Raw genomic sequence first — 72089 nt, 5'->3', positions numbered from 1 at the left:
GTGTTTACCTAGTTTAGATGGGTTGATCTTCAGTTGTCTAGGATAGAAACATCTCCCAAACCAAAAAGAAAAGACTTACCTAAGTAGGTTTTTTTTAAAAGGGACTTAATGTAGATTTTCCTCAAATGGCATTGACTACTTGGCCGGACAAATTATGGGGAGGGCTAAGGGCTCTCACTCGGTAACGGGGCTCTCACCAGGCACTTAGCCAGAAACAAACATTTTCAATAATCCTTCATAATCATAATCACAAACGAAAGTCCTGTCAATTATTTTGGAAGGTGCTAACCGTGTTCCTACTCACCCAAGGATGAAATTGCTCTAGTGTACTAAGACCGTCCTTTCTCATCATCATCATCTTCCTAGCGTTATCCCTTTTCCACATGACACTTCTCGGAAAAGTTCAGAGGTCCTAACCAGGATAGGGCTGGTTTTCACAACGCGGGTTAGAAAGTCGAACAGGCATTCGTTTCTGTAAAAAACCGGACCTATCAAGTCTTGGGGTTAGGGTAAGCTCCCGTGGGTTTCCTCACCACTGAGCACTTGATAATTATCAAAACATAAACACGAATTAAAAAGATACATCGTTTATTTAGACAACCATTGGTTTAGGTTCGTGCTGGGAATCAAACCCTGCGACCTCACAGTGACAGTCAGTGAGCGCGGACCGTCCTTTCTACTCCTTTTATATTTTATGCATAAAATATATATTCATTCGATATTAATCGATATTATCGAATGAATGAAGGTCTGAAACGCCATCTTCATTGAAAGTCATAAAGGTCCAAATTTCTTCAAAAGAAGCTTCTCTGTGACCCAAGACGCTTTCAATCCTTCCCAGACACTCAGGTTCCGTCAAAGTCTCCAAGTGAGCCCATTTTTCCCAGCCTTCCTTCCCCCGGACGACACAGCCATAATTCTACGTATTGTTCTCAAGAAACCACGGACAAACTTGGAGCATTGTACTAGTGAATTATTGCCTCAAAACGGATAACTTGCGATGGTATTGTAAGGCGATTTTTGTGATTTAAGACTTCAACTGTTTTGGTGCGATGCGGTTCGTGGATGCAGCGATCGGGGCGAAGTAGAAACTTACTTACTACCTTCGTTTGTAAGTTTCGGCCCGACATTACATATTAGAACACAGAAACTTAAAATAGGTACCTATGCTTAAATTGTCGATGCTTAAATCGTCGATAATCAATACATCGAAGTCTAAAACATTTAATATCTGAAGGCCGATTGCTTAAAACGTCGAAAGATCAAAATACTTACTGAGTTTTAAAAGATCGAAAAAAGTGAGGGAAGAAATCTTCGAAACGCACTCGCAACATAAACATTATTAATTAGCATTTAGAAAATAACTAAATAAAAATATATAAATAAAGCATAATAAATCATTTACAAATAATTGATTAAATAGGTAGAAAATAGTTCATCGATCAATCAAGCATTGATATATTGACCATAGGTCATTTGGGTGTCGACAAATCAAGTAATCGGCAATATAAGCTTTCGATATTCTAGATTCCGATAGTTTGAGTTTCGACGTTTTGAGCGTCGACAATTCAAGCATAGGTATTTTAAGTTTCGATGTTGTAATAATGTAACCAAGTTACTTCATTCTCTCGTGTAGGTTGTGAGATCGATCACCAACCTCATCAACCCTAGTATCTGTGTTACTATTGACCCGCCAAAGAACCTTGACATAGTTTAAAAAAAAATTCAAACTAGGGGTCACAAAGCGAATTTTTAGATTCGAACCCTAGACCTCCGAATCGTGAGCCAAACGCTCATAATAAAAGACGGGACCGATTGCTTGACGTGCCTTCCGAAATACGGATGGTATGTTTATGTACCTAATACAAGTTCAGACTAATACGTCACATATTTTTTTCTCCCTTTCCAAACGAATAATTACTAGAACAACCAAGGAAATAATACCAGTTGTTTATCATTACGTCTGTGGCTAAATACCATCGGCTATATAACCAAATAGACACCTTGTGCTTGATCTTTTGCATAGAATTATAATACATACATACATACTCATGCCTATTCTCCACCGGGAACCGGCTAAGTAGTTAATGCCATTAGCGACAAATCAATAAGTCACGGCAAAAAATAAAGAAGAATTGCGATTGGTCGAAATGTTATCAGGCGGTTTGTATCTGACCAATTTGTCAGATGTGTTGACAGAACTTGTGTCTATTATTAAGAGTCTAGAGGATGTATCGCCGATACTTAATACCAATAAATATTTCCCTCCCTTTCGGCGACACGGGGTAATTTCCCAGGTTTCGGTAAAAAAGGACGGCATGCATCAGAGTGTCTCGTGAGTCGCTTGACATATTTATGGGCATTTTTTTCTTTATTTTTAGGGTTCCGCCGGAAAATCAGGTCTAGAGTCAATAAGCATTTGCTTGGTAAGTGTGATCCACCACATCGTCACACGATAAAAAAATGCGATGGTGAATGCTGTCCTAAAAGCAAAATACTGGCCTGGAAAAATCTGAATGTCATCGAAAGGATAAGAAGAACCACTATTTAAATATTTCGATAAAAGTCAGAATCAGAATCATTTATTCAACGTAATTATCATGAATAAACCTGTTGAAGGTCAATGTAACATTTCTGAATCTACGTCATTTCGCAAGGTGTTATGGCTGAGGAGAAGACATGTCAAGAAACTGCAACAGCAACATATTTTTTTAAATCCATGTAGTTATTTAATAACTAGAGGAACAGTAATAGGTCACAGGCAGGTAACTGGGTAGGTGGGTAGGTAGGAGCACTTGGCAAGAGGGGAAGACAACAGATAAACTAAGCCTGTTACTGTGGCCAAGATATGGTACCCGAATGGGGACCCGAAGGTCGGATGACATTGTGAGGTACGCCGAAAAGCAATGGATAAGACTTGCACAGGATCGGAAAGGATGGCGTGAAAGAAAAAGAGGCCTTTACCCAGCAGTGGGTGGATACAGGCTGAGTAGATATATAGGTACCTTACGTGAAGGTGAAATATCACTACATAGTATAAAACAAAGTCGCTTTTTCTGTCCCTATATCCCTATGTACGCTTAAATCAAATTTAATTAAATTAAAACTATGCAACGGATTTTGATGCGGTTTTTTTTAATAGATAGAGTGATTCAAGAGGAAGGATTATATGTATAATAACATCCATTAAATAGTGGAAAAATATTGTTATTTTTGAGGTTTTTAATGTGATGTCGTAAATAATTTCATTTTTTCCTCAGCATTGTACCTGAGCGAAGCCGTGGCGGGTCGCTAGTCTAAAATAACTCCTACATGCAGAACCCTTCTTCGTAAATTAACGCACCTCTTGGCATGTTTTTATTCATCCGAGCAATAAATACGTCTTCACCTGTCTTCTCTCGCCGCAAACCGAAGCAATAAATAATTGTTAGAGGAATTGCTCACCCGACAGCCTAAACGCCGTGTGATAATGAAAATACCTACGTGAAAGCGTAACGTTTACAATTTACGAGAGAATAAAAGAAATACTTACTTAAATATTTTTCTAGGATTGGTAAATTGAACTACAGATGCTACAAAAAATCTCGAGGAGTGAAAATCTGTTATTCGAGCCTCACATCCCAATACTCGACAAAAGGATTAGAAGAGAGAGAGACAGAGAGAAAAAAAAACATTAAAAAATAAATAATATACAGGGTGTTAGTGACATCGTAACGAATACTCAGGGGTATGATACTGACCATGATTCTGAGTATTAACACGGAAAATTCCACTTGATATTAATCAAGTGGAATTTTCCGTCGCAAAATGCATGTTTATTTGTTTTTTTTTAATCATTTTCAATTAACTAATTCAATTAATTAATTTTTAACTTTTGCAATGGCAAATTCTACTTGATATCAACTCAGAATAATGAGCAAAATCAGTACCTATTCGTTACGATTTCACTTAAATCCCATACAAGTACGTACAGGCAGTCATACAAGTGCATATGAGTGTTAGTACCACCGTAACAAATACTGAGGGGAATGATTCTGAGTTGATATCACGCGGAATTTTCTATCGGAAAATTTATGACAATTGTATTATATACTTTTGCGACGGGAAATTCTACTTGATATGAACTCAGAATCATGGTCTGTATCACCCCTTAAAGTTTTCGTTACGATGTTACTAACACCTTGTATGTATCTATGTTATCTTGACACCTCTTGACACGCATTACCTCATATTGTCGATAGACAGAGCGACAATTAATAAAGCTAATGCGTAACGGAGCGGAGTTACTTGTTAACTAACGGTATGAAATCCGCGTCTAGTGTACACGATTATAATTTATTATGAATAAATGAAATATTATCAACGCCTCGCTGCACTCCCCGACAACGCCACTGGCAATGGTGTTTGCTTTGCTGAGTTAGGGATGGGGTGCGCCATTGTCGATGTCTCTAGATCGAAACTGTGAGCTACATAAAACACATAATAACGGGTTGTTACCGCGTTTAAATCAGGGATATGAGACTCCCGATATTTCGACACTGTTGCAAGTGCCATAATCACGGGATGACTGATGAGATTGGAGTGGAGTAGGTAGATCCATCATTTTCTACGGGCAGACATATCTGTCTACCCTCTTTCTTTGCCGCTTGTTTATGTATTTGATATCGGAATGTTCGGAACCGTCTGAACGCACCAAACTCACTACGACAAATTACACTCACTGTGAGCTACTAACTGTATTACGATCCCAGTGGGGACATATCACAAAAATCACTTTGTGGTCCCTAGTTTGGTTAGGATCTACAGGCTGATCCCCTGATTGTCCGAAAGTAAGATGATCCGTGCTTCGGAAGGCACGTTAAGCCGTTGGTCCCGGTTACTACTTACTGATGTATATACGTAGTCGTTATATGAGTCATGTCAGGGGCCTTTGGCGGCTCAATAGTAACCCTGACACCAGGGTTGATGAAGTTGGTAAATTACCTCACAACCCACACGATAGACAAAGAAGAAGTGGGAAGAACGCTTGACTTTCGGACAATCTGGTGATCAGACTGTAAACCAAACCAAACTAGGGACCGCAATGTAATTTTTGTGATATGTTTCCAACGGGAATCGAACCCAGGCCCTCCGGATCGTGAGCCCAACGCTCAACCACTGGACCACGGAGGCCGTTCTTCCCACTGAGTAGTAGGTATTATTATTTCCATCGACTCGTCATCCTAACGTTCCCTCCCTATACCCCCTAGTCGACTTCCTTCATACTCGCGCGCACTCGTTCGTACCATGCCTTTGTCAGGAACAATTGTCGACAAATTAGAAATGAATTGAGTTATTTAATATCAACCAGTAATATTATTGTTTATTACACAGTTATGGAACTCCTGTGTGCGCTGTTGTTATTAAAAACTCATTTTTCGCATGGTTTGCTTGATGAAGACGCTAACTTGTGTTTCTATCAAGTATAATGGCTTGCTTTAGTATGTATTACGTACTTACTGATAATGTATTTTTTAATACTACTTACTCTAATTAACAATGATAATAACGGCCTCCGTAGTCCTGTGGTTTGAGCGTTCCGGAGGTCCCGGGTTCAAATTCCGGTGGGGACATATCACAATGTGATCCCTAGTTTGGTTAGGACATTACAGGCTGATCACCTGATTGTCCGAAAATAAAATTAAGCAATAACTAATACCTTTTTGCAAATATAAATCCTTAAACAAAACACTTACAATACAATACAAGGAATAAAAATATAATTGCTATTCAAAAATCTAGATTAAGTAAATTAAATTCTTCAGTTATGTATACGTTTTTACTATAAAATACCAGATAATATATTATTTTAAATTTGTCAGAAAATAAATTAAAGCTCACGTGAAGCTTACTTTATGTAAAAAAACTTATTATAAGATTATGACTACCTAAATGATAAAAATGTCTGGTATTGAATGTGTTCCTCTAGTTATTAAATAACTTGTAATATATACCCTCATTGGTTTTAAAAGATGTGTTGCTGTTGCAGTTTCTTGTCATTTGTTCTCCTCAGCCATAACACTTTGCCAAATGACGTAAATTCAAAAATGTTACATTGGCCTTCAACAAGTTTATCCATGATATTAACGTTGAATAAATGATTCTGATTTCTGAATAGTTTGCTAAAAACTTCTTCACCTACACTCTTCATTTTTATTTTTATATATCTGCCACTCAAAAAGTAAACGACACACGATAAATAATATTAAAATCAAATCAAACAGCTCGAGGCTTGCATATCACGACAATCCTACGCGGAAAAACAGGAGCAAAAATAGTGTATCTCTAAAAAAATGTTTTTTGTGAGGCCCATTGGATCCACTGTCGATGCATAAATGCCCCCTAGGGGGTACTCCGCGACCGATTTATCCGCAGTATATCATACCCTAAGTGCGGACCTGTCATATGGAGCGAAAATATATCTATTATGATCTGATTGCCTGGGTCCTACCCTGTACCCCTTTGCTTTGTACGATTGACTAGGGAATTCGAATTTGATTTGTTTGCGTGCTTTATTTCGCTACTAGGCGTGTTTTTGGTTGGATTTATGTTAGTTGTATTGGAAACGTCTTTGAGGGTGCTTATGTATTTATTTTTTAAATTTAAATTCTATTTCAAAAATATCTTTATTCAGCAGGTAACATAGTTACACTTTGAATCGTAATTTTTTACATAACGAACTATTGAAGCCTAAAACTATTGATGCTGCAATAGTTTCAGGCGTATGAGACGTTTCTTATGTTAAAAATGACGATTCAAAGTGAACTTACGCACCTGTATAGCCGGGGAAAAGAAGCTGCAATAAAAACCTCGGCACAGGGCCCTAGACGTTCTTTAAAGAAAAATAAAGTATTATATTGTTATACAATTTTATAATTTGGTTACCTAATAAAGACACTCAAGAAGAGCTTACTTGGAACAGATTAAAGAGAAAGCGAACGTGAAAGAATTGGCCTTTGATAGAAAAGAATTGATAATGCTACACCGACAAGATCGTGGCTCTTACATTAGTGATATGAATAAAGGCACATGACGTTCACCACTGTAATAATTAAAAGGGAATATATACATATAGGTACATACAGATAGGAGTATAAAATCTCAATTGGGAATGAAAAGCAAACCATAGGCACACACCAGACACTGCATACAAACTACCTCGTTTTACACAGACACAACACATTCATCTTCTTATCGTGTCGATGGCAAACTAAATAATATCGGCCCAGAACTTGGCAACAAGTATGGCGCTATCTGTAGCGCTCATCAGATCCTCCTGCGTGCAGGTGTTCGGATACACAGGACACGATGTACGAGATAAGATGTTCCATCGTTTGGGGAACAGTGCCTCACTTGCACTTTAAGTCCGAGCCATCCGAGAAACCCCACCCGAACAAATTGTCGTTACTTCGGCCTACCTGAGTCCGAAGTCTATTTAGAGACTTCCAGGTAAGCCAAGGCAAATCAAGTCCTGGCGGAAGTCTTTCGGACGGAAAAACAAAAAGTTTTGGGAGGTATACCCGTTCCTGCCAGATCCTGCATCTTTCCTTAGACCGGTCATCATCACGTAGAGGCGACACACACTTGGCGATACAACACATTGACGTTATCGTACACGTGCATCTGTGTGTGTGACGTCTGACGCCATACGATTCAAGACTAAACTATGTCCGAGGGGGAGCGAGGTAAACCTGGCTCAGCCGCTGGTGGTGAGCGGAGAGTTGCCGTTCTATACGTAGTATTATTCCTTATTTTATGCCGTAGGCTTACGCAGTGAAAACAGAAATCAGAATTCCTTTTTCAAAATTTCCAAACTTACTGACCATAAATTCCGATTTGGACGGCGAACAAGTCACACGGAAGGGCTAAAGAAATCGTAATCTGACCACCGATGTGAAAGGGTCCAAAATATTAAGTCATCTGTGAGAAACGATTAAAAATGTTATCTTAGAAAAATGGTGCTTCTGCGCAATCGAGCTCACATAATTTCATTAGAAAGTTAACTTTACAGGGGAAGAAAAGGGGTTTAAAAACAATTTTGGCAAGTTATCGAGTTTTTCTTTCAACCGTCAAAGAGTATTGTTAAAGGAAACTTTATTCTTCTTATTTAATTTACTGTATTTTTTGTATTTTAATATCAATTATCCTTATAACGTGTATTGAGTACTAAGTGACAACAAATACATACATACATAATACGTTTTTTAGTTTGAAGACATCATCATCTCCATCATCGTTATCCCGTATCTCACGGGGTCCGCTTACCTAACCTAAAGATTTGACAGGCCCAGTTTTTTACAGAAGCAACACAGTTGGCTCAACCTTTATAGAGGGCGATACGGCTCACGACCTATCACGTTGATCCAACAGAAAGCTCAGTGAGGTGTTGGTACTTAGTTCATCGTGCGATGGTTGTTCATTCGACAACCCCATTGGGATATAGTCGTGTATGTAAAATTACGCCACAGTCAAAATCACCCTAAGGTCCGACAAAATAACAGAATTAACTGACCCTTATTATGAACCTTGAATTCACAACTGTAAAGACTGTTATAATAATGAAATATGCAGGCACTGAATTAAGGTTGGCATAAATAAAAATTAAGCTAAGCAGTACCCCGTTCCCTCCCAAATATAATTAAGTATAACTCAATAAGATTACCTTTAGCGTACGCCAAAACAAAAACCTACGAAATTTTATTAGCATTATTTGCATATTAAAATGATAATAACAAAACTGTGGGTTTGAGAGGGTTGTGGTTGGGTTTTGAGGTCAGTTTTTCATAATTATATCGACGGACAAACATTTTTTTTGAGAGCCGTGGTAGCCCAATTGGTAGAACGCTTGCAACTCACTTTGAAGTCGCAGGTTTGAGTCCAGCACAGACTAAAACCAATGATTGTCAAATATGTTTTCGGATTCATGTTTGGATCATAAATGATTAAACGTGCTCAGCTGTGAAGGAAAACATCGTGAGGAAACCCACATTCCCGAGAAATGCATTTTCGGAGGTATATGACCTAACCTGTATTGGGCTGGTTTTCTCTTCGCGGGTTGGAAGGTTAGACAGGCAGTCACTTTTGTAAAAAACCGGACCCTGTGAAAAGGTAGCTAGAGAGATGATGATGAAACATTTTTTTTTGACGTGAAGTATTGTAGGTTCTGCAATAACAACTAGGCCAGAAAGGGACAGACATAATGTACGGTCACGAGCATTAATATGTATACACTTTGGTACCATGTCACATTAACTTTTTTGACAAATTGAACTGTAAGTCTCACTAAATGTCAAATGTGTTAGTGCGACAGAGTCCTAAAGTGGGTACATTATACTGCTCATGTCTGTACCTACACTCTTAATTAATGTCGGATGATGAAGATGATGGCTGAAACATGCCTCAATAAAAAAAAAACAAAAATCATCACTTGGGTTTACTTAAATTAAACAGTTTGTATGACATTTTAAAAACGTTTTTAGCTTTTTGGCTTCCGCAGTTAGTGATGCGCTAATGACAAAGATTTGGCGCGTAATCTTGGCCTTCAAAATACTTTGTCTTTATTATTATAATACTTAAGTAATTATTTTTTTACAAATTACAAATTACCATCAGGCTGGGGCTTTAGTCGATTATGATAATCGACTAACTGACCGAGAGTTTTTTTCACATGTATTATGTCATAGAAAAAAAAATTAAGAGAAAAAAACACCCGAGCAAACCAGCACAAGCAAGGTAGTCCAACGAAAAGGATTGATACAACCCTAAAACGGGCCGTTTTGTAATTTTTCATAATTTCACGCGGTGAGTACTCCGACCGAACACAAAGACTTCGGTATTATTAAGTAAGTAACACTGTAAAGGAATAAGGGTCGACGCTCATACCACTTATGGTGACAAAAATACCTACATCTAAATGGGTGAATATCAAAATGTGCCAAGTTTGGTGGCGAACTGTTATATATTTTTTTTGTGATAAAATTGGGGAAATTGGGATAATTGGGAATTGGAAAATTCCTTTTTCACGTCGGAACCGAGGATCCTTTTGGATCTTTTTCATGTCGGAACCCAATTTTTCACGAAAAAATAATATGAAATTTCACCACCAAACTTGTGAGATTCACCCAAATACATAAAAGGAGAAACTGACTGACTCACTGACTGACATATCAACGGACAGCCTAAACGGCTAAACGTAGGCACTTGAAATTTGGAAGGGACGTAGCTTAGGTCCAGTAGAGGTGCACTAAGAAAGGAATTCCCGAAATTCCCACGGGAACGGGAATTAGCGGGAAAAAACATTTGTATGAAATTATCTAAACCACGTAAGATAGATGTTTTCAATCTAGCAAGCATGTATACCTTAGTAAATTTAAAGTACAGTTGTGGATATATTTTGAAAAATGGGAGTTAGCGGAAAAAAATGTTGTATAAAAAATCTAAACTGCATAAGTTAGATGCTTGAAATTTGACATGCACTCCCACACACACAAATAACTCTCTTTTATTATAACACGCCACGCGGACGCAGTCTTGGTATAATAAAACAAGGTATGATCAATCCTATGAAAAGCCATCATTGCTAGCCGTTTGATGACCTTGGCGAAGCAAATAGGCATCTCGCTTGATATACAAAATGTTTGACGGCTGCCTTCAACTTAATTCTGTCAATGTAAAATTTTTAGAAGATTGTTTAAATTTAACGTTATAATGTTCAATAAACGATATCACTGTATGACACTTGTGCGGTGTTAGTGACATCGTAACGAATACTGAGGGGGATAATAAATTCAGACCATGATTCTGATTTAATATGAAGTGGATTTTTTTGTCGCAAAATTCATGTTTTTTTAATTTGTTTTTTAAATTATTTTCAATTCTACATTTCAGCGATGTGACAGGATTTTTACAAAAGCGAATACCTGTCTGACCTTCCAACCCGTGATAGAAAAACCAGCCCAATACAAGTTAAGTCACATGCCTCTGAAAATGCATTTCTCGAGAATGTGGGTTTCCTCACGATGTTTTCCTTCACCTGAGCACGTGATAATCATTTATGATCCGAACATGAATTCGAAAACAAATTCGACAATCATTGGTTTAGGCCTGTGCTGGTTTCGAACCTGCGACCTCAAAGTGAGAGGCAAGCGTATCAGTAATCTTGTTCATGACTCTGTGTAACTCCACCCTAAAATAAGAGAGTAAAGGCTTAATAAATAGCAAAACCGAGGAAGAGACCCACATAAATTACATTAGAATATAAATTAATATGATCACACTATACTGAAAAAACCACACTCCTTCCCAACAGGAAAACACCAAAAATGTACCCTAAATTTCTGAATCTAAAGTCTAGAGTTGTTTAATAGGATGGTTTTAATGTTTTTAAACTAAATAAAGGTGGCAAAAGAACCGAGGGTGGACTAGAGATATTTGTTTAATCATTTTTTTTTAGTAATTAACACTGTGTGGACGAGGTTGTATATATCAAAATATATTGTAATATCTAACTTTCTGTTGTATAAGTAAGTATAACATAATATTTAAAGCATCACGACTGTATCCCATAAGGTTCATCATATCCAGCTTACGACATCGTATCAACAGTGGCTGTAAGTTGTCTTTGATTACTTGTGGCTCTGCCCACCCCATTAGGGATAACGGGCGTGAGTTTATGTATGTATGTATGTACGACTGTATCCCTACAGGGGTAGTAGTAGTGTGTAGTATCTGACCGTGAATATTAAAAGCATACTATGCATAAATAAATAAATGAATAGTACCTACATGGGTGTCATACTAAAACCAAATAACTGTTTGGGTGTTCGATAACTGTCTGTCTGTATAACTGTCTGTTTGGCTATGTGTTACACTCATTCCTCGTCGGCTATAAGTCCATGTCATCATCATCATCATCACCAGCCCATTAACGTCCCCACTGCTGGGGCACGGGCCTTCCCTATGGATGGATAGGGAGATCGGGCCTTAAACCACCACGCGGGCCCAGTGCGGATTGGTGGTTATTAACGACTGCTAATGCAGCCGGGACCAACGGCTTAACGTGCCTTCCGAAGCACGGAGGAGCTCGAGATGAAAACTTTTTTTTTTTTGTGGTCACCCATCCTATGACCGGCCTCTGCGAAAGTTGCTTTACTTCAACAATCGCAAACCGAGCGCGTTTACCGCTGCGCCACCGAGCTCCTCCTAAGTCCATGTAACCGGCCACAAATCTTGGAAACCCCGTGATATCAATTAATTATCTATGATTCAAACATGAATTCAAACTTTAAAATTCGAATTCAGTGATTCAAATCCAGAGCTGTGATTCAAAATTCGAACGCGTGAATAGATCAATTTTAAAAAGATACGTACAATTCTTCTGTCGGTTTTTACAACATGTCCGGGACGATAAGCAGCAGAACGTGGGACTTATACGTATATTTGAATATTATGTACCTGTCTCACCTTGCAAATGACAAGTTCTCATCCGCTGCGTGAAATAGAAATATGTCGTGGCCAGAATTGATCATTTCAACCAGATCAACTTAAACTGACCATATCGTTTAAACATCAACGTTTAATGATATTTATTACAATCCACTTTTGGCCATATCATTAATGTAGGCGGTGCTCACGCTATGTGGTGTAATAAAAATGCGAATAGTGTTGCCCGATAATAGATGAATTTCTTAGGTTCAAAATCATTTACCTGATCGATGCTATTGATATTGAAAATTGAACATTTACATCGATTAATCGTTATTCGATCATAATCTGAATCAATTATATTCAAATTCATATTCAAAAATATCTTTATTCAGTTGGTAACATAGTTACATTTTGAATCGTCATTTTTTACATTAACGAACGTCTTATCCGAACGTATAGCCGGGGAAAAGAAGCTGCAAGAAAATTACAATTGAGTTTATTTAGCTGCCTAATATCACTTCTCAGACAGTTAACCCCTTACATATCGATACAATCGACTGGTTTCTTACTGAAAATGATCGAGTCTAAGATCTGGCCACGACACATACATTTTCGAACGTGGGTCGATCGCGAACGATTTAAAAGTTAGGACCCCGGTTCTATTTTTCGCTCCCAGTTGAGCATAGCAACTACGAGCTTGTTACTAGTACAGTCATGAGAAATATAATGTACCCACTCTAGAACCCTGTCGCACTATCATATTTGACATCTAATGAGGCTTACGGTTTAATTTGTCAAAAAAGTTAATGTGACATGGTTGCAAAGTTCATGCATATTAGTACTCGTGACCGTACCCAATTTAGGACTCTATCGCACTAACATATTTGACATTTAGTGAGACTTACACTGCAATTATTAAAACAAAAAACATGTGACATGGTACCAAAATGTATGCATATTGATGTTCGTGACCGTACATAGATTAATTGGAGTAGGTGTAATATCGTAAGTAAACAACACGGTGGACTCAGGCCGAGGCATGATTGAGCCCAACGGCTATCACTGACTCGCACTACGTATACTACGACTTATATCACTTGATACTTGGACGAAAACATAATATCGTCGCCTTATAGTGAAAACTTTATTAACGATCATCCAAAAAAAACTTGATTTTCGTGCAAAAACAGAATATATTTTCTGGAAGCCAAAAGACAAAGTCATATCAAAATACAAAGACAAAAAGGAATAAAAATGAAAAAAAAATCTATAAAATGTTCTGCTATCTTACACAGCCTTTTAAAAAATCACATTCCGATGTTATTTCATCCAAAAAAAGAAAACTGTATTGTTTTCAATTAAATCCGATCCGGGTCAAAATTTAAACCACTTTTACCTGTATTAAAACTAGCTTGTCTATTGCGAGGTTTTGTTAACCAAAATAACATCAATACATTTTCATAAAATTGTTCTTCATACGATGGCGGATCTGATTACTCGAATTGGGAATATAGTTGTAAGCTTAAAAATATTGATTTATTTTATAAATCTGAGATGTGCTTATACTTAGTTCATCTTACGCAGTAGTTTTAGGCGGATGGGACGTTCATTATGTAAAAATTGACGATTCAAAGTGTAACTATGTACTACTAACTTCTCTTCTATCGTGTGGGTTGTGAGGTGGAATATCAACCTCTTCAACCCTGGTGTCAGGGTTATGTACTTGAAGTATTATCTGAAAAATCTAAAGTGTGTGTGTGTTCTTTTTAGTATTATTGTGTTATTATTTTCTTTGCGTTTTCTTTTAAATGTTAAGATTCCAACACATTAATAAATCTTATTTTCTTTGTTTCTTTCAAAAAAGGAAAAAGTCGCTCAAGGATCAAGACTATTAGGTCGGCGTATAACCATGCTCTATGCAGACTCGTGACCCAAATGTTGTGATAGCTCCCAATAACACCCGGCAGCGCCCAATTATTGCCATTATTAATTAACCTGCACCAACTTACTCGGATACGTACCCCTACAAGGATAATATACCGGTAGAACATGTTACTGGCAGGGAAAGTACCTACAATTTAATTGGTTGTCTAAACTAAAAAAAAAACCCGCCTTAAGAAATCTATCAAAGATTTCTTGCCTTAAGAAACCTATGAAAGATTTCTAAAGGCGGGTTTTTCCCATTTTACTTTGAATTTTAGGTATTTTTTTAGGCAAGAGGGAAACCACTGCCCTATTTTTCCCTAAAAAAGTAGCATGGAAAATGCTGCACCGACAAGAGAGTGGCTCTTAAATTGATGATGATGATTTATTTTTTGTTGCACCATCCCGCATCCAACAACAAACAAACAACTTTGTAAATGTTTGTTTCCTTTTGGTAGCTGCCTGAAAGAAATTGCTCTAGAGCAACAAGACCGCCCAAATTGTACTGTATTCGTGTGTTATGTCTGATTGCTGAAGGCCCCTGACATGGCTCTGTAACGACTACTTACTTACATAAGTAAGTAGTAACCGGGACCAACGGCTTAAAGTGCCTTCCGAAGTACGGATCAGCAACGCATTTACTTTCGGACAATCAGGTGATCAGCATGTAATGTCCTAACCAAACAAGGGACTACAAAGTAATTTTTGTGATATGTCCCTACCGGGAATCGAACCCAGGACCTCCGGATCGTGTGCCCAACGCTCAGCCACTGATCCACGGGGGTCAGACAAGAGTGAAAATCAGGTAAAGATGCCACGAAAATGTTTCAATTCATCATTGAATAGGCAACCTGACAATGTTAAGAATTACGTAATCGTGTAAATAATTCACTTGTTGTGATACACTATGAATTAGACTCCACCAAATATTGTAGATAAACATACACAGGCGTGGCCTTGAGATAAAAATACACATTGTATATATCCGGCGTCAGTTTTTTCTTATATTAGTATGTACACTGTGTTTGAAGGAAAACGACTGTATTTATCATTTTAAAACTTTTGTGTCGAATAAACATGACGTTTGTTAATAAAGTGGTGCTTGTGACAGGTGCTAGTTCGGGTATCGGAGCTGCTACAGCGATAGAATTCTCCAAAGAAGGAGCACACGTTGTTATGGTCGGAAGAAACGAAGAAAAAATCGGAAAAGTTGCAACAAAGTGCACCCGAGTCGGACTGAAACCTTTAGTTGTCATCGCTGATGTATCCAAAGACGACGACGCAAAAAGAATAATGAAAGAAACTATTGAGAAACATGGTAAACTGGATATTCTTGTGAACAATGCTGGATTCGGCAGACCAGGATGTTTGTTAGACGGAAGTGTTGTAGAAGCTTACGACCAAATTTTTGATACTAACGTTAGAGCTGTGATTTATTTATCAACATTAGCTACTCCTTATCTTATACAAAGAAAGGGAAATATAGTCAATGTGTCTAGTGCTGCAGCTAAAACCACCCCTTGGGCAGCAGATTCCTTAGCATACTTTGTTTCCAAAGCTGCTGTAGATCAATTTACACGAGGAGCAGCATTGGAATTAGCACCTTATGGAATAAGAGTGAATGCTGTAAACCCAGGACCAGTTAATACTGATTATCTCAAAAATGCGGAGATCAATGCAAAGTTTGAAGAATTTTCAGTAATGACAGCATTAAATAGAATATCACAACCTGAAGAAATAGCAAATATGATCGCTTATTTGGCTGGAGAGAAAGCTGTAGGCATAACTGGATCAACATTTGTTGTGGACAATGGGATGCTTTTGAAAGTTAACTAACGACTCAGTTGATACTCAAATATAAATTGATGCCTTTGCATTCCGTCAAGGATATTATCAGACTGATTTTCGTCTTGTTTTCACTTTGTTACGGTTGTGTGCAAAAAATATTGCAGATATGTTTTACTATTTGTAATTTGTTAATTTTATACTTGTTACGAAAAAAATACTATAAAAATAGTCACACCTAAATGTAAAAAGTGACATATTTTTTAAGTTAACTGCGTATTTTTATACACATAAAAAGACTGAATAAATAAATTTATCTCTCATGTCTTTAATTTATCACTATGTTGTAATCTTAGTAATTTTATGAACTGACCGTGTATTAGCACCTAAAAATGTATCGCTCTTATTTATCATTTTAATGTTGGTTACATAATAAAATAACTACAAATATAGAGTACCTACCTACGAAATATCGGGAGTCTCATATCCCTGATAATAACGCGGTACGAACCCGGTATTATGTGTTTTAATTATCTACCTACTACCAAAAACAAAATCCTTTTAGAGAACGTGTGGTTCTTGCATCTTAGCGTCACGGGTGTATAAACTATAAACTTCTGCTTATCTCTTCGGTGATACAAGTCTGCTTTTATGTTATGTTATCAAAAAAATAAACTGACAAAATGTATGACGACGACAAAATATCATTTTTTTTGACACAAAATCAAGCTGCAGAGCACCGACATGAAGATTAACAAGACTAACTAAACTAGAACACATTAATAATACCCATATAAAGGTACATTTAATGTTGCACCCATCCCAAAAGGTTGCAGAGAGCTAATTTAGGTGGTATGGTATGTCATACGTCGACCATCAGTCCAGATGACAAGGAAAAGGCTTCAGATAAACACCATGTTATACTCCGTCATACGCAGACGGCAGGCTTAAAGAACTGGCGATGCATAATTAGGAGGGCTGACCTCTAGTTTATATGTAAAAGAGACAGAGAGACATATTTGTTCTTGTGGTATCAGATATAATTTGTAGGTAAGTATATATAAGCCATCGTGTCGTGTCCACCAGTCGCTGGGTTGAATCGATCTCGGACTGCATCTGATTAAAAACTGATATGGTTTATTTGTGACGGTCTTGAGATAAAGCATTATTAAGCCATTATATAACATATTTTTTTTAATATTATACTGTATTTACTTTCTAAGTGAACGTGAAAAACAATGAGTTTCACAGACAAAGTGGTACTTGTGACAGGAGCAAGCTCAGGAATTGGCGCTGCTACTGCGATACTTTTTGCAAAAGAAGGAGCCAAAGTAGCAATGGTTGGAAGAAACAGTAAAAAACTCAAAATAGTTGAAGAAAAATGTTTTAAAGTTGGCAAACCTCCTCTTGTTATAATTGCTGATGTGGCTAAAGATGAAGAAGTGAAAATGATTATCAAAGAAACTGTAGATACGTTCGGGAAACTAGATGTCCTTGTCAATAATGCTGGATTTGCAAAATATGGGACTTTATCTGATGGAAAGTATCTCCAATGCTATGATGAAATAATGGCGGTTAATGTTCGCGCTGTGATCAACTTGACAATGTTGGCTATTCCTCATTTGAAAAAAACAAAAGGGAACGTAGTGAATATATCTAGTGTGTCGGCAATGTCATTGCCACCAGACGTAAAGTGGATGCCATATAATGTTTCTAAGGCAGCGTTGGACCACTTCACACGCGGGGCAGCTAAAGAACTTGCTTCTTTTGGAATAAGAGTTAATTCTGTGAACCCAGGACCTGTTCGTACGGATTTCTTCGAATCTAGTGCTGCTGGAATAGAAGTTGATGATTGTACAGATATGTGTCCTCTAAATAGAGTATCTGCCCCCGAGGAAATCGCCGATTTAATAATGAATCTTGCTGGTGAGAAAGCTATAGGTATAACTGGCTCTATATTTTTAACAGACAACGGTTTTATTTTAAACAGATAAATATTCGTTTAAATGCAGAGCAAAATTATGGTTCTAGGTGATTTTAAGAAAAAAGTAGAATTATGGTATTCCTCGTATCTTGTTTTTTATTTGTTCTACCTATCCTTCGCCCTGCTACATATTTTTACATGTCAATAGTTTTTCTACGTGTTTAAAAAATACTTATTTATATTTTCTTCTTTTACCGGGTGCAATCTGAGGCAAATATATAGATTGTATAATGTATATAATAGATTACTTATAAGTACGCATAATCTATCACAAATCGCGTCAGCAAGATAACAGTATGGTCTCAGTACATTGGAATGGAGTTATAATAGAATATACAAACAATATAATAATACATCAGTCATCTCTCTAGCATTATCTCGTTTTTCACAGCGTCCGCTTACTTAACCTAAAGATTTGACAGGTCCGGTGTTTTTACAGAAGCAATGGCCAATTATATCAGTCAATTTATTACCAATCAAATAAGCATTAGAAACAAATATAATTTTTCTATTTTTTTTAAGGCCTGATGGTTCGTCATTCATCCCTTTGAAGTTTGTTAGGTGTTTGGCGTGAGATGCGACTTGTGTGGATACTTTAGCCACATCCCATATCGAAGGAATTTCTTCCCGTCCGGCAGCAGCAACTTTGACAGCAGAAAGTCTGAGAGAATCTTTTGTTTTGCTTGAATAAACATTTTTAGTTTTATTGATCTAAATAAGCAAAAAACAGTTTTTACCAAATAAGATTTCATTTATTTCTTCAATAGAATCCCATTGTCCACAACAAATGTTGACCCAGTAATACCAACAGCGTTGTCCCCTGCCAAATAGGCGATCATATTTGCTATTTCTTCAGGTTGTGATACTCTGTTCAAAGCTGTCCTATTTGTAAGTTCTTCAAATTTGGCATTGATCCCAGCGTTGTCCAGAAAATCTGTGAATACAGGCCCTGGGTTGACTGAGTTCACTCTAACACCATAAGAAGATAGTTCCAGAGCCGCACCACGGGTGAAGTGATCCAAGGCTGCTTTTGACACATAATATGATAATGAATCCGGTGAAATAGGAGTGGTCATTGCTGCAGCACTGGATATATTAACCACATTTCCTTTCGTCTTGATAAGATGAGGAGTAGCTAAAGAAGTTAACTGCATCACAGCTCTTACGTTGACCTTGAAAATGACGTCATAAGCCTCTACGATACTCCCGTCTGCTATACATCCAGGCTTTCCCAATCCAGCGTTGTTGACAAGAATATCGAGTTTGCCAAAGGTATCAACAGTTTCCGTTATTATTCTTTTAGCATCGTTATCATTGCTCACATCAGCAATAATCACTAGAGGTTTATTTCCAACCGCTGCACATTGTTCCGCGACATTTCTTAGTTTTGTTTCGTTTCTCCCAACCATCGAGACATTAGCACCTTCTTTGGAAAATAATATCGCTGTAGAAGCTCCAATCCCCGAGCTGGCGCCAGTTACAAGTACTACTTTATTAGCAAAACTCATTTTGTTATTCACTATTACCACTAAAGTTCTATTCACATGGAATGATAATTACGGACTGCCAACATTCGACTTTGAACGTCTAATATACTTACTATATTTTATCTAAAGACCGATATAACAATCTGAGCTAAGTGTACACGGTTACGTTATCGCGCAAAGCGACGTTTATCGAGAGGTTCAACAAATAGCCGAACAAAATTTATTTATATAGGCAACATTTGGTGCGTCTATTGGTTATGGGGGCGATGGCTGAGACAACGATAAAATACGTAATGGAAATCTAAGAACAGAAACCAGTCCAAACAGGTTTTTTTTTTCTTTTTATTTGTTCACAAATCTTAATAAAGGTATATTGAATACGAATGTTTCGACTACATTTTTTATGACTGACCTGCTATTTTAGAAATAAATGAATAAATAAAATACTTAAATTAATAAATTCAATCAAAACATATGTTAATATTCTACTCCATACAAATAAAGTACTTAGATAATTTTTGTTGAGTGCTGAGCTCACGATCCGGAGGTCCCGGGTTCGAATCCCGGTAGGGACATATCACAAAAATCGCTTTGTGATCCCTAGTTTGGTTAGGACATTACAGCCTGATCACCTGATAGTCCAAAAAGTAGGATGATCCGTGCTTCGGAAGGCACGTTAAGCCGTTGGTCCCGGTTACTATTTACTGATGTAAGTATGTAGTCGTTCATGAGTCATGTCAGGGGCCTTTGGCGGCTCAATTATAACCCTGACACCAGGGTTGATGAGGTTGGTAATTCACCTCGTAACCCACACGATAGAAGAAGAAGAATTGTACATTTAACAGTGCTTAGAAATCCTTAATGATTTATTGATCTAAAAAAAGCCATCTACAAAATCAACACAAACATTATTCTAAACACTCTCAATGTACCAACAAAAAAAAAGTCAGAATCATCAAATGACAAACACGTGAATGATAAACCGGTAATTGTACGTACATCTTCTCAAGTATTTTGCATTTTATAATAGTCACATCATCATCATCAGCCCATTAACGTCCCCACTGCTGGGGCACGGGCCTTCCCTATGGATGGATAGGGAGATTGGGCCTGAAACCATCACGCGGGCCCAGTGCGGATTGATGGTTATTAACGACTGCTAATGCAGCCGGGACCAACGGCTTAACGTGCCTTCCGAAGCACGGAATAGTCACAATGACTAGCAAAATGGTTTAGACATTTGGCTAATGTTTATCGTCATGCAGATTGCGTCATCATAACATTTTTGACATTTCGTGTATGTGCCGTGACAGCCAAGTTGCTGGAACGCTCGCCTCTCATTTTGAGGTCGCAGGTTCGAATCCAGCACAGGCCTGATCCAATGATTGTCGAATCCGTTTTCGAATTCGAGTCGAGTCGATTCGATTCGAGTGTTTGGATCACAAATGATTATTACGTTCTCAACGGCGAAAAAAAACATCGGGAGGAAACCCATATTCCCGAGAAATGCATTTTCGATTGGGCTGGTTTTCCTTTCGCGTGTCAGACATGCAGTCGCTTCTGTAAAAATCCGGACCTGTCAAATCTTCTGGTTATATAAGCGGACTAGGGAGATAATGATGTATGTTATGTAAGTTATGTCAAAGAAAACTTTTGTAATTATTTGCTTTAACCCTTTCAAGGACACTGACCACCGGTCACTGATTTTTTGTTGATAGTACGACACTCGAGATCGAGATAATATATTCTGTACACATTGTCCGTGAAAGTGTTAAACTTTCCTGGATAAATACTCGACTGCCTTGGACACAGATGCCTGTCGCCAGTAGGTGCCCGTAATCCCTATGGGAGCAGGCAGAGCTAGTAACCAGGAGAACACTGCAGTCACGCAAAGTATTGCAGAGGAGTAGTACGACTTATAACATAACATAAGCTTACAACTGTATCACAATTGGGGTAGTCGAAGGAACATCCAACGCAAGATGGATTAAGTACCCACAGTTTTCTGTTAGATAAAAGCGATAGCTGGTGAGACGTATTGCCGTTTATAATGGTTGAACAAACTGTAAAAAGTATGTTTAGGTTATTCCCCTCCGGACTCGTGGTCACACCAGGTTGTCACACCAGTATGACAAACAGGAATCAGTAGGTAACATAGTTACACTTTGAATCGTTATTTTTCTTTACATAGCGAACGTCTCATCCGCCTAAAACCGACCCTGCAAGAAAAACCTTGGCGCAGGGCTCTAGGTGTTCTATAGAAAAAAAAACATAAAATATAGTTATATAACCCCCTCCGGTTGATTGAGGGGAGGCTTGTGCCCAGCAGAGGGACGTATACCTATAGGCTGTTTATGTATGTGTATTTTTAAATAATCACTAACCACTAACTTATAAGAAACTTTTTTTTAAGTTTCTGTTTAAAGTTGATGTGAATAAGATTAATAAATCCAATTTAGAAAATAAAATGAATGTCGACTCTGTGTAATGACGAGCAATACAGCAAATACGTAGATACTCGCCAGTAAAGACCCGAGTCCAAGTCACATAGACGGAACGTAGTTGTTCATCATGTTGCAGAGTGTATCACTACATTAGAGGTATATTTAGTAGCAATAAACAAAGAATATGAATTAGAAATTGAAAGAAAAATTTACTTCTAAATCAGAATCAAAAAAAGAACGAACATACAGATTATAAAACGTTTAATTTAAAAAAAAATATTTCACTCACTTATTTAAATTGATAAATTACCAAATTATATAATAAAAATTAGTAAACACGAAACACATATCAATAAAGATAACCTACTAATCTGTTAAGAAATGAAACAGAAGCATCATTTTCTGAAAATATTAAGGTTCCATTGTTAAACAATAAACACTTACAAATTTAAAAATAATTTATAAACAAAGGCCCTATAATACTCAACTGTGAAAGCCTTTTTTATTTAAATATTAACATAAAATACAACACAATTATTGTTTTACTAGTGCACCACAATCAACTACAAATATAGATCCGGTAATGCCCACAGCTTTCTCTCCAGCTAAATATTCAATCATATCTGCTATTTCTTCAGGTTGTGATATTCTATTCAACGCTGTCAAATGTGTGAAATTTTCAAATTTAATATCAAGTCCAATGTTTTTTGCGAAATCAGTAATGACTGGGCCTGGGCTGACTGCGTTCACTCTCACTCCTGAAGGCGCCAGTTCCTTCGCAGCCCCGCGCGTGAAATGGTCTAAAGCTGCCTTGGAAACGTGATATGAAATCCAGTCAGGAAAATGTGGGGTAGTCACTGATATAACACCGGAAACGTTGACAATATTTCCTTTAGTTTTGATAAGATGAGGAGCAGCTAATGATGTAAGATGAATCACAGCTCGAACATTTACGCTGAATGTTTTATCGTAGGATTCAAGAACTTTCCCGTCAAGAATTGACCCAGGCTTATTCAAACCAGCATTGTTGACCAGCACATCGAGTTTGCCAAACTTATCGATAGTTTCTTTCACTATTCTCCTCGCGTCGTCGTCTTTAGATATGTCAGCGATGATAACTAGAGGTTTCTTTCCAACTTGAGCACATTTATCAGAGACGGTTTTCAATTTTGTTTGATCTCTTCCAACCATGACGACGTTGGCTCCTTCTTTAGCAAACAGTATGGCTGTAGAAGCTCCTATTCCGGAGCTGGCTCCGGTCACTAATATTACTTTGTTCGCGAAACTCATTTTAACAGAAAATTCAAACTATGGAATTTATTACACAACAAATACTTAGTCTACGCTGTGCTGTTGATAGAATACTACTGAATAAAAATCATACTTCCCATATTTATATGCAATCTTGATACTCACAAACTTGTAATCTAAGTAGATTTTATGATGAGTCATACTGATATCCTAAATTTTAGTTCGCTACATTCAGGTTTTTTGTAAACAACATCGTCATGTTAGTGTTGTTAGTAAATTTGATATGAATGATATTAAGAGTGATTATCTAATTTCTGGGCTGGATACTAAGAATGTCAGGTCATCTAACGGACACTTATTGAATAAATTAAATGTCGTGGTAGCCGAGTGAGCATAACGCATGATTCACACCATGACATCGTGGTGTTGAATTCATGTTTGAATCATAGGTACAAGGCCTTAACGTGCTCAGCGGTGAATAAAACTTAATAAAACTAGGGATCACAAAGTATTTTTTCTGTTAATTCTCCAAAGGGATTCGAACCCAGGACCTCCAGATCGTGAGTCCAACGCTCAACCACTGGACCACGGAGGTCGTTATGATTTAGATTAATAAGTTGTCTTCTCACCTTGACCACAGGTTACAACACATTACAACAGTTACCATAAATGATTCATCAAATCAGTCTTAGGACTTCCTATCAGTGGCTGCAAGTCATCTTCTGTCTACTTGTGACACAGAAATATTTGTTGCCCAGGCTCCAGATAATGTAAAAGTACGGTTGCAAACGATTTAGACGAGCGACAATAACAGTGATCAAAAGATCACTGAAAAAAATCAAAAGATGATATGATCCTACAATTATTATTTTTATGTAATCGTATGCAACTTGGATAAGTCCCTTGAACTGGTGTTTGCCAATGTTGAGCAAAGTGTTGCCAAACGTCAGTGTAATGAATCACACACCTATACCTTTAGATCACTTATGTTATAAGATTGCAATATTGCGCAACTAGAACAAAGATATCGATATCAAACTCGTGTATAGTATTAGAGTTCAATACCTTAATACGATAAAATCGGTTATTACATTTACGTAAGGAATTTATTTATATTTGTCAGGTAACGATGACTTCATGTTTTAAACTAGTACTTATTAATAAATTTATATTTTTGATAGTCATCGTTACTAAACAAACACAAATCATTTTGGTCGCCGTGTCCGCGCAAATTAGGTACCTATATGTACCTAAAGTAATTATCACTTCACATAATTTTTTGACATGACTTGTTATTGTGCCTCTGCTAAACGGTCTTTACTACTAACAAACAGGAAATTGGTAACGACCTTGGACACAGCTATAGTGGACTCACGACCTTAACACTCATCGAGGTGATCAGAGCCATTGTTCAGTAGTTAATGCCATCTGTGGCAAATCTACAATAAGTCACGTCAATAAAAAGCAACTGCATGAGCTATTGCAAATGACTGACATGACAATTCCGTTAAGGATGTAAAAAACTTTAATAATTATGAGAAAAATATAAGCGTATCGTTTAATATGTTGAAAAGTTTAACAGAGAAAAATACACACATTTCATTTATTGGACATTACATTATTCAACATTTATAAGTAAAAATCTTTATTAGTTGAAACGTAGCTAATTAATTATTAATAACAACAAAAACACACGGCAGAAGAACAAGAATTGGATAATAACAATTGAATTATTGAAATAAATAAGCTTTAATAAGTGCTAATGCCAGGGTGCCAGGGTTTATGGGGTTGGTAATCCACCTCACAACCCACACGATAAGAAGAGAAGTGCTATTTATATAATAAAGTTACATTCGTTTTTCATTTTATAAGTGTACCACAGTCCACAACAAATGTAGATCCAGTAATGCCAACAGCTTTTTCTCCGGCCAAATATTCAATCAAGTTTGCTATTTCTTCAGGTTGTGATACCCTATTCAAAGCTGTCAAGTATGCAAAGTCTTCAAATTTAGCATCTATCCCTTGGTTTGATATGAAATCAGTGACCACTGGGCCTGGATTGACTGAGTTCACTCTTACTCCTGAAGGTGCTAGTTCCTTCGCAGCCCCGCGAGTGAAATGATCTATAGCCGCCTTAGATACGTAATATGCAAGCATGGAAGGCAAAGCTGGGGTTGTCATAGATGATGCGCTGGATATGTTGACAATATTTCCTTTACTTTTAACAAGATGAGGAGCAGCTAATGATGTGAGATGAATCACAGCTCGAACGTTTACGCTGAAAATCGCATCATAGGATTCGAGAATTTTCCCGTCTAGAATAGAGCCAGAAGAATTCAAACCAGCATTGTTAACAAGCACATCGAGTTTCCCAAATTTATCGATAGTCTCTTTGACTATTCTCTTCGCATCGTCATCTTTGGATACATCAGCGTTGATAACAAGAGGTTTCTTTCCAACTTGGGTGCATTTATCAGAGACGTTTTTTAATTTGGCCTCATTCCTTCCAACCATGACAACATTGGCTCCTTCTCTAGCAAACAGTATGGCTGTAGCAGCTCCTATTCCGGAGCTGGCACCAGTTACTAATATCACTTTGTTTGCGAAACTCATCTTTATTACTTTAATCAGTAAAATAGATATGATAAAACTATTTTCTAACAACTGAAATGTATCGTCAATAAAACGCGATTAAAAGAAAAAAACACACCGCTGTTTTATATAGGCAGATAACTTCAAAGTCAAGGACGTTAAATCACGTGGAAGTTTTACGATATTGATGACTCATGATGATATTTCTTATTTATTATGAATATTATAGTGCTACTTACGTAGACAATTACTTTACTTGTATTAACTTATACTAGCTTTTGTCTGTGACTTCGTCCTCGTGGAAATTATTTTACTCTTAGGAAGATATTTAAAAAGAAAACCCTTCTTAGTCCTTATATAACAACGCATGCTTTCACTCTGCTCAAATCTTTGCTTGTTCAATACCCAGAAGGGGATATATTTTTTACTACTTTTAAACAGAAATAATAATAATAAAAAACAGAATGTAAATCCACCACAAGCTTCGTCAGAAAAACACTCATATTCAAAAAAAAAAAAATAAAATAAGGGAAAACATATTCAAATCATACATAATAAAATCCGCACAAGCTTCGTCAAAATTTAATTATCTAGTTTAAAATGTTTTATTGAATATTGTACTGTATTTTTAGTTACCTGTAATTGTCTTGTTGTAACATAACATAACACATAACATAACAAATACTTAATTGCACAAACAGGAAAAAACAAAATACAAAACAAAAGAGAAATAGAATTAGTACAATAGGCGGCCTTATTGCTAAGTAGCAATCTCTTCCAGGCAACCTTTAAGTATAGGAGATATTGAATATTATGTAATATAGCGGGATAGTGCAGCATGGGAATACTTGTACATATAAAAATAAATACACTTTCGACTACATCAACTACTTAATAATAATACACATAATTATAATTGTTATAATAAATAAATATCACTACTTAAACTACTACATATACTATGGAAGAAAAGGAGTAGATACATTATGAAGATGAAGAGGAAATAGAGTTTGTAATTGTGTTTTGTCTAATATTGTCTTTATTGTACGTTTTGGTGTATAACTTTGGTATGCAATAAATGTGTGTAAATAAATAAATAAATGTAAAATAAGTATCTTTGGTGTCACGTATGCGATATCCTTGACGTGGTGCAAACGGACCATCAACTACAGTCATTGCTGGCCGGAAAATAGTTGGCACTTCTTTTCATATTATTTTGTTGACCCACTAGGGTCGATTAATTCTTTTAAATATTTTTCCTCTCAGACGACGCCCTGAGCCACGTTGTACTGAGTGAGAGCCTTCAGCGCTCCCCATTTGTCCAGCCAAGTAGTTAATGCCATCTGCGGCAAATTTACAATAAGTGACTTAAGTCAAAAAAAAAAAGCTTTGCGCCTTCCGAACACCGGTGGCTGTCGCGCGCTACTGTCACCTCTTATTTTGGTCACTGTGGTCTGTGACCCGTTTGCGCCAGCCTTTACTCCGTCTCTGGGCTCTACTCTGCTCCTAGTACCCTGTTTAGATATCAATTTACCAACTGCCAATTATCTTCCAACCCCTATTTTAGAAAACAAAACAACTAAACAATCATCAATCGTGTGGGTTGTGAGGTGGATTATGAATCAACCCTAGTGTCAGCCAAAAAAGATAATAGACAGACATACTTTCGTACTTTTCATATTAGTATGGAGGTTTTATGCAATCTACTTTTTAGTTCAACAGGTATTATTAATATAATGACTTTTAAAGGATTATTAAACTGGTAGTTCATTAATGCCTAGAGGCATTTTTCAGTTCTGAAATTGCTTTGATTTTCCATAACTACAGATATTCTCAGGAATTATGCATCATCATCATCATCACCAGCCCATTAACGTCTCCACTGCTAAGGCACGGGCCTTCCATATGCATGGATAGGGAGATCGGGCCTTAAACCACCACGCGGGCCCAGTGCGGATTGGTGGTTATTAACGACTGCTAATGCAGCCGGGACCAACGGCTTAACGTGCCTTCCGAAGCACGGAGGAGCTCGAGATGAAAACTTTTTTTTTGTATACAATTCAAAAGAAAAGTTTTATAACATCCTTTCCTAAAACTATGTAACAATTTATACTTCAGTTAATTCAAGAATTGTTAAGACATAAATATGGTATATAGTGAATGTCATTTATTTATTTAATAAATTATTGTACACTAGATAAAAAAACACTTATGATTACAAGAAGAGGGACAATCATTATCAAACAACAACGTCAGTATCAAACAATAGTACTCGTGTTTGATATAGACAAGAGGCGCGACCTAAAAACAAAGAAACTGGTCATTCAATGGATAATGGGTCTACAAATAATATTAATATATAACAAAGCATCAAGCCAGTATCGCCGAAGGGGAAGGTAGAGATGTATATAAGTACGTCAACCAAAGAGCAATACAGGCATCCACCGGAAAATAAATACATTAAACAAAAAATATTTTATTACCAGATTATGAAAATGTGTATTTAACTAACATCACAAAATTAAAAAGTCAATTAATATTATAAAAATATGAACGGAAGTCTCATTTATACTTCTTACACAATCAAAAAAGGAACATTATCAAGAAACAAAAGATTTTAAGTATTACATCTTTAATAGCATTCCATTGTCCACCACAAATATAGATCCAGTAATACCAACAGCTTTCTCTCCAGCTAAATATTCAATCATATTCGCTATTTCATCTGGTTGTGACACTCTATCCAATGCTGTAAGATATGTAAAGTCTTCGAATTTAGTATCTAGCCCTTGGTTTTTCATAAAATCCGTCACAACTGGGCCCGGATTGACTGAGTTCACTCTTACTCCTGAAGGTGCCAGTTCATTCGCAGCCCCTCGAGTGAAATGGTCTAGAGCTGCCTTAGAGACGAAATATGCAATCATATTTGAAGCTTTTGGGGTTGTCAATGCAGCAATACTAGAAACGTTGACAATATTTCCTTTACTTTTGACAAGATGAGGAGCAGCTAATGCTGTAAGATGGACGACAGCTCGAACGTTAACGCTGAATGTATCATCGTAGGACTTAAGGATTGAACCATCAAGAATGGTTCCAGATTTACTCCAGCCAGCATTGTTGACCAACACATCGAGTTTTCCAAATTTATCGATAGTTTCTTTCACTATTCTCTTCGCGTCTTCGTCTTTGGATACGTCAGCGATGATAACTAGAGGTCTCTTTCCAACTTGAGCACAACTATCAGAAACATTTTTCAATTTTGTCTCGTTTCTTCCAACCATGACGACATTGGCTCCTTCTTTAGCAAATAGTATGGCTGTAGCAGCTCCTATTCCAGAGCTAGCACCAGTTACAATTATCACTTTGTTTTCGAAACTCATTGTCGATTGTGTGTCAAAATATATAATTTATCATAAAACAAATTATTGATTTGCTACGACCGAACGCTTGTCTCGGCCTAACAAGATAATGAACTGAAGAGACATGTCAAACTGCTTACCTATTTATATTACAATCATCACACTCAAAGACTGTTTCAAATCAATATCTGGTTTTATCTTGTTCATACATGGCGATATTATATAAGTACATTTTAATATATTCCATACGAAAGACGGGTATTGTATGCTGATTGAAAACGAAAGATATTATTTATTATTTAAGTAATTATAATTATTTTTTCGTTATTTACTTCCGGGTAATTTAGATAACTTGCACACAATATATAAGAAAACTATAAATGGGCAGAAAAAGACACGGTTGCTTAACTGCTAACCAGCATCTTCAAAAATAATTTTAAATAATAATTAAAATAAATAAATAAACATATATCAAGTATAATAAAAATATATAAATAAAAATAATCAATTAATTTTTCGAACAGAAAATAGTTAACAATATGTTTCTAATAATTATAAAATAAGTAATAAATGAATAACTATTTTTGTATCATTTGCGGTTGAGATAATAGGTCCTTGGGGTCCAGAAGCAAAATTATTTATTAACAATTTTTCAATGTGTCTCATCCGGGCTTCGGGGGATACAAGAGGTGGTCTTCTTCTTCTATCGTGTGCGTTGTGAGGTGGATTACCAACCTCATCAACCCTAGTGTCAGGGTTACTATTGAGCCGCCAAAGGTCCCTGACATGACTCATGTAACGACTACGTACTTACATCAGTAAGTAGTAACCGGGACCAACGGCTTAACGTGCCTTCCGAAGCACGGATCGTCTTTCTTTCGGACAATCAGGTGATCAGCCTGTAATGTCCTAACCAATCTAGGGATAACAAAGTGATTTTTGTGATATATCCTCACCGGGATCCTGTTGCTAATACTAGATTAAGTATTATTAGTAGGTTAAATATTAATGTGTTATGTATATGCGTGGTCGCTTACTGAGGCTCAAAAGTCCAAGGTCAAGGTTTGTCAAAGAGCAATGGAGCGCAGCATATTAGGTGTAAAACGAATTGATCGAGTTAAAAGCACTGTGCTGCGCTTAAAAACCGGTATAGCTGACGTTGGCAGGAAGACCGCCAGGCTAAAGTGGGACTGGGCTGGACATGTGTGCCGCATGCATCCGGAACGATGGGCAAAGATCATCACGCACTGGGTACCACAGGACGGACACCGTAGACGTGGTAGACCCCGGAAACGATGGCGCGATGATCTCGACGGTTATCGAAAAGACTGGATAGAGCTCGCACAGAACCGGGATACTTGGAAAGATATGGGGGAGGCCTTTGCTCAGCAGTGGGATCATACAGGCTAATAATAGTAATATGCGTGTCGAAGGTTTTACCTAAATAAACTTTTTTTTTTTTTGTTAAGCTTTCTGTTCTTCTTCTTTGCGAGTCGATGGCGATCGATACTAAATTTTTGCTGACCAATAATTGGCCACGCTTACGGCATTGTCAGTGGCTTCGTGAAGGTCTTTAATAGTGCAGGTGTTAGGGCACTTAGGACAGCACAAAAAGTGAGCCATAGTTTGTGGTGATACTCCACACTCGCACTCATTGCAACCATCAGTTTCATCAGCTTTCTGGTACTAACATAATATGGACTAGTTTCCGAAATACATATTCTGAATTTGAATTTGAATATGGGTGGTTATTGGTATGTTCCTTCCATTCATGTAAAAGTGTTTTTTTTAATGTAAAATGCTGTTTAAATCATCTTTGAATGAGGTATTTGTTTTATATTTAACATTGTTCACCTGTTACCGTAATTAGGGGACAAAAACATCTTCCCTCAAACCCATAATCTGGACACGGTCTATATACGCAACAGATACTTATTCAGGATATTTTTGATGTATTTTTTGGGTTATTAAAGGTAAAAAAATATCACGTTTTGGTCTAATACAGCTGGGTAAAGCGTGGGTACTGGGTACAGACTCTACCTATGACTTCTCCAATATGTTCTTCTATCGTGTGGGTTATGAGGTGGATTATCAGCCTCAGAAACCCTGCTGTCAGGGTTAGTATTGAGTCGCCAAAGTTCATGTAACGACTACGTACTTACATCAGTAAGTAGTAATCGGGGACCAGCTTAGCGTGACTTCCGTGTCTTGCGAAGAAAAATGGATCATCTTACTTTCGGTCAATCCGGTGTTCTAAACAAACTAAAGCTCATAAAGTGATTATTGTGATATGTCACCGGGATTCGAACCTGGGGCCTCGTGAGTCCAAAGCTCAACCACTGAGCCATAGAGGCTGTTGCGTTGAAATTATGATGAAAATAATCCAATTAAAAAGGTACCAACAAACGGCCGGGGAGCGCACTATTCGTCACGCGCCCTGCTATCGGCCTTTATCGTGTCCCTCGAGAGACACGGGAACCCGAGGACAACTTCCGGACCATAAATTCATTAGACACCGACGACGCTTTTTTTAAACTCACGTCCGAGGTGACCACGGAACGGGCAGACGCGGCAGACGACGAAAATAGGCCACTTGACAACCTAGCCCATTGATTTACCACTACCGAAGATACAGTGCTTGATACAAAAGTGCGGCGAAAACTTGGCACTTGTTTAGCTAGACATTCGTACACAGCGGTATATACATTCAATAAAAACGTGTCAAATTAAGAAAGTACGCATCGTCTTATTATTTAGGTAAATTAGCGCGTGGTGCTTCGTAACGCGGTCGGGTTATACTGCGACTCGGATTGACCGGGAGTACTTTTTTAGTGTATTTTAAACTAAAATAATAATTTTAGTGGGTTTTACTGCGAAAATTAACATGTTTGTACTATGATAACATGCACAATGTCATTACTTATTAGACATATGATGTTCCATCTTTCTTTTTTCGCTTTTAGCTTCTATTTTTGCAAGTTTTTACCACGCTTTTCCTCGTGTTCCGCGCCTAATCACGCACTGAGGTAAAGTACTGTCAACGTCGCTATATGTATAACAGTAACTTTGCTGATCTTCAATCTACGCTAGTAGTAAATCTATGACCTAGCCAAATGAGATACTTTTTACGACTTAGCGTGCCTTCTGAAGCACGGAATCATCTTACTTTTTTGGACAATCAGGTGATTCAAGCTTGCAATGTCCTTACCAAACAAAGGACAGTCTCACAAAGTGATTTCGACAATGTCCCCGTCGGGAATCGAGCCCGGACCTCCAGATCGTGAGCCCAATGCTCGAACCACTGGACCACGGAGGCCTACAACTTACACGAGAGGAAAAGAGTTTATATATTTTTTTAAATGAGCGAGTCATTTTATTCCTAGCTCTACTTAGAGTCCTGTGCAGGCTAAAACACCTCACACTATATCATAATTTATTTATCCCGATGACCTCGCTCCGGCCCTGGTTTTTCAACGGCTAATATAATAATAATACGTTTTAAAAATATAATTCTGTTTCCCTATTGTATTTTATTCTCATTTACAATATGGCAGCGTTTTTTATCTGTTTAATGTCTTTTTTTTTGTGCACAGTAATTAAAATTAGAGGTGGTTCTTAATTGTCGTAATAGGTGGTATGGTATTCGTGAGTGTGGTATGTAGTTGATATCAACTAATATAAATAAAAGGAATATGATTCTGTGTGTCTGGGGCATACATACATAAACTAAGGCTTATTTCCCACCGGGGCAAGTAGAGACTATGGAATTCTATTTGCTTCGATCCTGACAAAATTCTTTTGCTTCCTCCACATTCATCAATCGTTTGCACGCACGCCGGTTCAGAGTAGATCTTACTGAACCTTTTCTAAGGATGTCTCCAATTTGGGCAATGTACGTCCTTCTAGGTCTTTCTCTGCCAGCCCTACCACCAACCTTCGCTTTACATACTAACTACTACCAACTAGTATTTATTATAGATAATTGCAAATCGATACTGCAATATAAAAGTACTTAATCATTAATATCTTTTCTTTGATTTTTCAATGAAAAAACTTATTCTATATTTAAAAATTTATGTACTTAATCGATATTATGGGTGGGAAAAAAGCATATTATTGTAATTTTAAAACTTATCAATGTAATACAAGAAAAAAGTAGCTGCTACTGTAACACAACCATTTTATAGCATTAACCCGCCCCGATAAATACTAGCTTCAAAAAAATGGCCAGGAACGTCTCTAATTGGTAATATTATAAGTATTTATTGCTACAGAGGGCCATTTCGTGTGTTTATTTGGAAGCCTAATCGCTGCATGTTTACATTAATTAAAGATACTTTAGCACAATTCCCTTGGTTTATTACTCAAATAAATTTCGCCCCGTGCGAAAGCGAACGCGAAAATAAGCGAGCGTTTGTTTGAGATCGCGAAATAATAATTTTATTTTTCTTATAATAATATACGGTAAACGATCATACATAATCGTTATTGTAAGGTTCACTGCACGCAAGTATCAATTTTAGGAATATCATTTAAATATCGTCATTGTCATGCAATCTTGTTTTAACATCGTCGAAATTTAGTGGTATAATAGGATTTATGTTGGCAACACTAGTGAGTCATCATCATCAGCCGTACGACGCCCACTGCTGGGCATAGGCCTCCCCCAAGGATCTCCACGACAATCGGTCCTGCGCTGCCCGCATCCAGCGGCTTCCCGCGACCTTCACCAGATCGTCGGTCCACCTTGTAGCGGGCCTACCCACTGAGCGTCGTCCGACACGCGGCCGCCACTCCAGAACCCTTCCGCCCCAGCGGCCATCGGTTCTCCTCGCCATATGTCCTGCCCAATGCCACTTCAGCTTTGCAATTATCCGAGCTATGTCGGTGATTTTAGTTCTCCTGCGGATCTCCTCATTTCTGATTCGATCAAGCAGGGAAATACCAAGCATAGCTCTCTCCATTGCAACACTAGTGAGTACCTTTATAAAAATAACTGTAAATTGTAGCTCAGGCTCACTATTTTTCGGATATTTACGCAGCAAGGTAGTAAAAGTGTTCGGTGTATTCGACATTGTGCTAAATAAACTTTAAGTAACTTGTTCCCTTGGTTTCACTTCTGGATTTCTTATATTATAAAATAGAACCCAGATATTATTAAATAGAACGTCTTCTATTTAATAATATCTGGGGGCTTCTAAAGGCCACATCGAAACAATTCATCTAAAAAGCAATATTGCTATTTGACGTTTGTTTGCGTTGCTTTTTTTTGACGTGACTTATTGTAGATTTGCCGCAGATGGCATTAACTACTTGGCCGGACAAATGGGGAGCGCTGAAGGCTCTCACCCGGTACAACGTTTAAGACAACAGGCCTGAGGGTGCCCAGTTGGGCGCGAACTGCCCAGTTGGGCGCGAACAGTTTGCGTTGCGTACTTACTTTTATATGCGCAAGTGTCAAATGGCAATATTTCTTTTTAGATGAATTGCTTCGATGTGGCCTTTTTAACTCGCCAGTTTTGAATCAATTAATATTTTTAAAATTCGAATGAACCTATTACATATAGCCGAACTAAAGTGCACCAAACACGGTACACCACAAACTGAATGTCCAATCGACATTGCCACAGGCTGTTTTATATCGAGGGGTGGTTTTACGAGCATCCTGTAATTGGCGGTCACATACACGCTGTACATGTGGCTATTCGATACTGCTACTGGAAATCAAGCTGCTATTAAAGTAATTGGATACGAGACATAACATTTGTTAACGATTTTTACAGACTGTAGTAAAAATACGGAAGAACAGTAATCACACTTATTTATTCTGGTATCAAGAAAATAACACTTAACTTGGTAAACACGTCCGATGTCGACAAGGTCCCCAACGCAAGAGAGCGTGTATCAATCCGTCCGATTTGACAACCCCATTCTTGTGTTGCCATTTATAGAAAAATGTCTTATAACTGTCAACGAACTATTCAGCCTAAGTTATAGTTTTAATAAATCGGTTGGCTAAGAACGGGTGTATAATTTATTGTAGATCAATTGAATCATCCGTTTTCGATTCGAAAGTATAAACTTATAATACCCATTTTACGTAGCACATCAGAATAGGCTAGTTTCCAACTAGTCAAATCAGTTACTTTTTACTAAACGTCAAAACACGAAATAAAAAGGAATTTGTGTGAAAAACTAACCTGAGACGTTAATAGAAAAACGTGCCCAAACGTCGCACTTATTATATTACATTTTTCTTTATTAAAATTCAAAAATAACTTAACCTCTTATTGCCCAATGACGCCTTTTGGCGTTCGGAATTTGCGGAATTTTTTCGCACCGCTTACCGTGAACGCCGAAAGGCGTTCAGGTGACCGCAGCCGATATTTTAGCTTATTACAATTACAATAAGGAACGAAGTGGCATAAATTATATATGAATGGATGCAGAATGAAATGACCTATCCATAGACAATAAAACTTTTACTGTTGCCATATAAAAAACGTTTTTTTTTACATTTAGATCTCGGATATCGCATAATCAAACTACTAGAGTGAAATACCGTGGAATGTATGGGAATCATCGCTAATTTAAGAGCCACGCTCTTGTCGGTGGAGCATTCTCCATTCTTGTCTATCAAAGACCAATTCCTTCACTTTCTTATCAGACACGACGTTCACCTTCTCTTTAATCTGTTCCATGTAAGCTCTTCCCCTTCCTCTCTTTCCTTGTAGCTTCCCTTCTATTATGTTTTTAATAAATTCGTCGTGTCTTATTAAGTGTCCAATCATCTTGCCTCTTCTGTCCTCAATAACTCTCAATATTTGCCTCTTTTGCCTTACTCTTACTTGCACTTCCTCATTAGTGACTCTTTCAGTCCATCTTATCTCCTCCAACACTACATTTCAAAGGCCTCGAGTCTCTCTCTGTCTTTCTGAATTAGCGTCTACGTTTCGCATCCATAGAGGGCCATAGTGTGGAAATGTTGCTAGCATAATGGGAACCTTTGGGCGGGACGCGCTCCGCATTGGTCTTTTTTAGATTAAATTTATAAAGCGAGAAAAAGGTTATGAAAATTAAATATCGAAGTAAGTACTTACACTTAACAAAATGTTCTTCGAAACCATTTCTGACTACACATTATCTTCTATTACCAGCTTAGGCGACAAGTGAAACAATCTAGAATATTCCCAATGAGTGAGTAAATAAGTGGAAACATTGAAGACATCGCAGGCAGACCTCCAATAACAGTTAAAGGGCATTGTGACCTCTCAGTGGTGAGACCACGAAGATTGTGAACTTTCGGAATAATAAGTTTATCACAATACTATTTCAACGATGTAAAATATCATTCTCATTATTTGAAATTACTTCTTTTATCGTGTGGGTTGTGAGATGAATTACCAACCTCATTAACTCTGGTGTCAGGGTTATTACGGGCGGTTCAATACCCGCCAAAGGCCCCTGACAAGGCTCATGTAGCGACTGCTTACTTACATCAGTATGTAGTAACCGGGACCAACGGCTTAACGTGCTTTCCGAAGCACGGATCATCTTACTTTTGAAATGACTTAAAGAAATTTTTAGATGGATACCGCAATAGTGTTTTATTTTTGTCAATCCATCCTCCTGCCCTTATCCCACGACACCACCTACCCAAGTTTTGTTTTTTGTTTTGTTCCGCCTCATAATCAACGGGATTTTGGGACCCCAACTGTCAAAAAATATTTGTTTGGTGGTTTTGGTACCAGCTAAAGACTCATCTTTTTGTTTTACTTATTGTAGATTTGCCGCATATTATCTACTTGGCCGAACAAATGGGGAGCGCTGAGGCCTCTCACCCGGTTCAAAATTTAAGATACAGGCCTGAGGGTCAGTTGGGTGAGAACCTCGGCTCATGGCATAGTCTGAGAGGAAGAATATTTGAAAAAAATAATCGAACCTAGCGGCTATCGACCCGCTATCGAGCGATAAGCGGTGAATGAGGGAAATCTTCGACCACGTCGGCGAGGTCGGTATCGGGGTAGCAAGATCCATTACCTTCTCGAAGACTAATGATCCTAATAAGCTAGCCTGATTGGATACATCTAAATCTTCATCTTCATCTGAAAGTTCGTCAAATTCCCCCGAAAATGGTTGGAGAAAAGCGAAAACAAAATGTATTCACCCAAGTTCTCACACTTAGCGGTCACCCACTCAAACCGATCCCAACGTATTAGCGAAAAGGCGGTACGGTTCCGGTTGGCTATATTTTCCGGTTGGTTAGGCCTGTACGGGCAATTGATTCGCAGCGCAAAGGTCGGTGGACAAAGGCCGATAGTTGCCCGCCATTTCGATGGGCCGATAATGTTAATAGGGGTAAATAAAGTGTTTGAAAGAGAGGGTTTTTTAACTGGATTGACTGATAGTTGTGTTTTCTCCAACCTTATTCGGAAATAAGTTGGAATAAGCAAGTGAGCAAGCAAAAAGGCGGAAGCAAGATGTGTCAGCTCTTAGTTCTTAGTTTCTCTATAAGCTCTTGAATGACAACCTTCAATAAATCCACCAGCTGCTGTCGCTCTAGTCGAAATCGACTGTGGCGCATCATCATCATCATTTTTATACCAAAGCGTCGCTTGATAGTGAAGACCACGAAAGCGTATTTTCGAAAAAAAACAAAAATTCTTACAAAGAGAAAATGTAAATCGAAAAAACAATCATCATCTCCTTAGCATTATAACATTTTTCACAGGATCCGCGTACCTAACGTAACGATTTGACAGGTCCGGTTTTTACAGAAGCGACTGCCTGTCTCACCTTCCAACCCGCGAAGGGAAACCCAGCCCAATACATGTTAAGTCACATACCTCCGAAAATGCATTTTTCGGGAATGTGATAATAATTTATGATCCAAACATGACTTCGGAAACAAATTCGACAATCATTGATTTAGGCAAGTGCTCGATTCGAACCTGCGATCTCAAAGTAAGAGGCAAGCGTTCAACCAACTGGGCTAACCACGGCCCCTAAATCGAAAAAATAAATTAAAGTATATTAGTAGACCAGGTAGGTACTCAATATTCTAGAGAGATGGCGCCGGCGCATCGTTAGATGATACATAAATCGAAAAGAATGTCGCATGGACAGGCGGAGGACCCGGTGGTGTAATGGTTAACACGCTCGTCCCGGCTTGACAAGAGTTGCGGGTTCAACTCCCGTCCGAGTCAGATTTTTATTGATTTATATTTTCTCTTTGTGAGTTTCCCTAAGCGCGGGTGAGTTCTATAAAAATAAAATTACATTCTAATCAATATTTTGGACATTTTTATTTAAACAATAGACAGTCTCACAAAGTGATGGCAAAGAAATGATTATGATTAAAATTATGATTTTCCAGTGTCCTCATCGGGCATCAAACCGGGACCTCCAGATCGTGAGCCCAACGCTCTAACCACTTAACCCTTTGGGACAGAGATCATGGGTCATTGATGGTTCATAATAGGTAATATGACACCTTGGAATCGGAACGTCATTAGACGTTCTGTCCTTGAAAGTGTTAACCCTTTCACGGACAGAGATCATGGGTCATTGATGGTTCATAATAGGTAATATGACACCTTGGAATCGACACGTCATTAGACGTTCCGACCTTGAAAGTGTTAACTATTGACGCCAGTAGTTAATATAATATGAACAAAAAATACCGTTTGCCCAAGACTGAACCCAGTTGTAAAAGTAAACCTTTTAAATGACGACCACCACCGCTATCTCGAGAATTAATGACTAATCGAAAGCTAGTACATTTTTGCCGCATGAATATTAATGTGGCGAATATTTTGTTAATCTCGGGCCAAAATTTGCGATAATAATGCGCGGCGGTTTCTTGGTACGAGTTACTGTCGTTAATTTATGCTACGGCACGAACTATAGCATTTTAACTCCTTCTGAGACAGCGGCCGGAGGGTAAAACGGTGTAACCCAAACTTTAAAATTTTTGAGTTTTCATTTTCTTGTACATACTTAATTCTTAATGTTATGAACATTAAAATGCTAAGCAACTAATTAATAAACTTTTATACAGGGCAAAACATAGAGATAAAAAAATACACACTTATTTCTTCCTGCGATGGATACTAAAATGTATACACGATATGGTCACGAGTACTAATATGTAAACACTTTGAAAGCATGTAACATTAACTTTTTTGATAAATTAAACCGTAAGTCTCATTAAATGTCAAATATGATAGTGCGGCAGGGTTTTAAAGTGGGTACATGATATGGCTCATGACTGTACATGACTACCCCAATTGTGATATAGTCGTGAGCTTATGATATAATTAAAACACATAATAACGGGTTCTTACCGCGTTTAAATGGGGATATGAGACTCCCGATATTTCGACACTGTCGAGCTTATGTTTGAGCCATAGGTTTATGGTGAGGTAACTAACCACCGTATGGTTCATTATGTCGATCGCAAGATTTCAGCACCAACCAAGTGTTGTTGCTCTGTAATCCCTTGTGGGGTTGGCAGAGACACAATTTATCAGAAGACAAATTGCAGCCACTGCTCATACGAAGTCCTAAGATGGATTTGATGAACCTTATGGTACCAAGGAATCAACCTATCGCCTATCTGAAATGTTATAACATTTGACCATCATGTTAAAAATGTCACAATCTTTCTGTCGGATTTTACGACATGCCCGTGAAGACAAGCAGCTGAACGTATTCTTTATTCGCTCTGTGTCCAGCGTAGAAGAAACAATACCTTGCATTTTTTAAATCTTTCATAAAAAAATATTTATGATGGAAATGAGATGCGGTGTAAAAGACGATATAGTTGATTGAGAAGGGAATGTTAAGTTGGTTTGGACACGTAGAGCGGATGGAGGATAAATGGATTATGAAAGGAGTATATAAAGCGAAGCTTGGTCGTAGGACTGGCAGAGGAAGACCTAGAAAGACATTAGCCAAATTGGAGATACCCTAAGAAAGGTTTCGTACAATCTACTATAAACCGGCGTGCGTCTATGAAGCAAGAGAATTGTGTCAGTATCGAAGCAAATGGAATTCCATAGTCTCTGCTTACCCCGGTGGGAAATAGGCGTGAGTTTATGTATGTATTATCTTTCATAAAAAAACATGCAGATACATAAAAAAAAACAACGTACAACAAAGTCCCGCAGTTCCTAGCTTGGACTTAAAACCACAATGCTAAAAATAATAAAATGTTGAGTTACATAGTTTTGCTCAAGCCGGTTTAGTGGCGATCCGGCTTAGTCGAAGCCAAAAAGTGTACAGTCACGCCTCACCCCCTCCCGACTAACTTCATAAGACTATGAATTTAAATACGTTAGTCGATGTCAAAGGGTTGTGTAGCAACCGTTACATTGGATAAAATGCTGCTACGGGTTGCGGAAAAAAGTGAGGGTTTTTTTTAGAAATTAAAAGAAATTTAACGCACGTTAAGCCGTTGGTCCCCCCTCCGGTTGATTGAGGGGAGGCCTGTGCCCAGCAGTGGGACGTATATAGGCTGTTTATGTTATGTAAAAGAAATTTAGTACACTTTTACAGTTGTTCGACCATTATAGACGGCGATACGGCTCACCACCTGTCACTGGCTGTCACATTGGTCTAACAGAAAGCTCGGTGAAGTGTGGGTACTTAGTTCACAGATGTATCTGACTACCCGATGGGGATATAGTCGTGAGCTTATATGCTTATTTATACATACATACATAAACTCACGCCCATAATCCCAAATGGGGTGGGCAGAGCCACAAGTAATCAAAGACAACTTGCAGCCACTGTTGATACGAAGTCCTAAGATGGATATGATGAACCTTACGGTGATAAGGGATCAGCCTATCGCCCATAACATTAGTCCATCATGTTAGAGGACGCAATCCCTCTGTCGGTTTTTACGACATACCCGGGAAGACAAGCAGCTGAACGTGTTCTATGTTTTTTATTTGCCCCCAGAACAGCATAGTTTATTTATTTGTTATGTAAACAGACATAGATTTATTAAAACACATAATAACGGGTTCTTACCGCGTTTAAAATAGGGATATGAAACTACCGATATTTCGACATTGTTGCAAGTGCCATGATATATTTTAAACGCGGTAAGAACCCGTTATTATGTGTTTTAATTATGATAATAACCGCGTAAACCTAAAACACTGTACGACGGGCAAGACCACAAGCTATTTAAAATTAAAAACGGAAACTTTGATAGAAAGTTCTAAGAATAGATGAATATGATGAATCGTATGGAGTCAGGTAATCAGACCATTGCATATTCATCGAGTTAGAAGTAATCTTCTGTTTCTCTCGTGTGGGTTGTGAGTTGAATGACCCACCTAATCAACCCTTTCAGGGCTACTGGCATCTATTGGTCGAAGTTGTAGATATAATTCGCGTCGCGCACGACACGGTCACTGTGCCGCGGGCCAGGTATGTCGTTTTAAAATGTCTGACCTTGTGGAGAATGTCATCCGAGGCGAAGCTAAAAGCCATGTTAAAAAAAATAATCTTTATTTAAGACGATAAAAAGCGCCATATTAGAGCTCCTGCAGAAGTTTCCTTATCAGCGTGGATTGTGGCGCGGAGAAAAATATTCGGAACACGAGTCCGTCGCCTGATGTCAGCCAGGATGATAATTACTGCTATCTTATACTTTATAAGTAAGTACCTACTTGAAGATAAACTTATTTTCTTTCTCTTTATATTATTATTGCGTATGGCAGACAAAAATAAAATATCCTGCGTGGATCATATATCCAGCTTAAGCTCCCCTAACCAAGTCTCTGCTACATCCGTCACTCAATGCTGCCCGGCTATGCCACCTGGGAACCGGTGCAGAGGGCACTCGTTCACTATGTGAGATATGGTTTGATCCGGGTGACCACATTCACAGTATGGCGACTCCTTTAAGCCTCATTTATGTAGGTGATGGTTTGACTTTCCATAGTTGGTCTTTATATTAATTCTTACCTAATAGTGATCGATTAGTAACCGTGGTAGCCCAGTTGCTAGAACGCTTGACTCTCAATTTGAGATCGCAGGTTCAAATCCCAGCATAGGCCTAAACCAATGATTATAGAATTTGTTTTCGAATTTATCACGTGCTTAGCGGTGAAGAAAAACATCGCAAGGAAACCAACATTTCCAAGAAATGTATTTCGGAGGTATGTGACCTAACATATATTGGGCGGGTTTTCCCTTCGCGGGTTGGAAGGTCAGACAGGCAGTTGCTTCTGTAAAAAATTGGACCTGTCAAATCTTCAGCTTAGGTAAGCGGACCCTGTGAAAAACGGGATAACGCTAGGGAGATGACAACTTAATAGTAATCTATTAGAAAGACCAGATCTGTAGTATGTACGTATTTCGGTAGGTATTTGTCTAACTACCCCCTACCGCTAACAGTGCGTGTATTCCGTGTTTACGATGCCACAACTACGCAACCGCTATTAGACGATCGCTATTAGCTCCGTACAGGATGTACTATACATCTGAGGCTGTGTAGATGTGGCATAATGCACTGATATTTTGATGTCATTGTCACTATTTGTGTGTTACGTCCTTTTGATAATAAATAATTCTAAAAATAAAAATATGAAGTGTTAAAATATTTAGTTTAGTGTTTAGTTTAGTGAATAGAAATATGTTTTAATAATATTATAATAATATTTATTTATTTAATTTCATTTAATATAATAATAAAAATAATATAACAAACAAAACACAAGTTCACAACTATATCCAAATGGGTCAGACGTATATCCCAAGATGAACTAAGTCCTCACACCTCACCCAGCTTTCTGTTACACCAATCTATTCTAATCTAGCCTACAAGATTCCACTGCTAGACAAAGGCCTTTTTCCATTTTTCGCGGTCCTGTGCGTAGTCCGGCCAGTCCCTCCGGCAAGCGTCCAAGTCGTCACGCCATGTCTTCCGAGGTTTACCACGACGCCTGTACCCGTCATGAGGTACCCAATGCGGACGACCCCCGCCCACCGCTCAGGGTGTATGCGACAAACATGTCTGGCCCAATCCCATTTAAGTCTGGCTGTTAGACCAACGCGGTACAAAAACAAAAACCAAGCACAAAATAAAAAAGGGGCATAACTATCCCAAAAATCCTTGGTTTGGTTACCACATTGCAAGCTGACCCGTTCCGTCGCCAGTTCCTTCGAAAGTACGATGATCCATGATGATACAACACTACTATTGACTTAAGTTAGCGACATAGTCCTTAGATGAGCCATGTCAGAAGTCTTTCACGGCCCAATAATAATTCTGAACTGGGAGGTTTTCTGGCCACGTCTTTCTCCCAGAGTTACAGATTCCGATGTGGTAGTAGTTTTACAGCTAAATACATAATATGTAATTTAATTTTTGACGTTCAAAAAGCGCTGACTATTATGTAAGCCAATTTTGAAAAATAAATATTATTGATTTTTTTTAAGAACCCAGGAGTAAATAGGTCGGTTGATCTCACAACCCACAAAACAGTAGAAATAGGCGTTCTAGTAGTGTCCAATAAGTGTTTTCTGGTGGGAATACATTGACTACAAACGGTTTTGATTGTAATTTTCTTGACCACAAAGATCATCATTGATGTCATATCATCAGATATTTGCAAATGCCACATCCACAAACCAATAACTTTCTATGCTCGCCACGATCGCTCTATCTTTGTAGCACACGTTAACGCTGGCGATCGTAAAAGAAAATGCGTCTGAACCCTACACTTAGATACCCAACGTATTTATATATCGATCACTGTGCCTGCCTTACTCTATAGGGGATAAAAACATCTCACTCAACAAGGATAGTAAGTCCCATGGTATACCAAAACCAGGTATGCTCAAAAGTGACAGCTAACATTTCAAGGTTACGGCTGACGTCATCTCAACCTCCGCTGCCATTTTGTAAAAAAAATAACCACGACTAATGTTTTCAATTTACTAACTTGTAGTAAAAGATTTACTTAGCAGTTCTAATGGTTTTTATTTTATATATGTGATAAGTAACAGTAATTAAGTACCTTAGTAATTCGTTTAATTTTCAATAATAAAATTGAAGTCCTTGGAATATTGGAAATACCAATTTAATGGTAAGACTTACGTCATCAAACGGCTGGCAATGGCGGCTTTTCATAGGATTAAGCATACCTGGTTTTGTTATACCATGGCGAATCCATAAGTGACGAAAAGACAAGTTGCAGTCATACTTGGTTTAAACTCTTGATATGTGGGTGCACTTTTGTTCACATTTTTAGGGTTCCGCACCTCAAAAAGAAAAACGGAATCGTTCAAGGCCCACTTACACGAGTGCTAAAATAGATTAATAAAATAGGTATAATTCAAATATGGGCTTCAAGTCGTGGCATTGCAATCTATAGCAGTGCGCATAAAGAACTGTGGAACTTGTCGCTCTGCTTACCCCAATAACTATTATGGGCGTGAGTAGCAGTTAACATTACCCCTAAATAATCTTGCTTTTATTACCAATCACTAATCCTTATATGATAGGACGATAATATTTCAAGAGACGGATCATAAATACGGGAGCCGGTTCGCTCTGATAAGTCATTAATTTTGTTTATGACACATAAAGATAATTTTATGACAGCACTCGCTGATAAATAATCGATTTGGAAAACTTTGTAACTTGTATGATATTAAGGGCAACTTTACTCGTTTTAGTTTTAGATTTGATGTTTTTATTTTATCCTATGAATGCTAAATCTAATAAAAAAAAATGCTAAGGTAATACAAATAAAATAGCTAAGAACGTAATAAATATGTCTGTTATTGTATGGTGGTACGGAACCCACAGGGCGCAAATACAACTCGAGCTTACTCGGTTTTTATTTGACTTGAATTTAGATTTCGAATATCCACTTTTTGGTCTAAAATCATTGCCTAGAAATTGAATTTACATAACACCACACATGTATCCTCGAAGGGGTAGGCAGATGTGTATAGTATATAAGTATATTAATACTACTTTTTGTAATTATTTCTTTTTATTTTGGTGCAATAAAGTGTATTTGTATTTGTATTTTGTATATTATGTTTTATTTATTTATTACATTTATTTCAGATTTTACTTCATATATTATTAGTACGAAAAAAAGAGAAGGTGAACGTCGTGTCTTATAAGGAAGTGAAGGAATTGGCCTTTGATAGACAAGAATGGAGAATGCTACACCGACGAGAGCGTGGCTCTTAAATTAGTGATGATGAAGAAAAAAGGTGCTTATAAATTATATAAGAGAAATAACAATAGGTAAATTATTTTTACACACACTTATAAAACACTCACACACACACACACACACACACACACACACACACACGCACGCACGCACGCCCGCCCGCTCGCACGTACGCACGCACGCACGCACGCACGCACGCACGCACGCACGCACGCCCGCACGCACGCACACTACACACTCACACACACACATGTACACTTACGCCTCGCCAGCTACGTTTAAGTGCCATATAATAGGGGACGCACCTATTGCCATTAACCGGGCACAAATCTTGGTAACGACGTGATATCAATTTTCTATGATCCAATCTCATAAGTAAAATTCAGTGGTTTGGAGCCCGAGCCAGGAATCGAACCCGTGTCATTATGAAGTAAGTCTCGCGTTCTGCGAACAGGGCTATTAGGGATCCTAAGTTGTTGGAGGTGATGGTGGCTCCGATAAATAAAAACTCTTCGAGATGTTAAGTGGCCTGTATTATTATTATTAATAGCCCGCAATTTCCCACTGCAGTGCAAAGGCCTCTCTTCCCTTCTCCCACTCCTCCCTGTCCCCAGCTTGTTCCTGTGGACTGTATTAAATTGAAAACTAGGAAATTATTTACATACGTAGCGAGATATAAGAAAACATGCCTCATCGGCAAAGTCCGTGGCCTAAGTCCTGTAATATTGCCATAGCAAAATATATTACAGTACAATATATTATTATAAGACTTTGATGTTGCCAACATAAGTATCAATACAATGCAATTATAGTTACATTCCTATTTAGAATAAGATAGCCTGTTAGCAATTCTTCTTATCGTGTGGGTTGCAATGTGGAATACCAAGCTGCAAGCAAAGCCCCTGACATGACTCATGTAACAACTACGTAACGTCAGTAAGAAGTAACCGGGACCAACGGTTTAATGTGCCTTCCGAAACACGGGTCATCTTACTTTCGGACAATCAGGGAATCAGGTGATCAGCCTGTAATGACCTGACCAAACTAGGGATGACAAAATGATTTTTGTGTTATGTACCCACCGGGATTCGAACCCGGGGCGTCTGTATCGTGAACCCAACGCACAACCACTGGACCACAGAGGCCGTAGCAATTTTATGAACGCATAAAAATAATGCGGCAGAATTTATGGGAACAGGGATTAAGAGCCATAAGTCGTTATTATTATATCTGTACTGTTATGGTTGATAGGTTGGTTTGATTACTATAGCCAATGACTAGTAAGAGCTGTGTTTCCTATCTTCTTCTATCGTGTAGGTTGTGAGGTGATTACCAACCCCATCAACCATGGTGTTAGGGTTATTATTGAGCCGCCATAGGCCCCTGACATGACTCATGTAACGACTACGTACTTACATCAGTAAGTAGTAACCGGGACCAACGGCTTAACGTGCCTTCCGAAGCACGGATCATCTTACTTTCGGGCTATCAGGTGATCAGTGTAATGTCCTTTCCAAACTAGAGATCACAAAGTGTTTTTTTTTAGGGATTCGAACCCGGGGCTTCCGGATCGAGAGCCCAACGCTCAACCACTGGACCACGTAGGCCGTTAATGGAATCTGTTGATAGAGGGGGACGCTTTGACTCTTCGTCCTTTTCGTTATTAAACAAACTATTCTAAGTAGCAAAAGTTCTGCTTAGCAATAAGGCCGCCAGATTGTACTGTATCTATCATCATCTGTGTTAATTTGTTTTGTATGTTGTGTGCAATAAAGTATATTTGATTTGATTTTGATTTGATTCTTACACTGTTACCAAACCGAAATTATCATTAATGATTTATAATTATTATCATGATCATCATCATGATGATTCTCGAATGGCGACCACATGTCGGACTACACTCAGCGGGTAGGCCCGCTACAAGGTGGACCGACGATCTGGTGAAGGTCGCGGGAAGCCGCTGGATGCGGGCAGCGCAGGACCGATCGTCGTGGAGATCCTTGGCGGAAGCCTATACCCAGCAGTGGGCAGACATACGACTGAATTATTATCTTATCTTATTTAGCCTATACGATCCCACTGCTGGGCAAAGGCCTCCCCTTGATTTTTCCACTCATCTCGACTTTGCGCGACCTCCGGCCAATCCTTCCGATAAGCATTGAGGTCGTCACACGTGAATTATTATACAATTTGCAATTTACTAAATTATTGACACTGATGTATCCCATTCGTAGAACACGAAACAAATTCATGTATTAATAACAATAATCAGTTCATTCCATATTAAATTGCCCGTACGAATGAAAGTGTCGATTTATACAGAGTGTTGCGATAATAGTATACAGGTTCAATAACGAGTGGCTATTACCACGTCGGGAACACGAATTAATGATGATTTTATTCTGCACCCTGTATCTGTTACAGGCTTATTGTTTGTAGGTTGCGGTACTATTACTTCGAAATACTTTATTTAATTGAACACAAACAGTAACATATCGCACATCTAGTTCTTAAAAGTCATAAATGTCAAAAAATCTGAAATTGATTTAACTTATGGCAAAACAAAAATCGTTAAAGCGCTCTACTGTAAAATATAAAAAATTACATTTATGACCTTAAAGAACTAGATGTGCGAATTATGCCGTTAAAACCCAGCTTTAAGGTCATACATAACATAAACTGCCTATATACGTCCCACTGCTGGGCACAGGCCTCCCCTCAATCAACCGGAGGGGGTATGGAGCATAATCCACCACGCTGCTCCACTGCGGGTTGGTGGAGGTGTTTTTACGGCTAATAGCCGGGACCAACGGCTTAACGTGCCCTCCGAAGCACGGAATCATCTTACTTTTTCGGGCAATCAGGTGATTCAAGCTTGAAAAGTCCTTACCAAACAAAGGACAGTCTCACAAAGTGATTTCGACAATGTCCCCATCGGGAATTGAACCCGGACCTCCAGATTGTGAGCCTAACGCTCTAACCACTAGACCACGGAGGCTGTCAAGCTTTAAGGTCAATAGAACAATTTAAGTTTGCAGTGAGGATCGTACTTTCAATATCCCGCGTAGCTTTACACCTTGAGAAAACCTTGAAAAAAAAAAGCGTTCTAAAAACCTTGATGTCGATGGCTATTGACCGTCAGTACTATCAAATCAAATCAATAATTTAATTTCAGGCCATGTATCCATAATATAATCTTATATACATACTATGTTAGTGGCAAAAAACGAATCAAATGAAAATTAATATTATTAAAATTGGATAAATATTATACGAGTATAAAATGATATACCTACATAATATACAACATATTTATGCTCACAACTATATCCAAATTGTACTAAGTACTTACACCTCATCGAGTTTTCTATTAGACCAACGTGATAGGTAGTGAGCCGTATCGCCGTCGAGCCAACTGTGTTAATGAAAACTTCACTTAAGATAAATTAATAACTCATTAATTCAAGTCCGGTACCGGGGTTCGTAACGGCTCTCCCAGTTTGAGAAGCAAGCCGGTAATCTACAGGCCTACAGCGATCATCATCATCTCCCTATCATCCCGTTTTTCACAGGATCGGCTTACCTAACCTGAAAATTTGAGAGGTCCGGTGTTTTACAGAAGCGAAGGGAAAACCAGCCCAATAATTATACAGGTTAGGTCACATACCTCCGAAAATACATTTCTCGGCAATGTGGGTTTCTACACGATGTTTCCTTGACCGTTTAGCATAGTATATCCTTATAATATATAACGTGTCTCCGTGGTCCAGTGGTTAAGCGTTAGGCTCACGATCCGGAGGTCCAGGGTTCGATTCCATATATCACAAAAAATACTTTGTGGTCCCTAGTTTAGTTAAGACATTACTGGCTCATCACCAGATTGTCCGAAATCCGTGCTTCGGAAGGCACGCTAAGCCGTTGGTCTCGGTCGTTACATGAGTCACGTCGGGGGCCTTTGGCAGCTCAATAGTAACCACACGATAGAAGAAGAAGATAGTATATCCCGAAAATAAACCAATAAACAAAACCGTCTTTCCTCCGGAAAGCTGCCAAATTCGTGATCCAATGTAAACATACACAGATAGAATAACAAATGTATCGGTACACATTGAATGCTTAAGGAAAACATCTCGAGGGGTCGGCATAATAAAAACTAATAGAAACGACTGCTATTAACAGTTGTCGACGATAGCCGATCTGCGCCCGAGCGCAGATAGATTGTTCTAATGTATTTTTGTGGCCAGGAGACCCCTCAAGATTAGCTGTGTTTCTCATACGAGGTTCATCGTGAGCAACTGTTTACTTATACTTATATTTTGTGTTCCTTAACACTTCACCTTATGCCTTGCTTAGAAAGATTAACGAAACACAAATCTTAGAGAATTTAAATTATGAAAGCTAGGCAAGTTTTTTTTTGAGACAACACTGACACAGACTGATAGGTATATTACATTTCTACACGACAGACTCCACAAAGAAAAAAGTAAAATAAAAACGTACATAACAAACGAAAAAACCATAATTTAAAAAATGATAAAAATAATTAATTAAAACAAGTACTAAACCATCAATAGCATAAAAATGTGACGCACTGACGGCCCGATCATCTGCGGTGGTGTCCCGAATAATAGGACCTAAGTTAATTAAAGACATATTGAAGACTATAGAGAACCGGAGAGGAAATATGATTGGCCACCTGATACGACACGATTCATTTATAACAAACATTATAGAAGGAAAAATTGAAGGGAAGAGAGGAAGGGGTAGACCTAGGATAACATTTATGAAACAAATAAAAGAGAAGGTGCAGGTCGTGTCGTATCGGGAGGTGAAGGTTTTGGCGGGAAGAAGAGAGGAATGGCGGTTACTCCACCGACAAGAGCGCAGCTCTTAAATAGAGAGAGAGAAGTTAATTAAGGACTAAAATATAATATTATATTAATTAAAACACATAATACAGGGTTCTTATTATGTGTATAGGGATAGGGATAGGGATATGAGACTCCCGATATTTCACGGATATTTTATTTTTTGCGGTAAGAACCCTGTGTTATAATTATGGTAATAACCGCGTAAACCTCAACAATGTATAATATTATATTGATAAACTACTCATATTCTTTGAAAAAAACAGTCCTGCTAATCCTATTTTTGTATTCAGGCACTTATTAAATAGTACGGTCACGAGTACTAATATAATATACACGATTCAACCATGTCACTTTAACTTTTTTGACAAATTAAACCGTAAGTCTCATTAAATGTCAAATATGACAGTGCGACAGGGTTCTATAGCGGGTACATGATATTGCACATGAATGTACAGGAAAATATGTTCAGGCTAATCAATGGTTTTACATTTTGTGGTACTCATAAAAGGGTAATGAAACCACCGGCGGAGCTTCGCGACTGTCGCCTACATGTGCATTATCTCATCGCCCCGAGCTTCTCAAGTACAGTTGCCATCATAAATATATTCCCGAAACGAAAAAAAAGACTGGGATTGGGTTCAAAAAGTGCCCGCGATCAATAGCAAAGATAACAAATTTAAACCCTGTGTTGATTAAGAACTTAAAATACTCTTGATTTCATGTTCGAGAACTCAGAATATTCTTTGTTAGATATTAGAGCACTCTTTCCAAAAGTACTCTAAAGTAGCGTGCACGCATGAAATCTTTATTAAGAGTGGATGAAGCGAAAGCGGTGTGTCAAAACCGTAGTAAGTGGAATTCCGTGGTCTCTGCCCACCCCAAATGGAAATAGGCGTAATCTAATGTAAAAATTAAAAGATTTGTTTAATTATTATTTTTTGGTTTAATATTGGTTAAATAATAGTAACCTAGAAGCACGGATCATCTTACTCATGTGAACTAAAATCAGGCAATTTCTAGCAGCTAATTTCTCCCGCCGACTGTACAAACTCAGGTACAATGCAAACAAAAGAACAATCGTGGAGCACAAATCTTAATCTTAACATTCATTACGAAGCTAGAGCGAACCTGAATTTATTTTACCTAGAGCTAGTACCTTTGTGGACCGAGAACTGCGCTAGTGTTGTAGCGAGTTCTTTATTATGAGCTATGGTGTTTATTTCGTGCTTTATTTAGACTAGGGCAGTTCCGTGGTCAGCTGGAAAAAGGAAAAAGGTTGTGTGATGCTTCAAGAGATTTGTGGAGTCGACAGATAGATACAATTAATATCACGCCCATAATCGATCTATTAAGATCTGTAAAGTCACTGGAATACATCAACTAACTGAAGTACTACACTTGTATAACTAATATTTTATTCATTATTTCTATTACAAAATCTTGATAAGTAACATTATATTATTATATATAAAGTACATAAAACCAGATATTATCAACAAAATACCCATAGAAACTAAAAATAAAATAAATGGTAATAATATACAAGCTATAGTAAAAACCTATTATTTGGAACAAATAAAATAATATCATATTAAATAGTATTACTACTTTTGAAAGTAAAAAATAAATAATAATAATTCAAAGTTAAAAGTAGCATCCTGTAGTCACCAAACGGGTTTCACTCATTACGCACACTATCGTAACATTGAATGATACCTATCCTAGCATTCTTTTGTCGAACGATCATTACGATGAACATAGCAACTTGTTATTCTTTATGTGAGGTTAGTTTGATATAGGTTTTATTATCATCTTTAGATAATAAAACTTACTGATGTTTGTGAGACGAACGAACTGAGGAGACTGGTACCGAGACAAACCGTATTGTGGTTTAACGGTATCAGTGGTGTACCTAATTATGTAATACATCATATAAATAAATTAAAAAAAAAGTATATTATGTATCATAAAGATCTTATTAAATAATATTATTGTTCAAATCAATTGTTCATAATGATGAATATACCATACCTAATGCCGTAGTCATTTACCTAGGTAGCTAGTACCTTTGTGGGCCGAGAACTGCGCTAATGTTGAATGTAGTTCTATAGTTTGCGCTATTGAGCCACAAATCATTAATGATGATAACGCGCGACTACTTCTGATACTTGTTTTGTTAACATACATACATAAACTCACGCTTATTTCCCACCGGGGTAAGCAGAGACTGTGACATTCCATTTGCTTCGATCCGGACACACTTCTCTTGCTTCTCAACATTCATCAATCGTTTCATACACGCACACCGATTCAGAGTAGATCTAAACCTTTTATAATGGCATCTCCAATTGGGTCAATGTATTTGGTAATGTATTATATTATTAAGTTTAGTTTTTATTATCAACTAAAACAATTCACAGTTTCCAGCATACAGCATACAGTAACATTGTCGAAATCACTTTGTGTGACTGTCCTTTGTTTGGTAAGGACTTTAGAGGTTTGAATCACCTGATTTGTCTGAAAAAATGAGACGATTCCGTGCTTCGGAGGGCACGTTAAGCCATTGGTCTCGGCTACTGGCCGTTAAAACACCTCCATCAACCCGCAGTGAAGCAGCGTGGTGGAGTAAGCTTCATACCCCCTCCGATTGATTGAGGGGAGGCCTGTGCTCAGTAGGACGTATATAGGCTGTTTATGTATGTATATTATGTAGATTCTAGTAATTACAGTTTCGTTGGCCTTCTTCTTCTATCGTGTGGGTTGTGAGGTGTAGTACCAACCTCATCCACCCTGGTGTCAGAGTTATTATTGAGCCGCCAAAGGCCCCTGACATGGCTCATGTAACGACTACATACTTACATCAGTAAGTAGTAACCGGGACCAACGGCTTAACGTGCCTTCCGAAGCACGGATCATCTTACTTTCGGATAATCTGGTGATCAGCCAGTAATATCCTAACCAAACTAGGGATCACAAAGTCATTTTTGTGATATGTCCCCACCGGGAATCGAACCCGGGACCTCCGGATCGTGAGGCCAACGCTCAACCACTGGACCACGGAGGTCGTTAGTTTCCTTGTTTAGTTGGTAATAAGTGTTCGTTTTTTTCGTAAGAATGTAACCGGAATATATCTTGAAATCGAAGCGCATCACTCGCACCCCTCTAGCGACCGCAATTTTTCCACAATACACCTGAAGCAGCAATCGCCGTTGTAATGAGGGAGAATTACCCGATCGCCCCCAGGCCTTTTTAATTTTCCACAGGATCACCTTCCGTGGGTCGGGTTTTTTTGGCGAGTTATACATACTTGGTATCTATGGAGTATTCGCTGTTTTATTATGCTGGAAGCAATAGGTTCTTCCGAATCGTACGCGATGTTTTTGTATGAAATTATAATCACTGTCACGGAACAGATAAGGGTGGTTAGTTTTTAATTTATTAAGCTCTGGCGACATGTAAGGACGGTTAGCCAAGTTGCAAACGATTATGACAAAAATGTATGGGTTTAACATATGTCAACCCCATACATTTTTATCACTGTCACTGTCGATATTATTACTCAAACGATGCTATTATTACTTATGCTCAACGTTATGAAAATTGACCTTGCTTTGACGTGACTTATTGTAGATTTGCCGCAGATGGCATTAGCTACTTGGCCGGACAAATGGGGAGCGCTGAAGGCTCTCACCCGGTACAACGTTTAAGACAACAGGCCTGAGGGTGCCCAGTTGAGCGCGAACCTCGGCTCAGGGCGTCGTCTGAGAGGAAAAATATTTGAAAGAATTAATCGACCCTAGTAGGTCGATAGCGATAAGCGCTGAATGAGGGAAATCGTCGACCACGCCGGCGGGGTCGGTATCGGGGTCCTGAAGTGTTTGGTGTCGCGAGCTGATTGGCTGCCTCTATGGCCAAAAAATCTCATATTACGAGTAGTACTCATGGCCGTATATCCATTGCAAGATGAACTACGTACCCAATCACACCTCACCAAGCATCAATCCAGCACCGAGAGAACAGTGCTGCCGCCTACAATTGAGCTTCTAGTTTTTATCCACATTAGGCCCTGGTCTTACGACAACATCTCTAATAAACAGAGTGGCAGTCCAAATGTCAGGAATCAATAACTCCGTGACCACATTAAGAGAGATTTATCGTGTCCAGTGGGCTTATTAGGTGGACTGTCTTAGGAATGTGGGTCTATGAAACTATAGCGGAGATCCAATATTATTTATTAAGACTTAATGTTCTGTGCCAAGCAGTGAGACGTATATAGGCTGTTTATGTATGTTATACTGACTTGATGTGAAAATGAATAAGTATTTTTGATAAGTAATAAATATGTTTAAATCTGTGATAGCCCTGTTCGTAACATGTAATTACATCGTAGAGTAACTGGTTCGAATCTTGAGGCTTGGGCTCTAAACCACTGAATTCGACTTTACATACATACATACATAAACAGCCTATATACGTCCCACTGCTGGGCACAGGGCTCCCCTCAATCAACCGGAGGGGGGTATGGAGCATACTCCACCACGCTGCTCCAATGCGGGTTGGTGGAGGTGTTTTTACGGCTAATAGCCGGGACCAACGGCTTAACGTGCCCTCCGAAGCACGGAATCATCTTACTTTTTCGGGTGGTTCAAGCCTGAAAAGTCCTTACCAAACAAAAGACAGTCTCACAAAGTGATTTTGACAATATCCCCATCGGGAATTGAACCCGGACCTCCAGATCGTGAGCCTAATGCTCTAACCACTAGACCACGGAGGCTGTCATTCCTTAAGTGAAGTTTTAAGCTCGCCATCTATCCCATGAGATTTGGACATATCTGGTGACGAGTGGGTGTGTATTATACACCTTTGTCTACCCTTTCGGGGATAAAGGCGTGATGCAACTTTAGGAGGCCGAAGTGCTGGAATCCTTGCAGCTTCTAGGAATACAAACGCCAGCGAGAATCTATCCCTAACAAGATTTTCGTCTTCCCTATTTCTATGTTATTAAAGCTAGTATGAAGAAGGCTTCAGAATTCTTCCCCCTAAGCTAGTATTCTGGTTGAGGCAACCAATATACAAACGTCGGCGGAATGCGACAAAGTATTGGTGTATAAAAACCAAATGTTGGCGAGCTTTCTGCTCCACCGTTTAATATACTCGCTTGTACTGGTAATCGGAAAAGTGATTCATAATACAAATCTATATAATTATTACTAACATTGTCCATGTTATTTTTTTTGGGAAAAAATAGGGCAATGGTTTCCCTCTTGCTTTCCGCCCCGCAGTACTCTGACGCGAGTGGGATGGCACCCAGAGTAGTCTATGTCAAAGCCGTACTAGGACTCCTGTCCCCCGCCTCTGAATAATACTGACAGTTACTGCTGCCCTCTGTCAGGTTCCAGGTTACAGTCCCTGTGACTTGCCCCTTCCGTCCTGCTATGCAGTACTGATGGCTCCCATCTCTGCCTGTGCAACCGCTGAGGTCTTCACCCGTATCCCTGGACAAGGGTTGTACATTATGTCCCATAGGGTTATTATTATACAAAAGCGAATTACCACTCACTGATTATTCACAAAATCTCAGAAACTACAAATTCTAGGAGCCATTAACCGGGCATAAATCCTGGAAACCACGTAATATCAATTTTATCTACGATTCAAACATAAATACAAACTTTTTTCAACTTTTTTTACTGTTCAACAAGATCTTCTTCTTCTATCGTGCGGGTTGTGAGCTGGATTACCAATCTCATCAACCCTTATGTCAGGGTTATTATTGAGCCGCCAAAGGCCCCTCACATGGCTCATGTATCGACTACTTAACCTAGTAACCGGGACCAACGGCTTAACGTGCCTTCCGAAGCACAGATCGTCTTATTTTTTGGTCAGCTTGTAATGTCCTAACCAAACTAGGGATTTCAAAGTGATTTTTGTAATTAGTCCCCACCGGGATTCGAACCCGGAACCTCCGGATCGTGAGCACAACGCAGGATTATTTATTATTAAAAAAAAGAAAACAAAACATAAACTTATAGAGTCGACTTTAGTGGTCCCGTGAACCCGTGACTCACGTACTAGAAATGTTATAATTCTCGTAAAATCTTGAACCCAAACACTTCTCCCTCGCCTGTACTAACATATGTCACGGCGGTCGCAGCACAATAAATAAATAGCACAAATTCCGAAGTGACCAGGAGTCCCAATAAAGGATAGTGGCCAGGGGCAAATAAATACAGTAAGTACCCTTCCGCACATTTGTTAGTCTCGTTATGGTCGTGTTTCGTTTACTTTCGGGTATTTTTCCTCTGTCTCCTTGTTAAATCGATGTTGTGGCAAGAGGTGAAATTGGAATTTTTGCGTAATGTCCCTTTATTGTTGGTTTCTTTTTTTTTAGGCAGGTATACCTTCTTCTATCGTGTGGATTGTGAGGAGGATTACCAACCCCATCAACCCTTCAAGCCGTTGGTCCCGGTTATTACTTACTGATGTAAGTACGTAGCCGTTACATGAGTAACGTCAGGGACCTATAGCGGCTCAGTAATAACTCAGACACCAGGGTATACCATAAATAGCCTATATACGTCCCACTGCTGGGCACAGGCCTCCTCTCAATCAACCGGAGAGGGTATGGAGCATACTCCACCACGCTGCTCCACTGCGGGTTGATGGAGGTGTTTTTACGGCTAATAGCCGGGACCAACGGCATAACGTGCCCTCCGAAGCACGGAATCATCTTACTTTTTCGGACAATCAGGTGATTCAAGCCTGAAAAGTCCTTACCAAACAAAGGACAGTCTCACAAAGTGATTTCGACAATGTCCCCATCGGGAATCGAACCCGGACCTCCAGATCGTGAGCCTAACGCTCTTACCACTAGACCACGCAGGCTGTTAGACCACGGAGGCTGTTGAATATACCAACAGTACACATATTTATTGTAAAGTTATAAAATTCATGTCTTAAGGTAGTTTTTGTATATGTGCCCCAATTACACACTGCATTTACAATTACAACAACAAAACCTATATATCTAGGTGTTAATTATATAAATAAATAGCTATATAAATATGTATAAAACTTAAACAGAAATTATCTTCTAAATGAAAACAGCCATAAATCTTCTTAACAAGGCTTGTGGAAGAGTACGCGACTACCGGGACATCCGAGATTTTTTCTAAATGTCGCACTCCGAAAGAAATATCTTATTATTGTATATTGCTTATAGAATAGCTAAGAAAAAGAACAGATACCTATTTTCATAAGAAATGAGAAAATTAATAGTTTTGTAACATCATTTGTATGAAATAGAATAATAAAATTGCAAAAGCTAGGCTAGCAGAGGAAGACCGAGAAGGACTTAGGATGACCAAATTGGAGATGTCCTTAGAAAAGGTTTAATATGATCTACTCTGAACCGGCGTGCGTGTTTGAAGCGATTGATGAACGTGGAGGAAGCAAGAGAAGTGTGTCAGGATCGAAGCAAATGGAATTCTATAGTCTCTGCTTACCCCGGTGGGAAATAGGCGTGAGTTTATGTATGTATGTGTATTTGTGTGAAATTGTGTGTGTGACACACTTTTCATATTCAAGTCGCGAGGAAGTCGAGGCGTGAACGAGGAACCTTAAGGCCGGGTTTCCATAGACGCAGAGAAGAGCGGAGATGTGCGGATTTGACCAATCACAGCGTTCAACAGAGCCCAAAACGAAGACGCTTTGTTACTCTCTCCCTCACAGTGATTGGTCGATTCCTGCACATTTCCGCTCCTCTCCGCCCAGCTCCGCGTCAATGGAAACGCAGCCTAACTCGTCTGTCAAATTTGACAACTCGCGCTTTGACATTAACTCGCTCTACTCGCGCAGTTTGGGTGAATGACATTTTCTTAAAAAAATGTTTTTCCTTGGTTCACGTTGTCTTCAAATTATACGATATTTTACTGTTTTAAAAAAAACTATATATTGAGTGTAGCATAAGTTTTTCATTGCTAAACATTAGAGGTATAATTAATATGATAACACGGATATTTTGGCGCTTACGTAATGTTGCCTTTTCGGTGACGATATGTTATATCTCATTGTTAATATCAAACTCAAGATTCAACTATTCAAAAGACTAAGGTAACAAGTCCGAGTAAATCCATATTTGTAGGAAAAACCTCTAACTCTATAAACCTTGACTTGTGACTCATAGTTTAACATAAACGGGGCACGAGCAACGGTGCCTCGTTCAAACATAAATCTCGGAAGGTCGCGAAGACAGTATCAGTAAAAATATATACTTCCCCACCAATAGACAACGATAAGACTCGAATGCAACTGCTCGCGACATTCCTGAGATATTTCAGTTTTGAAACAGCTTGGCTGAGTGGAAGTGGCTTTTTAAATGTAAATAATTATTTATAAGATATTTTTTAAGTAAATGTAAATAAATACTTGAAAAATCATCAATAATCCATTTCGTCATTTCGTCGAACATCCGTTTGTGCTTTTTTTGTGAAAATTTTAAATGATGTTATTGTCTTTTTTTATTTGTCCGGCCAAGTAGTTAATGCCATCAGCGGCAAATCTACAATAAGTCACGTCAGAAAAAAAATGTCTTTGTGTGTGTGTGTGTGTGTGTGTGTGTGTGTGAGGCGTCATTTTATAATAAACTATTTCTATTTTTAAAATTTGTAAACGTTGTCGCAATACGGAAAATGAAAGTGGCTAATGTGGGTAATTTTTTTTCTTTAATTTACCTATCTGTTGCATTCTGGGTACAAAAGGACAGCCCGGATGATAAACAATCATTGATAGTTGTCTTCTTCTTATTATCGTGTGGATTGTGTGGTGAAATACCAACCTCATCAACCCTGGTGTCAGGGTTATTATTGAGCCGCCATAGGCCCCTGACATGACTCATGTAACGACTACGTACTTACATCAGTAAGTAGTAACCGTGACCAACAGCTTAACGTGCCTTCCGAAGCACGGATCATCTTACTTTCAGACAATCAGGTGATCAGCCTGCAATGTCCTAACCAAACTAGGGATCACAACGTGATTTATCCCCACCGGGATTCGAACCCGGGACCTCCGGATCGTGAGCACAACGCTCAACCACTGGACCACGGAGGCCGTTGATAGTTGTCTTTTAAAAACCGACTAAAATTGAAAGTATATAATATTGATAGTAAGTGCTGTCAGAATATTCAGTTTTGCAATAAAGTATATTTGATTTGATTTTTTTAACTATTTTGTAAATATTGGTGAATATATTAATTATAAATCAAACAACATTAATGACTAAGACTTCCGCAAGGTTCCAACATGCTGTAATTTTTTATAACAAATACCTGTAATTGCTTAAATGTGTACATGTAGTTATAAACATATATTTGTTATTAGCACAATCATCATCATCATCAATTTAAGAGCCACGCTCTTGTCGTTATAGGATTCTCCACTCGTGTCTATTTCCTTGACATCCTTATAAGATGCGACGTTCGCCTTCTCTTTAATCTGTTCCATGTAAGCTCTTCTTGGTCTTCCCCTTCCTCTCTTTCCTTCTAGCTTTCCTTCTGTGATGTTTTTAATAAATTCGTCGTGTCTTGTGTCTTTAGCAAATAAATAAAAAAGTCCACCTCCACACTATGCGACCGAATGCAGTCGGAAACAACAGTAAATCAAGTTTTGCGACATCAGATACCACTGCAAGGTTTACTATCGGGTTTGCATGTCGATCGTCCGATTGTCGATCAGTCTGTTGCCAGCCTTATTTGCATTTTACGATCTTCGTACTTGTGATTGATTGATCTATGAGTTGTGAATTTCGTTTGAAGGTCACATTGTATTCTTGATACTGGGTTTCTTTCCAATAAAGAGATGTTAAAAATGAAAAAGTTTGATTCGGATGGGACTTGCTAACTCATGTCAAGCCGGGATGACTACCGGATTCAAGATTTTCTTTCACCAAAAATAATAAAAATATCTCCCTCATTACCAAACGAGATAACTAAAAATGTACAAAAAAACTAACTGTAAAAACTTTTTGTTTTTTTTTTTTTATAGCATCCGGAGTCATAAGTACAGAAAGGTACTTATACTTGGAGCAATTAAAACCAAAACCGTCGTCATCGTGTCGCCAAAAGCCCCATGATCCACCAATCATTTGTTTCCACTCCGATCCCCACTGGCTGGAGAAAGCGCAGCTCGAGTATTCAATCTTTCAACCGACATAATTATCGTCAGATATCCACACAAACGTAGATCTAGAGATATGGAAGGGTTTAGCGCGGTATTTGGATGTATTTGAGCGTAGTTCTGGTGCGATTAGGAAATCAATCCAACGTTTTTTCATGGGACGGGTGAGCCGTGGTAGCTTAGTTGGTAGAACGCTTGACTCTCACTTTGAGGTCGCAGGTTCGAATGCAGCACAGGCCTAAACCAATGATTTTCGAATTCATGTTTGGATCATAAATGATCATCACGTGTTCAGCGGTGAAGGAAAACATCGTGAGGAAACCTACATTCTCGAGAAATGCATTTTCGGAGGTACGTGACCTAACCGGTATTGGGCTAGATTTTCCTTCGTGGGTTGGAAGGTAAGACAGGCAGTCGCTTCTGTAAAAAACCAAACCTGCCAAATCTTCAAGTTATTTTAAGATAAGATCGACTTTTGTTTTGTTTATTTTATTATATAATTTTTCAAAATACAAATTAGGCTTATCCTTATCCGCACTTACTATCACGTCGTCATAATAATATTTCATAATTAACTCAAATAAAATAGTTTGAGTCGAGATTGATTTTTAAAAACAGAACAAGACTATTAAAAAAAAACTATTGATGTACATAAATCCATCTAAAAAATATAAATCAATAAAAATCTTTGGAAGCATAAAAACTGTAACTGCATAATAATAATACGCATTTTCAACTGCATTTAGGATCAAATTAAGAACCGCCATTTTGAAGTTGATTAAAAAATAGCATAAGCACTTCCAGTGAAACAGAACCTCTGCGCCCCCACCGGGCGTCAGTGGGCGAGGGGGGAGGTCTCTTGAAAAAGTCTCAATAACTCGTCAGTGTGGAAACCCGAATGACGTCGTTACGACGAGTGGCGTGAAGAAAAGGCGCACTATCTACTGCCTTACATAGACGCCATCTATCGGTTTTGTACGGGATGTTGTGAAAGGAAAGGATATCTTTTTTGCTAGCTCAGTGAATGCTGCGTATGGGGTTCATTGCAAACAACCACTATACCTCATTAAATATAGCTTGAATAGAATGTCAGTTGTCAACAAAGTTCATTTTCCTGATATATGTATGTCCTGATTAAGCTAGAGGTCCGCTTGTTATTTGCCAGGGTTGTGACCAATTTTGATGTTTTTTTTTCCTCTCTCAGATGTATTTTTTATATCATATCATATCAGGGGCCTTTGGCGGCTCAATAGTAACCCTGATACCAGGGTTGGTGAGGTTAGTAATCCATCACACAACTCACACGAGAGTTGAAGAAGTACCTAATTTTTTTAGATTATCATTTTTTTATAATTCGACGAAAATAGTAGCTTTTTTTCCTGTATTGGTAACCGAATTGAATAGAAACAAGTAAAAATATGTCATTTTACCACAGCTGATTTGATTATTAACAATGAACTATCCATTTGGATCTGGAAGAGAAAGGATTCAAATCCAGATTCTCATATTCAATCTGTTGGTAATACACCGCACAACCGACACGAAAGAAGAAGAAGAAGAGAAGAAACATCTTGAGTGAGGTAATTTAATTAAATACAGAGTGTCAGTGACATCGTAACGAAAATTTTGAGTGATGATTCAGACCATGATTCCGAGTTGATATCAAGTGGAATTTCCTGTCGGAAAAATCATGTTTTTAGTGTTTTCTTTTAATAATTTATCCGTCCCATATTTCCCGTACCGTACTTTAAGCTGCATATCATATAAAAATATGACAATTATAAAAAAAAAAACATCAATTTAAATCGAACAACGCGAACAGTCGCTAGACTGCTTACACATATGGGTACATATTTATCATTTGTTTTTTGTTAAGCTTTTAATTTTAATAAAAACAGCCTCTACAGAAAAAATATTGGTAAGTATTATAAATTCCATACACAAACCTTACGGATATGCTAATGTCGCCAATCTATCGTCCTACAGTTTCCAACCCTACTCCTTCACAACTCGGTTGAGTTTCCAATACACGTGGTTTCCTATTAAAAGACCTCTTGACGTTTGGACCCGTGATCACGCATCACTTGGTAACAAGTACGATATTTTGAATTTCGAAGTGCCCAAGTTATTTTTAAATTTGAAAGAGTACCGATGTCATTTTGATTTTGGAATACCTTTTTTATTTCTAGCCAGTACGGATATAGGGGTAGGGGACGACCCAAGAAAGTGTGGATGGGTTGTGTAAAGAAGGTTATGTGTGTGAAAGGTGTGAGTACTGAGATGACAGAAAAGAATGGAATAGGAAGACATGAGGTGCCGACCACACTTAGAGTGGGATAACGGCAGGAGGATAATGATTTCTGATCTTCTTCTATCTGTAACTTCTTCTATCGTGAGGGTTATGAGGTAATTTACCAACCTCATCAACCCTGGTGTCAGGGTTATTATTGAGCCGCCAAATGCTCCTGACATGGCTCAAGTAACGACTACTTACTTACGGCAGTAAGTAGTAACCGGGACCAACGGTGTAACGTGTCTTCTTTACTTTTTGGACAATCAGGTGATCAGCCTGGAATGTCCTAGCCAAACTAGGGATCACAAAGTGATTTTTGTGATGTGTCCCCACCAGGATTCGAACCCAGGACCTTCGGCGAGTGTAACTGGTAGATTCGGAATGTATATGCTGTTAAGGAACTGTGATGATGTGCCTCTTCTGGGTACACTCGTGAGCAATATCATGCACCCACTTTAGAACCCTGTCGCACTATCATATTTGACATTTAATGAGACTTACGGTTTAATTTGTCAAAAAAGTTAATGTGACATGGCTCATGTACGGTCACCAGCATCAATATGCATACACTTTGGTACCATGTCACGTGATGTTTTTGACAAATTGCACCGTAAGTCTCACTAAATGTCAAATATGTTAGTGCGATAGGGACCTTAAGTGGGTACATTATATTGCTCATGACTGTACTACATAGTCGTTACTTGAGCCATGTCAGGGGCCTTTTGCGGCTCTATAATAACCCTAACACCAGGGTTGATGAGGTTGGTAATCCGTCTCATAACCCACACGATAAGAAGAAGAGAATTATAATTTCATAATTTATCTTGAACTCAGTACAGAACCAATTCATACTCAGTGGAAGCACCGCATTAGAATCGCCATAAGAAGTCTCTAATAATATAACATAAGACATATAATATTACGTACAAAATGAAGGTTCGTCTGTATATCCTCGTCTCTTGTATCTCATTTGTCAGTAACGCGGCTGACTATAATCATATTTTTACTCGGAGATCGGCCTCGATAATATTTCGCCTCAGGTGGAGAGTTAGCAAATAATTGAGACGAATATTTTCATATTTGCTTTGCTTTGACCGGATAAAGTGTTCCACGCTGTCATAGAATAAGAGATAATACTACGTATAGAACGGCAACTCTCCGCTCCCCACCAGCGTCTGAGCTAGGTTTACCTCAACCCCCTCGAAAGTTTAGACTTGAATCGTGAAGGTTGCATGCGGATCGTTGTTTTTTTGTTTATCGGTTTAAAAATATAATTCCAATTCCAAACAAAACACAAACAACAAAATCGGTTATTTTTATTTTTATTTTATTCGGGGAGCTTACAGCATTATTTACACAATCAAAACCTTAATAATAAATAAAGGCTAATTACAAGCTACCACAGATAGTTATTTAAACCTTTTATATTTTCGAATTTTGAAATTGGTGCCGACGTTCTTTCGTCTGATTTTAAAATTCGATCTCATAGTATCGCGATTGCTCGCTTGTCATTGGGGTGGCCATTACGAGCATAAGTTTTTTTTATATTATTTAGCACACCCCGGATAGTACATACGAAAATCACATTTATTACCATAAGGCGCCTAACGGGTACGAGGGAGCGAGACAGATAGTCTTTCTGCGGTCCCACTTACTCCTTAGCGGCTTACGGCCATTTAGACTAAAGTAAGACCCAGAGGGGGTGAGGTAAATCCAGCTTGGAATTGGTGCGGGGCGGACAGTTACCGTTCTATAGGCAGTCATCATCATCAGTCCATTAACATCCCCACTGCTGGGGCACGGGCCTTCCCTATGGATGGATAGGGTGATCGGGCCTTAAACCATCACGCGGGCCCAGTGCGGATTGATGGTTATTAACGACTGCTAATGCAGCCGGGACCAACGGCTTAACGTGCCTTCCGAAGCAGGGAGGAGCATGAGATGAAAACTTTTTTTTGTGGTCACCCATCCTATGACCGGCCGTTGCGAAAGTTGCTTAACTTCAACAATCGCAGACCGAGCGCGTTTACCGCTGCGCCACCGAGCTCCTATAGGCAGTATTACTCCTTATTCTATAGTAATTATTAGTAATAGGAAAGTAAATTTATTTGCTGCCAGTATTTCGTCTGGGATATGGCTCCATTACATTTGAATAATTATTCGTCGTTGCTGATGTGTCGCCTTTGCTCTGAGTTTTCCGAGCTATCAGAGCTTTCTGAGTTTCAGTGTTTAGACATGGTATCCGGAGTTTGTTTTGCCCGGAGGACAAGGAGTAGATCGTACTCTTTTCTAAGGACATCTCCAATTTGGTCAATGTACGTCCTTGTAGGTTTATAAATATTAATTATTATTATATCCATAATAATCTTTAATAATAATAATTATTAATAATAATAAAATAATATATCTTTAAACAATTGAATTGATTTTTCTCCGTAGTCAAGAAAAAATATTATCTAGTCACTTTGCAATTAATCTAATGTAGCTAGTCATATTGCTACCTAGATAATCTGAAACCAACCCGTGCAACCATTGATTTAAGTACCACTACCGTAGATACAGCGCTTGATACAAAAATGTCGCGAAAACTTGGCGTTAGAGTTTAGCTATACATTGATACACAGCGGTATATACATTCAATAAAATCGTGTCAAATTAAGAAAGGACAGAACAGCCTCCGTGGTCTAGTAGTTAGAGCGTTAGGCTCACGATCTGGAGGTCCGGGTTCGATTCCCGATGGGGACACTGTCGAAATCACTTTATGAGACTGTCCTTTGTTTGGTAAGAACTTTTCAGGATTGAATCACCTGATTGTCCGAAAAAGTAAGATGATTCCGTGCTTCGGAGGGCACGCTAAGCCGTTGGTCCCGGTTATTACCCGTAAAAACACCTCCACCCGCGCAAACCCGCATTGGAGCAGCGTGGTGGAGTATGCTCCATACCCCCTCCGATTGATTGAGAGGAGGCCTGTGCCTAGCAGTGGGACGTATATAGGCTGTTTATGTATGTTTTGTATGTATGCATCGTCTTATTACGTATATTACTCACGCACACACCACTTTACCCTATTAGCGCGTGGTGCTTCGTAACGCGGTCGGGTTATACTGCGACTCGGATTGACCGGGAGTACTTATTTTAGTGTATTTTAAACTAAAATAATAATTTTGGTGGGCTTTACTGCGAAAGTTAAAATGTTTAAGTATATGTGTTTATGTTTATAAATACTATGATAACATGCACGATGTCATTACTTATTAGAAATATGATGTTCCATCCTCCTTTTTTTGCTTTGAGCTTCTATTTTTGCAAGTTTTTACCACGCGTTGCCATACCCGTGTTGCCAGTTCGGCGCCTAATCGCGCACTGAGGTAAAGTACTGTCAATGTCGCTATATTAACAGTAACTTTGCGTCCACTCTTTGAGTGCTGATGTTCAATCTACGGTAGTAGTAAATCTACGCGTGCAACCAATAATTGTTATCGATCGCACCTTACGTCTGTCAGGTTCCTTAGTGGGACTACATTGCAGGTGATCACGCTATACAGAAATCAACGGGCCTAGATCAATCACTGCCGATTTATTGAGACTATTACCTTGTAATTTGCCTGTCTTTAGCTTCGGCAATTAAGGAGGCAATGTTTGCTATTGTACGGAGAAAATATGAGCTTTGTCGAAGGAATTGGCTAGTTGAAAATTGTAATAATAAAATGTGAAATATGTCAGATATAGTAGTTTATCATTATCCAATTATCTAATAGTTTTTTTTATTAAGATCATTTTTAAATAATTTTATTTTTTTACAAAATAAGAATGCTATTTTTTTTGCTGTGTATTACAAGACCCGAAACACGGGCGGCCATGATTGAGCTTCGTGTGACGTCACATTTCACAAAATAAACAAAAACTATCTGTCAGGTTTCAACTTCTGTTTGTCCAGTTTCTTTGATTATTGAAATGTGACGTCACTGGACAAAATATCGCGTGACTATCCGTTTTCGCGCGACATTTCAAATGAATAAAGAATATGTTTGTCAAACTTGTGCTGAGTGAGGCCTCTTTACCTCAGGACGTCCACTACTACCTTATGATCATTCCAATGAACATCCTCTATAATACATATTACTGATGATGATGATGATGATGGTATGGTTATACTTAGTCCTCCTGCTAATTGAGTACCTACTATGGTAGGTTGCACAGGTACCCCGCCGCGCCACTCAAATCGACCGTGACACCCTCCGCCAAATATCCAGTTAGAATTAACTTCCTGTGCCAACGATTCTGTGGTTTGTATCGATTTGTATTCCACTAATTACTAGCAGTTTTGGGGCGAGAGCCTGGAAAAGTCTGTCTGGCCAAGTAGTGAATGCCATCTGAGCTTTTTTTTTTTGTCGTGACTTATTGTAGATTTGCCGCAGATGGCATTAACTACTTGGCCGGATAAATGGGGAGCGCTGAAGGCTCTCACCCGGTACAACGTTTAAGACAACAGGCCTGAGGGTGCCCAGTTGGGCGCGAACCTCGGCTCAGGGCGTCGTCTGAGAGGAAAAATATTTGAATGAATTAATCGACCCTAGTGGGTCGCTAGCGATAAGCGCTGAATGAGGGAAATCGTCGACCACGCCGGCGGGGTCGGTATCGGGGAAACCATCTGAGCCAAATATACAGAGACTAGGAAAAAACGTGTTTTTTTAGCCATAATAGCAGCTGCTTATCATCATCCTCTGACCACGAGGTTACTCGGGAATATTTGCGATGTTTTCCTTCACTGAGCACGCGATTATCATTTTTGATCCAAACATGTATTCGACAATCATTGGTTTAGGCCTGTGCTGGGTTCAAAACTGCAACCTCAAAGTGAGAGGCAAGCATTCTATCAACTGAGTGGTTTTTCTTACATGATGGAGCAAATTGGAGATAGTCTGTTCAAGTTATAGGTACCTACACATTATGCTACGACCTAGTTTTGAAGCAATATTATAGCGAATGCCAATATTTGGAAAGGTGGCGTGCTTTTTATCGTCCCTGGATCTTATTGCCATTAAAAATTCTTAATAGTTGACTTCGGGGACAAACGCTAGTATCGTCAAGGGAACTCGTTAATACACACAGATCTAAATAACTTGGAAAAGTCAGAAAGTTATATTCCTATATGCGAGCCAGTTAGGCGAGGGCGCTTAGTTCAACTTGTGATGGACGTACTTCTGACTACTCCAATTGGGATATTATTGTGCCGCCAAAGGCCCCTGACATGGCTCATGTAATGTCTACTAACTTACACCAGTAAGTAGTAACCGGGACCAACGGCTCAACCATTGGACGGAGACCGTTATTGAGATAGCTGTTTAACCTATATACGAGCATTAATATGTATACATTTTGGTACCATGTCACATTAACTTTTTTGACAAATTGAACTGTAAATCTCACTAAATGTCAAATATGTTAGTGCGACATAGTTCTAAAGTGAGTACATTATATTGCTCATGACTGTACATCCTACTGCTGGACACCGGCCATCCATCGACCAACCGGGCTATGAACCCTTCTCCAGCGCTCTTCTCCACTGCGAGTTGATGATATTAATAACAGTTACATCCAGTAGTATTTCTACATCTACGCAGTAGTGTTTAGCAGTTTATTATAGTGGAATATTTACATAAACCGGTCACAAACTTCGTGATATTGACAGAAGGGAAATAGCTATATTTCGAGCCTGTGTAAACTTGGCGACGTAATAACGTATTTATGTATTGACCGCAATATTTTGGGGTTGAACTCCGTGACAATAGATGGAATAGTTTTATTTCACCGGGATTCGAAGCTGGGACCGTCGGATCGTGAGCTTAACGCTAAACTACTGGACCACGGAGAACTTTAACGTTACATTATATCCCCATATAGGTATTTACCACGCACCCTACGATTAAGAGACACAGCCTAATGTACAGTCATAGGCTACATCATGTACCCACTTTAGAACCCTGTCGCAATATCATATTTGACGTATAATGAGGCTTTCGGTTTAATTTGTAAAAAAAAGTTGATGTGACATGGTTTCAAAGTGTATACGTACTCGTGACCGTACTCCTAAATTCTTTTTAAGTGACTTATTGTAGATTTGCCGCAAATGGCATAATTGTGGAGCGCTGAGCGGTCTCGCCCGGTGCAATATTTAAGACAACAGGTTTGAGGGTGCCCAGGCTGGCGCGAACATCAGCTCGGGTCGTTTTAGGAAATAATAGAGGCATTTGAAAGAATTAGTGGCTGCAAGTTGTCTTTGATTACTTGTGGCTCTGTCCACCCCATTAGGGATTACGGGCGTGAGTTTATGTATGTATGTATGTGTTGAAAGAATTAATCGACTAGCGGGTCGATAGCGATGCCCGGTGAATGAGGGAAATCGTCGACCACGCCTGCAGGTTCGCGAGCTGATTGGCCGCCTCTACGGCTAGAGTAATCGGGTCGTCGGGAACCCTAATGTACAAAGATTTACCATAAAGTCACAGCATCGAAGCTCAATAAATCCGTATCAGAACATTGTCACTCCCCTGTGTATCGGATGCACATAAAAACGAAACTAAAAGCACTGCGGGGATAAATCAAAGAGCCCTCCAAAATCGAACACACTCTCCACTTGACTGGGCGCACCATTGCTAGCGGAAAGCGATAAACGGACCGACATAGACAGTCTGTTCAACCCGAACATGTATCCGAACTCCAAATATGATATAACCTGTGGTAGGGATAAAAAAAAAGAAATAAAACGACTTCCTGTTTAACCATGTAACTATAATGGTAGTTTTATTTTACTTCCACAAAATTAATTAATTAAAATCAGTGAAGTTTATTTCAAAACTTATCTTTGTGCTTAACACAGTCTTCCCCGATATTTTTGACGAGGCGAGCTAAGCTACAAGTAATTCGAAGACAATTTATACCCAATTTTGAAACAAAGTCCTGGTGGTTAAAAACGCTACGTTTTTTAGATGAATTGCTTCGATGTGGCTATTTTAACCCCCTAGGTCTCGTCTTGGGAAGAATAAAATATTTTGCCCAGTGAAAAACTCAAATTCAGTGATGATAAACTTGTCAAAAATCAACAGTAACAATGTTCTTTTGTAAAGATTGTACTTAATTGCTAACCCACACGAAAGAAGTTGAATCGTTATATCGAGACTTGGTACATTATTCGTGGGTTTGTGCTTGGTTAATAGATGGACTCGCTTTCTATAACACGGGACTTAAACATGGCTGGCAAGGAGTGGGTATATTTGTGTGATATGTTGTTATGTTTTTATTTTCCATCCGTTTCCGCCTCACGCTATAACTCGCACGAATGCCTAAAATCGAACACACTCTCCACTAGAGGTTCTTCAGTAGGATTGATGTTGCCAATAAATCAACTAACGGCATTCTTCGGTTTGCGCGTCGACGCCCAAACACTTGACTAATAGGGATTTATGTGATCTGTCTGACTGTCGGCCTGCACGGATTTTTGGTGAACTTTTCTGAGTTTTGACACTTGAATCGGTTGGGAACATGGATTGGTCGACTGTGTTTTTGTGAAGCTGGTTTTAGTGATGGTTTGAGAGTGAAAGGCTGAAAATTTTTAAATGGCTTAAAGTATGTTTTTATTGTGGAATCGGTTACAGTACTTACACTATATCACACATTTACCGCTTTATTACAAAACGAAAATCTAAACATAAACAAGGTTTGAAATAGTAATAAGCGCCAAGAAAGATGTCGCTGGATTTTAATGTTACTACCTAATTCAGGGGTTCCTAAAGTGTGCGCTGCGGCGACCGACCTAGTGATCCGTAGAAAGTAGAGAGGGGCGCCGTGAGTTCTATCATTATCCGAAAACGATTATATTCGCGGGTACCTATTAGAGCGCTCGCTTCGGTAAATAATATAGAGTTGTGTCACTCTTTTTCGACCGTCACTTTAAATTTATAACGACGGTAGGTACCTACCATCGTCGCGCGCGTTTACCTATCTCTATTACCTATCCCCCTCGGAGTAACCTAACCTAACAACTTAGCTAGGGCAGGGCGCCCCGTTACAAAACACTAAACTTGTAACTGCGCCGCAGGTTGAAAAAGATTAGAAACCCCTGACCTAATTGATAAGTCATAATAATTCTATTAGGTATACAGAATCTGTGACAGTAGCGGCGTCATCGCGGGACTGGCTTTGTGACATGAACTATATTTTAAACTTATCTTTTAGTCTTCGATTTCTAATAACACTGTTATAATCTACTAAAACCAAGGAATAAATGTTATTAGTTCAGTAACAATCGATAGCACCTAATAAGACACGACGAATTTATTAAAAACATCATAGAAGGAAAGTTAGAAGGAAAGAGAGGAAGGGGAAGACCAAGAAGAGCTTACATGGAACAGATTAAAGAAAAGGTTAACGTCGTGTCTTATAGGGAAGTCAAGGAATTGGCCTTTGATAGACTGGAATGGAAAATGCTACACCGACAAGAGCGTATCTCTTAAATTGATGATGAACAATCGATGACTGACGATGGCGAAATGCGTATTTTTTGTCGTGACTTGTGATAACAAGTTAAATGCTTAGTTGCAAGGGAAATTACTTGTAAGATTCAGTAGTATATTGACTAAATGTAGCTTTTCATCTCTTATCTAAACATCTCATCATAATTTTCATTGTGTATAATTTTAAGTTGTTGCTGTAGTGCCCTTACAGGGTTCCTGTTTGTACTTTTCTCTACTTTTAAGACCTCTGTAAAAACATGAGGAATGCAATAATTATCTTATCATCAAAAGCATATTTTGAAAATCGAGAAAATGTTTGTTACCCCATTTTCCCTGACACAAAATCATACCACGCGTCGCATGGAATCGTTTGCACATTTTTCCTATTTTTCGGTTTTGACGTGTCGTCGTTCGTTCGTTTGAAAAATGTGCCAATATATATCTCTCAATTAGAAACCGAGAGGTTCACCGAAATATGGATTTTAACCATATATTCGTTACGTTTCAACCCCCATTCGCCTTTCGACAGATTTTTTGTTTGCGAAAATGTCATTTTGCCAGAATTTATTGTTGGTTCGTAATGGATTCCTAAATGTGAAAGATTTTTCTGTTCAAATTATGATTTATGTCCAAACACTGATACTGAACAATGAAAGACCGCTGCTTGGTTGCGGGTTTATTTGTATAGATACAGTCATGAGCAATATCATGTGCCCATTTTGATGA

General features: G+C 38.5%; 6 protein-coding genes across 6 annotated transcripts; 2 read left to right on the top strand and 4 right to left on the bottom strand.

Moving 5' to 3' along the window:
- The first annotated feature begins 15417 nt into the window (after positions 1-15417).
- On the top strand, positions 15418-16681 carry LOC126375927 (3-oxoacyl-[acyl-carrier-protein] reductase FabG-like). The gene has a single exon (XM_050023026.1). The coding sequence runs from the start codon at positions 15466-15468 to the stop codon at positions 16222-16224; it is 759 nt and encodes a 252-aa protein (XP_049878983.1). The 5' UTR covers positions 15418-15465; the 3' UTR covers positions 16225-16681.
- Positions 16682-17264: 583 nt separating this feature from the next.
- Positions 17265-18338, top strand: LOC126375930 (uncharacterized oxidoreductase TM_0325-like). Its single transcript, XM_050023029.1, has one exon. It carries the CDS (start codon positions 17412-17414, stop codon positions 18165-18167), a length of 756 nt encoding a protein of 251 aa, XP_049878986.1. The 5' UTR covers positions 17265-17411; the 3' UTR covers positions 18168-18338.
- Positions 18339-18606: 268 nt separating this feature from the next.
- Positions 18607-19743, bottom strand: LOC126375928 (3-oxoacyl-[acyl-carrier-protein] reductase FabG-like). Its single transcript, XM_050023027.1, has one exon. The coding sequence runs from the start codon at positions 19663-19665 to the stop codon at positions 18910-18912; it is 756 nt and encodes a 251-aa protein (XP_049878984.1). The 5' UTR covers positions 19666-19743; the 3' UTR covers positions 18607-18909.
- A 2589-nt stretch (positions 19744-22332) lies between these two features.
- Positions 22333-23463, bottom strand: LOC126375931 (3-oxoacyl-[acyl-carrier-protein] reductase FabG-like). The gene has a single exon (XM_050023030.1). It carries the CDS (start codon positions 23376-23378, stop codon positions 22623-22625), a length of 756 nt encoding a protein of 251 aa, XP_049878987.1. The 5' UTR covers positions 23379-23463; the 3' UTR covers positions 22333-22622.
- A 1465-nt stretch (positions 23464-24928) lies between these two features.
- Positions 24929-26018, bottom strand: LOC126375933 (3-oxoacyl-[acyl-carrier-protein] reductase FabG-like). The gene has a single exon (XM_050023032.1). It carries the CDS (start codon positions 25950-25952, stop codon positions 25200-25202), a length of 753 nt encoding a protein of 250 aa, XP_049878989.1. The 5' UTR covers positions 25953-26018; the 3' UTR covers positions 24929-25199.
- Positions 26019-28142: 2124 nt separating this feature from the next.
- On the bottom strand, positions 28143-29387 carry LOC126375929 (3-oxoacyl-[acyl-carrier-protein] reductase FabG-like). Its single transcript, XM_050023028.1, has one exon. It carries the CDS (start codon positions 29309-29311, stop codon positions 28556-28558), a length of 756 nt encoding a protein of 251 aa, XP_049878985.1. The 5' UTR covers positions 29312-29387; the 3' UTR covers positions 28143-28555.
- Between the last annotated feature and the right edge of the window lie 42702 nt (positions 29388-72089).

Source organism: Pectinophora gossypiella, chromosome 20, assembly GCF_024362695.1.
Source record: "Pectinophora gossypiella chromosome 20, ilPecGoss1.1, whole genome shotgun sequence".
Classification (NCBI taxonomy): domain Eukaryota; kingdom Metazoa; phylum Arthropoda; class Insecta; order Lepidoptera; family Gelechiidae; genus Pectinophora; species Pectinophora gossypiella.
This window is presented reverse-complemented; position numbering and strand designations above follow the sequence as displayed.

Bases quoted from the DNA above. Each gene is read 5' to 3' on its own strand.
- LOC126375929 (XM_050023028.1), bottom strand. From the start codon at position 29,311: ATGAGTTTCGAAAACAAAGTGATAATTGTAACTGGTGCTAGCTCTGGA.
- LOC126375930 (XM_050023029.1), top strand. From the start codon at position 17,412: ATGAGTTTCACAGACAAAGTGGTACTTGTGACAGGAGCAAGCTCAGGA.
- LOC126375933 (XM_050023032.1), bottom strand. From the start codon at position 25,952: ATGAGTTTCGCAAACAAAGTGATATTAGTAACTGGTGCCAGCTCCGGA.
- LOC126375931 (XM_050023030.1), bottom strand. From the start codon at position 23,378: ATGAGTTTCGCGAACAAAGTAATATTAGTGACCGGAGCCAGCTCCGGA.
- LOC126375927 (XM_050023026.1), top strand. From the start codon at position 15,466: ATGACGTTTGTTAATAAAGTGGTGCTTGTGACAGGTGCTAGTTCGGGT.
- LOC126375928 (XM_050023027.1), bottom strand. From the start codon at position 19,665: ATGAGTTTTGCTAATAAAGTAGTACTTGTAACTGGCGCCAGCTCGGGG.